Here is a 72,089-nt window from a genome sequence, read left to right as displayed (position 1 = left end):
AATTGGATGCACATTAATAATTGAGCCTTTAGCTTCCTCTTTTCTAACATTTAGCACTTCAATTAACTCTTTAACGAATATTTTATTTAAAAATTTACACATATATTTATTCTTTCTCAGATCATTATTTATAATAATGTGCTTTTGAGATACACATATAAGCATATTTTCTCCTTAACTCTATCTAAAGTCTATTAATTATTAGTTTAGTGTTCTATTGGTTTGAGACGGGGTCTTGCATTGTCTCCCAGGCTAAAATGCAGTCCTGTGATCATGGCTCACTGCAGCCTTGATCTCCCAGGCACAAGCAATCCTCCCACCTCAGCCTTCCAAGTAGCTGAGACCAGAAGCATGCACCACCATGCCCGAATTTTATAATTATTAATTTTTGTAGAGATAAGATCTTACTATATTGCCCAGGTTGGTCTTGACCTCCTGGGCTAATGTGATCCTCTTGCTTCAGCATCCCAAAGGCATGGGGTTAGAGCTGTGAGCCACGATGCCCAAATTTAGTTTTTAATTTGTCTTCCTTTTCATTAACTTTTTCCATCTCCAAATAATATGTATTCATCTACTGTGACATAGACAAGCTTTAATTAACTAAATTAATTAGAGAGAACCCCTTCTTACTTTTATTTTCATGTCTCCACAGTTAGAAGTTCCCTCAGGGTTAGCTCTTTCATCAGTAGTTATTGTGCATGTACTACTATGTTCCAGGCATGCCTTCCAAGGTTCAGTGCATGTTAATATATTTAGCTCTTTTGGGATGCTAGATCACCTGCTCAAGGTCATAGTGCCAGTAAATGATGGAACCAAATCCAAAACACGTTAGTTACAAACATGTCAGTTACAAAAATGTTGCTTGTAATCAACAGTTTTTGTTGATTACAAAAAAAAAAAAAATTATTGTACAGTCCTTCATAGAAACTGCTTATATTTTTGTTATTAGAAGAGTGTTTGATGACAAAAGCCGGGATATATTACTAATCAAAAGATGCCTTTCTGTTAGGATAACATATGATCCCTCACACCACCCCAAATAGTAACAAAAAAATCTATATCGTTATTTCTTGATGTGTATTTTGATTAAGCATGATCAAAATATCAGATGTATAAAATTATTACATAAAATTTAGGAATTCTGTTTTTTTTCCCAAAAAGATAATTGTTATATTTCAGTTCAAAATCTGTATACACTTTTTTTTGGTGGACTTGGACCTGTCAGTTCACAACCAACTAGTTAGTTCAAGATAAAACTAGTAGCACTAGTTTTTTTATAGACATCTTTTTTTTTTTTTTTTTTTTTTTTTTTTTTTTTTTTTTTAATTTTACTTTTCTTTTAGTTTCAGGAGGTCCCTCTGCAGGTTTGTTACAAGGATATAAGAAGGATACTTAGGTTTTGTGATATGATCGAACTCACAGTTGGTGAGCATAGTACCCAATAGGTAGTTACTCAATTCTTACCCCCATTTCCGCTTGACCTTCTTGTATTTCCCAGAATCTATTGTTCCCATCTTTATGTCCATGTGTAACCAAAGTTGTGGCCCCTCATTATAAGCAAGATCATTCAATATTTGGTTTTCTGTTACTGTTGATGCACTTAGGATATCGGCCTTCAGCTGCATACATATTCAGCAAATGATTTTATTTTTTCCGATGACTTTGTAGTATTCCATGGTATATATGTACCACATTTAAAAAATCTAATCCTCTGTTGATAGGCACCTGAGTTGGTTCCATATCTTTGCTATTGTAAATAGTGCTATGATAAACATGTGGGGACTCCTGTCCTTTGGGTAGAAAGATTTATTTTCCTTTGGGTGTATGTTCAGTATTGGAATTGGTGAGATTAACAGTAGTTCTAAGTTATTTGAGAAATCTTCAAACTGTTTTTAATAGTGGCTGAAATAATTTACATTCTCATCAACAGTGTGCAAGTGTTTCCTTTTCTATGCGGCCTGGCTAACATCTGTTATTTTTTGACTGTTTAATAACAGCCATTCTGACTGGTGAGATGATATTTCATTGTGATTTTGATTTTTATTTCTCTGGTGATTAGTGATGCTGAGCATTTTTTCATACTTGCTGTCCTCTTTTATTTCTTCTTTGGAGAAGTATCTGTTTATAACCTTCGCCCACTTTTTAACAGAGTTGTTTGTTTTTTTGTTGTTGTTGATTTGTTAGTAATTAAGTTTTAATCTTAGCTTTTATTTGTAAGATAAATGATGTGCCGTGTATGTTTTTAAATATATGTGAATTATTGTTATTGTATTTTGTAGTACATTTTACATGACTGCATTATTAAGCAATATAAAACTAAGATTATTTTCAAATTTTACAGAAATTCAAATGTTGCATTCATGATACAACTGACAATTATATTATCAAACATAATGGAGTACATTTACAATATATTTAAACCAAGTCAATATAATCCTGCAAAGAATAGTTATTGCAAACAATAAGTAATATACTTTGTGTAAAATTAAGTAAAAACAAAATCTGTTAAATAATACTATCTCCCTGCAGAGAGACTAAAAGGAATTACTGAATAGAGAAGAAAGGGAATATGCGCTTTCCGTATCCTCCAACTGGACACACATATTAAAGCTTAAATCTTGCAATACTGCTATGCATTCTATGTTTAAAAACATCTGGTTAAGATATAACATCAATTAAGTAAACAAACTTTAGGCTAGTGAGAAAACTGTCAACAATGGCACCATCTTTTCAGTTGCAAATAACCGTTAAGACATGCACTTGAAATGCCTGTCTTCACTGGTAAGAGAGATAAGATGCTTCAACTTTTATCTTAATGTATCTACCTTTTCCTATTCTTAGCTATTAAAACAATCCAACTATAATTACTCAGAGTAGCTTTATAAAAAGTGTTCAGTAACTTCATATTACTGGTAAGTGCAAAAGTGGAAAATCATTTTGTAATAAATTAAATATGACAATATGATTTGGGGATTTTGACAAGGAGTGATGCGATTTTATGGAAGTCATAGACTCACAGTCTGCTTTGACATGTTGAGAGTGAAAACCTAATATAGGGCAGGTCTATAAAACTACTTGTGAAGAGAAATGACAGATGTCTTCCAATAGTCATAGATGAAATGAGATGGTTAGTGCCTAGACAGAAAAGGGAAAGGAGCAAGAAAGAAAAGCAATTTAGGCAATATTTTTAAATAATATGTTGGGTAAAGTATATTCCAAATGATCAGGAGAAGGTACACAAATTAAAATTGACTTCTGACTAAGGAAGTTTACTTATCTATGTCATAATCATTTACTTTTGTATACTTTCAAAGTTTTGACTAAAATAAATTCAGATTCGAGTGAGCCAGACAGAGCTACATTTTCCTTATGAAAAGCTTTCCTAATAGGAAAAAATACATCTCTTGAGACTTCTATATTCTGATAGGATCACAGAGCTTTGAGCAGAGAATTGGTTTCCATTAAAATAACTAGAAAAACACTTTTCTGTATCTATAGCTCTGTATGTGTGTGCATATATGTGACACACATATATATGTACATGTATATTTGTGTTTTTGTGTAGATATAAAGATAGATTGAAAGATATTTAAGAATTGATGAAGCAACCAGGATTTCAGAAACCATAATTCTGAAGGAGAAGAGAATAAAAAAATAAGTGAAAATGGCAAGACTCACACTTAAATTGAGAAATACCTAATGCAGATTACGAGGGGATGGATGCAGCAAACCACCGTAGCGTGTGTATACCTATGTAACAAACCCGCATGTTCTGCACATGTACGCTAGAATTTAAAGTATAATAAAAATTATTCATATAGAGAAAAAAACTTATAGGAGGCAGAATTAGAGAAATGCAGAAATGAATGAAGAGTAAGAAAACATATTATCTTACATCTCCATCCATCTCTTCCTCCTTCTGTATGCCTTTATATACTAATTACTACCACCCTCCACACCTGTACACAAAGTCTATTTGCTTTGTGATATCTTTTTACTTTTACTATTCTTGGCTTGTGAAGTTTTATTCATTCTTTATCCAAGAACCAATAAAAAAATCTTTTTTTTTTCCGGAATTTATTTTTCCATACTGATTTTGCTCACACTTTCTCTCCTTTTCAGAGACAATTAATTTCTTCATGTAAAATCCAACTGGAATGTGTCACAGAAGCTGTGACATGTACTAGAAAGATCACTGGCATATTGAAAGTCAAAGGAAAGTCAATTTCAATCTCACTCCTTTGTTTTTCAGTATTTGACCTTGGAGGAGGTATTTATCACTTGAGAAATTAATACCTTTGTCTCTATACAGAAGGATATCTTTTAGGATAGTTAAAAAGAGTAAAGCCAGCATAGAGCGTAAAGCATAAGTTAATATTTTATTTTATTTACCTAATTAGCAAAATAGTCATAATAAACCTAAAATGTTTTGAGAACTTTATGTGTCATATCTGTTAAAATGTATTGAAACCATGGGAATGTGTCATGCATTTTTCTAAAATCTAAGTTTAAGATTTTATATTTAATAACTTTTCTAATCCTCACAGCAGTTTATAAAGTTGATAAAACATTTACTCCCATTTTACTTTTGAAAAATAACTGTTATGTAAGAGTTATCCTGCATGATACCACAAACTCAATAAGTAGTCCAGTCAAAATTTGAACCTAGGCACTGTGATTACAGGACTCCATGTGGCTGTCCAACATGAACTTGAAACATCCTTGGTGTTTGTGCAATTTTTCTAAAATCTTCCTCCTCTGTTCTTTGCAGTCTGCTTTGACTTTTTCTATTTAACATTAGATGTTTTTTTTCCTGCTTTGACCCAGCTTTTGGAATTTAGATTTGATCTAAACCCTCCCATACTACCTAATATTAAAACCACTATAAATTACTAAAATGCTGCAACTACCATTTTCTATTCTAGTCTTGTGTTCCACTATATTTCCACAGATTTCAACCTTCACTTGGCCAATAGTCCTACCAATTTCTTCCATAGAGGAGACATTTCCTTAGGTCTTCTAAGGAAAAAGATAGTTAGAACTATTGTTAGTTTTAAATAAATAAACCTTGAAATATATCTATTTAGTATTATTTAGCTCTTCAAATTACTATCAAGTGCCATAATGAAAATGCCTTTGCCTTGCATAAAGTTTCATCACTGATTAATTGTGAAAGCAATTTACATGTGTGGACTTTTCCAAGTTAGTTTTTTTTCCTTATTTTCTAAATATCACTCCCTTACCGACTATATCCATGGAATATGCACTTTTATATTTATACAAATACTTTCTTCCAGAAAAAAAAAATCCAAAAATAACATAAGGTGACAACTCTAATCCTATAGTAACAACTTTAAATAATTAGTATAATTTTTATTTTTTATTATGATAAATTGATAGGATAAATCTAAATGCAAACGTTTGAGTTTTATTTTTACAAAATCAAAATTTTGTGATTATAATTTTTTTGTCAAGATTCCTAGCAATACATTGAGGATATAAATAAATAAATATTAAATGAATTTGTGGAGCAGAATTTTTTTGCTCTTTTTGGCTAAGAATAAGTTTTAAGTAACTCTGTAATTCAAACAAAACATCAAAGGGCTTTTTATTTATAGTATGTAGTAAGCCTAAGGTTACATAATAAAAAACAATCACTTTCTTCGATTTGTGTAGGAGAAGAACTATTTAAGAAGAACGTAACGTTGGAAATGCAAACAGTCTTGCTAGCTTTGCTTTTGGTATCTATATTCCCAGTTTTATTATTCCAAAGATTAAATATCCACAGTTAAACCAAATTAAAAAGAATAATTTTAGCAGAGCTGTCGGTACTACCTGATATTCTTCTTCAGTTCTCTAGTAGCATAGAAAGGGCATGGAGTTTTGTAACTCTGATTTAATACTGGTTCTGGATGTAAAATGATCATAAAGCCCAAGGACAGACACAAAGCCTGAAGGAAGCATAGTGTGCTAAGAATCAGCATTTATTGCTTTATGAGGACTGATTGTAGTAGAAAGTTGGTAAACCCACTCTATTCATCTGTCATATGATAAAATACCCTTTCAGCTCTATGTTATTAATCCTGGCAACATTCTACCAAAAAAAAAAAGGTTTTAGAAACTTTAACAGAAATTATTGTGAACTTCTTTACCCAGAAATATATACATGAAACTAGTAGACCCATATATATGGCCACTGTGCAGGTACAAAACATTCATAGTAGCATATTTTTCAGGAGCTATTGTTGAAATCTGTATAACAATAAGGTTGTCCATCTATAAAGGTAATTGATAGTTTATTCTACAGTGAGGGGAAATAGATGTTCATAACTAGTCCAAAATATTTAGATAAACTTATCTAAATTTAATCACTTGCCAGCATAATAAAATCATCATTCTACTTACAGTTACTATCCTAGAGAGCAGAATGTGCATGATCTGTTTTAGTTGGACAGAATTCAAACTGTACTTTTTTAGAAAATGAGATTTTGACATTTTTTTCTGTAAAAAGATGGTCTTCCTCCAGTAATAGATCATCTTCCCAGAAGTCTCATAAAAGTTAAAGCTTCCAGGTAAACTGTGAGTAGGCATTTCATAATAAGGACACTCCACTCTTTCCAGGTGTGTAAGTAAAATATGAGTCCACCCTATTCTTTGTTCATTAGTGGACCAAATATATACATTTATTAGATTAATATATGCTATTCCAAAAAGTAAAAGGAATGTGGTCCTGAGCAAACAAGCAACAGCTAATCATAGATTTGGAGTTCAGGGTTTGAGAGGGGGATATAAGAATTAACTTAGGAGACTGAAAGCATCATGTGAGCAAGCTTTGGCCAAAAGGTCATGGGAATAGCTTCCAAAATGAGCAAAAATTAGGAAGTGTGGGAAGAAAGAAAGGCAGTCACAGTGCCATGATACCTAGTTTAGCGTTTGCTAAAATAGGTTTTCACCGGAAATACCAAAGGGGAGTTGTTTAAAAATACTAATTCTGAGGCCCACCCTCATAACTTAGTGTTAACATCATTATTTTTTAAACTTGTAACTATTCTCATTTCTGGATTTGAAAGTCATTGAATTAAGGAGTTGGGTACTAATGTATCCATTATATACACGTGGGAAACTATTGAAATGTAATGAAACTGGCATCATATTTCTGCAGCTCTTTCTTTGGAAGAATATCCATACTTGAAGCACAGAAATAGGTGAGAAAGAACATTTCAAAGGATACCGATATTATATTGAGGAAAAGGAGGAGATGTGGGGCACACTGGATGTGCTTGGGGCAAACATATTGAGAACTGAAATATTCAATGCCTTGATTTTTCAGTTAGAATGTTTTACATCATTTATGATTCATACCTAGAGATAAAAACATTTATACTTTTAAAAAATCAAAAATGCTATCATAGAGGGGTTCAATGTTTCATATGCAAGCACTATATTTTGCCTAATGTTTTAAGTCTTAAAAGAAAATAATTAATCTGTTAGAATAATTTCTATTTTGATTGTGGAGCAGGACAGTGACTTACTCCACAGAAGAAATTGTTAGAAAGAAAGAAACTCCAAGAACACTTTTCCTGGAGACAAATGCTCAGATATTGCTGCCTGTTAAACAGACAGGATGATTATGATTTTCCACTGTGTAGAGACAAGAGACCAGACAATCACCGACAGAGCAGAGTCTGAAGAAATGAGGAGAATCACAAAGACGCAGAGAAAGAGCGGAGGTGTAGACACTTAATGTAGAAATTGTGATTAACAAAATATCCAAGAAAATCCTGTTGAATTGAGATTGTATAGGAAGAAAGGTCCTTGCTTGACCAGGAAATCTAAGACTTATTCTTGAGTTAGATATCTTGGAAAAAACTCAACTTTGTAAAGAATATATAAAAAGCAACACAATGCAAAATCCCAAAATGACATTTCAGTAATTAGTGGCATAAATAATCGTATAAACAGAATATATCACATTAAAGCAGGCGTCCCCAAACTTTTTACACAGGGGACCAGCTCACTGTCCCTCAGACCCTTGGAGGGCCGCCACATACTGTGCTCCTCTCACTGACCACCAATTAAAGAGGTGCCCCTTCCTGAAGTGCGGCGGGCCGGATAAATGGCCGCAGGGGGCAGGCCGTAGTTTGGGGACGCCTGCATTGAAGGATAACAACATAAGTTTCCTAACAAGACCATTTAGTATTTTAATGCACTTCACATGAGAAAATGATGAGTAATCTTTTAAAGTGCCAAAAAAGGCTAGAATCATCTACATTAGAAGAATTACTAGCATTTTTAAACCTAAGGCTAAAGAAATACCTTATTTAAATGGTATCTTTTACTATTTTTAATCCCTATTTTAATGACAAGAAAATTGCATCTTAAAAAAGTAAAGCAAGAAGGCCTTGCAATTTACAAATTTCATAGGAACACAAAAGCTTTATGAAGAGGAGCATGTAAATCAAAAATAGGACAATGCAAGTAAAAGCACTGTTGACCAGTAACAAGGTTTGCTTCTTATGTCCAGATACCACAAAAGCATAGTGAGTAAATATTGAATATTTTAGAGAAATATGTTTGTGTAATACACACTACAGTTTGTTATACTTGTTGTTAAATTAATTATATATTTTTAAAAATCTGTATAATTTTCTTGCAAAATCATTAGTGTTTTTATGGAATTGTTCCCCTACCTAGAATTTTGAATTAGAGACCTGAACAATCAGACCCACTTTATAATTGTTGAACAATAACAACTCTCCAGAGGAACTTCCAAGTCACCATCTACAATGTCAAGTGTTAAATAGTCTCTGCAAAATGAAGAAGGCTCCTGAGTTAAAACTTATCACGTAACCCTTACTTCATGATGACCTAATGTATAACAGACAGGAAGGGTTTAAGGTATATTTTTGATAACTGAAACAATATTAATTTTTAAATATATTTAGAAATATATTGACTTTTCAATTGCATTTTTACTTCAAGATTCTACCTCATGTTATGTTCCTTTAATGCAATTGCGCCAAATATAAATTTAAATTTATATGTGAAATATGTTATGTTCCTTAAACAAAATCATAACTGATTACAAATCTGGGGTTATCTTTCATCTAATTAATCCAGTTTTCATTTTTGTAAGCCCCTAGACTTTCACTTGTCCCAAAACTTAAAATGCATAGCAGAGTTTATGGTACTGAAACATAGAATGAGCAATTTTAACTGCTTTTATTTCTTTTTTAATTTCAAGAACACAAAAGATTTTTTGCCTTTGCCTTTTTAAACATGGAAAAATAAAAATAGTTATTTTGCTTGTACGATTACCTGAATTAACAAAGTCATTGTTGACTTTTAATGCTAAAAATGTACTTTTTTACTCTTTATTACATTTTTTGAGGACTCTGCCAGTTGACTCAGGAAATATTGTTCTCAGAGCTATCATAAGTTTTATTTCAAGCTACTATTTTCTCTCTTTTGTCATGTAAGAAAGCATGTAAGTTGGTCACCAATTCTCAATAATGTGTGATATAAGTAATTTTATAATATTTTGTAATTTGTTTCATCAAAGTGATATAAACTACTTAACTTCTTACTTTATATTTAAACACAAACATATATTTAATAAATGCTTAATTTACAAAGAAAGATAAGTGTAACCAAATAATTTCCTTTTATTTATAAAGTACAAAAATGTATTGGAGTATATCTCATTTGAAAATTACACACATCTTTAAAATTTGTGTTTAAACTAATTTCTTGATGATAAAGTAATTTGAGTAATTAAGAAGATATTCTTATCAGTCTTGTTTCCTTGTAAATTGAAGAATTTTTCTGTTGTCTGTCTACATTTATATGTTTTATTAGATAAAATTAATGTTCTTCGTTGTGACATGAAAGTCTATAGTATAAAATTGTAATAAACTTGAATTTATATATAATCACTATGAGGCAATTGGAATGTAAAATGAGATCTATTCTGTAACAACATATTTATTTCCTCCTTACTCAATAATAGCATTCTCAACCCCAATCCAAGCCAACTTCTAAATTATATCAAAAAGTAAAGAAATTTAAATACATAACAAAATAATAAACTTTTAAATGAAGGTAATTAAAACCAAGAATGCGGATCAAGTATCAACAAGCAAATAGACACATACATTAGTCAGGCAAGCTATATTCATACATTGCAATTTGTTTTCAGTCAGGGATATGCCAAAGGCATGTACACAAGCAGGATCATGGAAATTTTTTAAGTGAGACTAGAGACACCTAGTTATTCATTTGATACTGTAAAGTGTGATAATAAGCTCCTTAAAACAGCAGGATAGCAAATAATAATTTTAAAACTGTAGAGAGTCTTTGTTACCCAGTCCATTCTGGCTCTACAACCAACAATACAAGGAGCTGAATTTTAAATCCAGTTATATAATTGTACTGTGACCTCATTACATTATAAATGGAGTGTGACTTCTTAATTCTCTCGTGTCACACAGGTAAGATCTTACAGTTTTCAAGCTCTCAGAAAAATCTTCCCTTGTCCCTCTTGCCCCTGCCCCTCTCACTTCCAATGTTCTGTTTAACCATTAAAATTTCATGTTCCATAACTTGATTTTATATTGCTATGATAAAATCTTTTGTCACCATTCTGTTATATTACTAGTAGTGGATGGACATTCAAATAGCTGTAAGGACAATAAAAAGTCATTTTTGTGGCTGAAGATACCCTAAGTGAAATATATTATTCTTAAAATGTTTTTTTCAGAAGCTCTAAGCCTTCTAACAATAATTTTAGATGCCACAGTTTCTATAAATATGTATAATGGAAAAATACTCGATAAAAAATAATTGTTATAGTTATTTATGATTATAGTTAAAGATGTATTTAGGATAAGAATGGAAATCTCAGGCAGGCTAGCATTATCTGTCAGGATAAAGGTAACATCAGATGAGAATCAAAAGTTTTGTCAGATGTGTCATTTCAAACTGCCAGTTTGGAGCAGGTGCACATAAACAAGATACAATATAGAAATGGCTTCCAATCAAGTCTCTGAAGGACTCGTATTAAAGCCATTTAACTTTTCCATAGTTTTATTTCAGAGGTTGTCAGGAAAAATAGATTGGTTTCTGTCCCTTGCAACTGAAGAGGACCCTCTAAAGAGCCAATAACCCAAAAAGTAAAGACATTATATTCACTTTCAATTGAAAGAGGAAATCCAAGTAAAGCCAATATATAATAGGCATTTAAGGCAGAGAAAGGGGAAGTGAGAGAGAGACAGAGAGAGAGAATAGGTCTCGTTCACCATGTGTTTACTATTCTGCTGCGCTGAAACACTGGACTGTGTCTTATAAATTAATTCAGTGAATCCTCAGAAAATTGCTATGAGGTAGAAAATATTATTGTTTTTATCATCCTCATTATTAGTACGGAAAATCTAAGGTATAAGTAATTTAATAACTTGCCTAAGGTTATATAGCTGATGAGTGACAGAGCCAGAAAATGACAAAAACATCATCATCAGCTTCTTTTTTTTTCTTTCTTTTTATTGTCTTTGCTATGCAGTATATTTTTCAGTCCACATGAAGTTTAAGGTGTTTTTTTCCAGAATTGTGGAAAAGGTCAATGGTAGCTTGATGGAGATAGAATTCAATCTATAAATTACTTTGTGCACTATGGCCATTTTTATGATATTGATTCTTCCTAACTATGAGCATGCAAAGTTTTTCCATATGTTTGTGTCCTCTCTTATTTCCTTGAGCAGTGGTTGTCGTTCTTCTTGAAGAGGTCCTTCATGTCCCTTGTTAGTTGTATTCCTAGGTATTTTATTCTCTTTGTAGCAATTGTGAGTGGGATTTCACTCTTAATATGGCTCTCTGTTTGTCTGTTATTGGTGTATAGGAATGCTTGTGATTTTTACCCTTTAATTTTGTATCCTGAAACTTTGCTGAAGTTTCTCATTAGCTTAAGGAGATTTTAGGCTGAGATGATGGGTTCTTCTAAATATACAATCATGTCACCTGCAAATAGGGACAGTTTGACTTTCTCTTTTTCTAACTGAATATATTTTATTTCTTTTTTCTTGCCTGATTGCTCTGGCCAGAACTTCCAATATTATGCTGAAAAAAAGAGGTGAAAGATAGCACCTTTGTCTATTTTCAGTTTTCAGAGGGACTGTTTCCTGTTCTTGGACATTCACATGTACATATATATTGTATATATATGCATATATATGTAATTTAAAAAATAATAAAATCTGTTGTACATATAATAGTAATCTTTTAAAAGTAACAATTTTAGAGATAGAAAATAAAACTGCTTAATTAAGCAGTATTTAAAAAAATATGTTCTCTATTTTATTGTGTCTCTATATTCATCCACCTTAATTATAATAATAATAGTGGTCTCATTCAAAATGAAATCAAACATAAAATGTAAGTTTTAAACATGGCATTATTATTATTTTTTTTTACTCACATATTATCTCCTTTCAAAAAAGTTTTTTAAAAGGTTAACACAAATGAAAGCCACAATTAGATGATAAAGCTTATTAGAGATAAAAGCAGTCCCCAATATGAAAATACATCTATAAGGGTCAAAATATTTACTTTATTTGATTTTAAATTTGTCTTTTAATATTCTAGTAAATAAGACAAATAAAATGGGAGAAACAACATCAATCAGAAAGACCTTGTGAATTTGAGAAGAACATTTCCTTGTGAGAAGCAAGGATTTTTAAAAGTCTTTCACTTAAAAATATTTTATTATAGAATATGGAATAGTGTAATAGAAAATGCCTTTAACAGCATTTTGACTTTGTTTTTATGGCAAATATAAAAGGATATTTTATTCTTTCTTGGAGGTATAGTTTGACATGATATTAAACACTATTCAGAAATTTATTTATAAATTGGATTTTTCACCAAACTTCGTAGTGTTTCGAGTCTTCTGCCTCACTCTGAAATACTTGTTGAAATGATTACAACTCTAGTGATGGGGCATCTAAAAGTTGTCAGTGGAAAGAACCCCTGATAAAAGATGTTTTGATAGTAGAAAATAAAAATAGATCCATTGATTCATTAAAAAATCATTTTTGATCTTTCTCTTTATTTGGATTCTGATCATACTATAGATAACCCACCAGCACCATCTGAAATAAAAATAGCAGCCTATGTCCTTCCTGCTCAGAAAACAGAATGTATAATATGAGAACAGGTGAAAATATATATTCATAATATTGCTACAATGCAAATAGTTCATAAGTAATTTTTTTTTTTGCCAATCAATACCATACAACATTAAATTTTGTTTAATATGTAAACTTTACTTTTTAATGTGTGATAACCTATTTGCTAGTGCCTGGGCTATAATGTAAAGAAACTAGTAAGCTATACAGAAGGAGTGGGCCAATGGAGAGACTGAACACAGTGTTTAAGAAGCTGATAGGGAATATGAATAATCAAGATACAGTAGGCAATTGAATATGTGATTATTTAAATCAAATAAATTGAATTTTAAAATTCCTTTCAATGAGTCTGGGAAATAATTACTTTCCCACTTAATCTGTGGTAAATTGTGGCAATAATATTTTTACCTTAGAACAATAATTCTTAAAAAAAAAAAAACACACAAATACATTCTAAATAGAAAGAGTGAAATGATCAAACTTTAATCCTTAATTTTAAAAGACCTATCTTTAAACAATTGCTTTCTGAAACTTACTACTGTTATTGAAGATGATTCACTTGAAAACATAATTATTACTCAATTTATTTTATCTATATAAAATATTTCACTTTACAGGTTTCAGTGCTTATTATGGATATATTCAATTTGTTTTTAGCTAAGCTTGTATTACATTTTAAATGTATTTTAAGTAAAATTTAATTAAAATGTAATTTTTTATGGCAAGTAAAATCACTTTTCATTTGTATAAGGATCACATAACATGCATTATTCATTTTGTAGATATTATAAATAAAGAAAATAAAGAAAAAATAGCTAAGGAAAATGAAAATATTGATGTGTAGCATTATTAGGAAACCTAGACTTTCAAGGTAGAAAAAACCTTGTGTAAATTCACACCATGTATACCTAGCATATGTAAAAGAAAATAACAAAGTTTGCCAAATATCCAGTTTACTTCTTGCAAAATTGTATAGCATATTCTGGAATATTAGGTATACCACAGTGAGAACTTAATATTTACTAATGTAAGTGGAGACCGTGTGTAATGAAACTGACATTGTCGCTGACACTTTCTTTTCCACTTAAAAAGAAGTACACCGTCTCAAAGTAATGAGACAGAGTCAACATGAGAGATTAGCCTCAAGAATTTGGAAACAGAAAAATAACGTTGAATACTACCAGATATTAAAATCTGATTAATAAATAAACAGAGCCTAAATGTTATCAATAATTAAATACATTCCTTTGAGCATCAATACACTACAATCCTTTGGGTGTCATGTCAGTGCTCAAAAAGTTTCAGATTTTGGAGCCTTTCAAATTTTGAATTTTGAGATTTGAGAGTTTAATCATTAATGTAAAAATTGAAAATAAACTAATACTTAGCATGAAGTGATTCATTAAATAGTGTTGATTTGTTTATTCTATGAATAAATTTTACATATTTTATAAGAAAAAGTAATATTTCTTACGATATCAATATAAAATAATGAATATTTTTAATATTTCAAATTGATATTTTAGTATGTATATACCATAATATATATGCATATACTTTAAAAAGATATATTAAAATCAATATAAATAATATATAAGCAAAAGAAATATGTCACAGTTTTATTTTTATGAGATTCTGTGATGTAGTTTACTTCTTACTAAGCACATACTACACTCATAATTAAAAATACATAAGTTCATAAAATATTTTCTTCAAATTCCTGAAATATTAGATTATAATGAAGTGATAGATTCAATCTATAACTATGAAGGTATGCTAAATAAAATTGTAAATAGATAATCATATTTATTTTTTATTAGTCAAACAAATAGTATCTGTTTGCAGGAAGGGAAAGCCTGAAGACAAATTCTTGTTACATATTGGCTAAATATTTTTCAAAATTTTAGTAACTAGCCAGGATGGCTAAAATTCAGAAAACGGATAACATCAAATGCTGATAAAGATATGAGGCAACAGGAACTCTCATTCATCACTTACAGGTAAGCAGAATGATGTACTTTGAAAGATAGTTTGGCAGTTATTTGCAAATAAAATATACTTCTATCGTATGATCCAGCAATTAGTATCTACCAAGAGTAGCTAAAACCATGTCCACACAAAACCCTGCTTCTTGATATTCACAGCAAATTTATTCATGATTACTGAAACTTGAAAGCAACCAAGAGATGTTTCCCAGTAGGCAAATGAGTAAATAAACTGTGGTACTTCCAGACAATGGAATATTATTTAACACTAAAATATAATAAGTTATTTCATTATTATGATTATTCCAAAAGAACATTGAGAAACCATAAATACATACCACTAAACAAAATAAACCTGTCTGAAAAAGCTACCTACCATATGATTCCAACTATATGACATTCTGGAAAAGGCAAAACTGTGGAGAGTAAAAGGATCAGTGATTGCCAAGGACTGGAAGTGGAATTGTGAGAGACATGAAAATAGTTTGTAAGATGCTCCAGTGCTGGATACCTAACATTATACACTATGTACAGAATACATAACACCAAGAGTAAACCCTAATACAAGCTTTGGACTTTGAGTGATTATGATGTGTCAATAGAAGTTCATCAGTTGTAACAGATGGACCACTCAGGTGCAGGATGTTGATGATGAAGGTGTCTATGCACGTGTGGAGGCGGGGCTTATATGGAAAATCTCTGTACCCTCTCAATATTTCTGTCAACCAAAAACTGGTATAAGAAATTAAAATCTTTAAAATATTTTTTAAAAAACAAAAGTAAAGCTCAGAGATTTATACCTTTTGTGACAGAAATACTTGGATTCAGGTATGTCACAGTGGCCTGGTTTTGACACTATTTTGTCTCGCTTTGATCTGAGATGCTCTCTGCCTGTGTTTTCCTTTTTTCTTTATTTTTGGCTTTTCTTTATAGCCAAATCATGGCCCTGCCCATCCCACCTCTCCTTGGCTTTCTACCAAACCCCGCACTGGAGTCTTTATTCTCTGATTTGTCCTGCACCTAATCATTCTACAACACATCGTCCAAATATGGATAAAATAATTGTGAGCTGTATCACAATTATTTAATTACATTAAATTTCTTAATGGTTAGACATATTTGAGTGTTATTACATATCTTTGCTAGTATAGAGTGGTGATGGAAATTTAGTTATCTTTTACTCTGGTTTACTCCTTGATATTTGGCCTCTGTGGATTCAATGCCCTTGAGAGTAAAAAATTATGATTATTTGATGTTCACAGAGTTATACTGGCTATTAGATTGCTGAACTCCACAGTAGGAACACATCCCCTGGTACCTGGTATGCAGCCATAGACTTGGCAAAAGCCTTTTTCTCCATTCATGTTCTTAAGGTCCACCAGAAGGAATTTACCTTCAGCTGTCAAGGCCAGTGAGATACCTTCACTGTCCTACCTAAGGTGGACATCAACTCTCTGTCTCTGTGTCATAATCTTATTCAGAGAGAACTTGATAAGGTTTCCCTTCCGCAAGATATCACCATTACACCGATGACATTATGTTGATCGGACTCAGTGAGCAAGAAGTAGCAAACACACTGGACTTACTAGTGAAACATTTGCTTGACAGAGGATGGAAACCAAATCTGACTAAAATTCAGGGACCTTCTATCTCAGCAAAATGTCTAGAGGTCCAGTGGTGTGGGGCCTTTGGAGATATTTCTTCTAAGGTAAAAAATAAGTTGTTGAATTTGTCCCCTCCTATAATCAAGAACGAATCAAAACATCTAGTGGGCATATTTGGGAGTTTACACATTCTTCATTTGGCCAGTGTGTTACTCTGGCCCATTTATTGAGTAAACTGAAAAACTTCCAGTTTTGAGTGAGGTCTAGAAGAAGAAAAAGCTCTGTAACAGGTCCAGGCTGCTGTGGAAGCTGCCCTGACACTTGGGCCCTATGATCCGGCAAATATATCGGTACTGGAGATGTCTCTAGCAGATAGGGATGCTCTTTGAAGCCTTTGGTAGGCTCCCACAGGTGAATCACAGTGGAGAACTCTAGGATTTTGGATTAAGGACCTGCCATTTTCTTCAGATAACTACTCTCCTTTTGAGACAGCTCTTGACCTGTTACTGGGCTTTGGTAGAAACTGAATGTTTGACTATGGGTCATCAATTCACCATGCGACCTGAACTGCCTGTCATGAAATGGGTGCATTCTGACCCATCTAGCCATAAGGTGGATTGTGCCCAGCAGCATTCCATTACCAAATGGAAAATATGTGATTGTGCTGGAGCAGGTCCTGAAGGCACAAGTTACTTACACATAGAAGCAGCTCAAATGCCCATGGTTTCCATTCCTGCCATCACACCTTCTCTCCCCAAACCTTTACTGATGGACTCATGGGGAGTTGCCTATGGCCAGGTGACAGGAATAGAATACAGGGGCCTTCTCTAAAGAGAAATAATACAGAAAAGCCAGAAACCTAATTTCATTGTCAACTGAAAATGGAGAGTCAAAAGCAATTGTCCATCCATGAGATCACACACAAAAATTAAACCGAGTCTAACATCACATGTTCTCACTTAGAGGTGGATGTTGAACAGTGAGAATACATGGACATAGGGAAGGGAGCATTACACACTGGGGTTGGTGAAGGGCTAAGGGAGGGACAGCAGGGGTCGGGAGGCTGGGAAGGATAACAAGGGGAGAAATGCCATTTACAGGTGATGGGGTGATGGAGGAAGCAAACCACCTTGCCAAGTACATAGCTATGCAACAATCCTGTATGATCACCATAAGTACCTCAGAACCTAAAGTACAATATGTATAAAAAAAGAAAAGATAAACTAACAAGGTAAAAATTATAAAATTAAAAAAATTTAAACCGAGTCAAACATTTTTAAAAAAGATGATTCACAGAAGTGTAAGTTTTACAAAAATTTACGCATGACCAAAGAAAACACAAGACAAAATAAATACAAGATATTTGGACTTTAATGTCACAGATTCAAGGAAGAGTTATTTTACTTGTAATAAAGGAGTTTAAAATTCAAGAAATTCAAGAAAAAAAAAGCAAAAAATAGATCTAAAAATGTAAATGGTCTTTAATCATACAGAAAACATTAAACTTTAATTATAATGAAATTCTGTTGCATTAGTCTGTTTTTACACTGCTATAAACAACTACCAGAGACTGGACAATTCATAAAGGAAATAAGTTTAATTGATTCTCAGCTCAGCATGTCTGAGAAAGACTCAGAAACTTAGAATCATGGTGGAAGCTGAAGGGGTTGCTTCCCTTCACTTGCTTCACAAGGCTCATTCTTCACAAGGCAGCAGGAAGGAGAATGAAGGCAGTAAGCACTATCAAACACTTTTAAAATCATCAGATCTTATAGGAATTAACTCACTGTCATAAGAACAGCATGAGGGAAACTGGCTCTACGACTCAATTGCCTCCACCTGGTCTCTCCCCTGACACATGGGAATTATGGGGATTATGGGGATTACAATTCAAGATGAGATTTTGTCTATGTATACAGCCAAACCATATCAACTGTCTTAGTCTAAGACACTGTGAACTGGATAGCTTATAAACAATAACAGTTTATTTCCCTCAGGTCTGAAGGCTGTGACATCCAAGATCAAGCTACTGAAAGATTTGGCATCTGGGGATTACGTTCTGGTGTGTTCTCACATGGCAAAGAGGACAAACAAGATTCTTGAAACCCACTTTATAGGGTACTAATCCTATTCATGAGATCTCTGTTCTCATAATCTAATCACACCCCAAAGGTGCTGCTTCCTGATACAATCACCTTGGATGTTAGTATCTAAATATATTAATTTTGTGGGGTCATCAATATTCAGAACATAGCACATATCAATGAAAAATGTGTTGAGATACCATTTCTTATATCAGATTAAAAACATGAATAAAATAAAAGCTTGACAATAGAATCTGTTTAGCCTATGGAGAAACGGGTTTTCCCAAACATTGAAATTGAGAGTGTTTAGTGTTAGGAACTGTAAGGGTGGGCACTGCAGCTCACACCTGTAATCCTAGCACTTTGGGAAGCAGAGGCAGGCAAATCATTTCAGGTCAGGAGTTCAAGACCAGCCTGGCCAACATGGTGAAACCTTGTCTCTACTAAAAATACAAAAATTAGCCAGGCATGGGGGCACATGCCTATAATCTCAGCTACTAGGGAGGCTAAGGCAGGAGAATTGCTTGAACCCGGGAGGTGGAGGAGGTTGCAGTGAGCTGAGATCATGCTCTTGCACTCCAGCCTGGATCAAGAAGTGAGATACCGCTTAAAGAAAACAATGAAAGAAATGAAAAAACAGAAAGAAAGAAAGAAACTGTATGGAGTAGAATTTGGCAAAGCCAGTATGTGTTTAGGCTTTAAACTTGCAGTTCCAATTTTTAGGAACTCCTCCTAGATATATGTATTCCACCATGAAAACAACATATATACAAGGCTATTCATCACAGTATTATTCATAATTAAAATAAGTGAAGTGTGGGGCAAATACCATGCCTAGGGACAGGTTGAATATCACAGGATACATCCACACACTGGCATAATAGATAGCTATAAAAAATAAGGAGGGCTATCTCTCTGAAATGAGATGTGTGATTCAGAGTATATTGTTAAACTAAATGTTCTAGGAGCAAAAGTGTGTGGGTGTGTGTGGGTGTATGTATGTACGTAATATGGTACCTTTTATGAAAGAAAGAATATGTGTGTTTTTATATGTACAAACGCATATGTATATGAATATATATACTAACATATATGTACATATGTACATATATACCTATCTATAAATCTCTTCAACAATATTGTTTCACCTCCAATTGTCCCTTTAAGATCTGTACAGTATCATTTATCTCTTTTACCCATAAAAGAAATATTTCACTTTTGGCTGGAATATTTGCTTATGTGTATGATTAGGCAAAATACTTACAAAATATCTCAAAGATAAACAAGGAATTCTTATTTAATGACACACTATATATACCTCTATTTCTTAAAATCTAGCCGTCGCTACTGTTCTCCACTCATCCCTTAAGACGTAGCCAGCACCTACTACTGTCACTTTATCCCCAAATCATCACTAGTTACTTAATGGCTAAACTCTTTGCTATTAAGTTCAATTCACAGTTCCATGACATTTCTCCCAGACATGTAAAAATGCTAACCATGTGGTGCTCAAAATGCATGTATGCTATAGATTCACAGAACTTCTTTTCCTGATTTTGTGCCTTTTTGCATATAGTTTCTGATTTATTTTTGGTAATCCTCTGGAACATTAAGAGTGTTAACCAGGAATCCACATTTGGCTTTTCTTTATTTCCATGTTCTCTATGTGGTAGATTAATCAATTCTCAAGGTTTTAACTATCACTGTTATGCAAATAATTTCTAAATCTATACCTGAAGTTCAAACAAGATTGATATCTTAAATTCCAAACAGGAAATGCAGTTGCATACTGAACATTTCTGCATTAGTATCTTTAAAATATCAAGATAGTCTCAAATTACCTATTTTCTTTCTTTCCCCGAAGGAATAAAATAGGAAAAGCACACACACACACACAACACACACACACACACACACACACATGCACACACACGACATAGTCGTTGTGTTCTGTTTTTAATTTGCCAGTGAATTTGCAGCATTTCCTTACTAGTTGTAAAACAAGACATTTGGAAAACATTTTTGAATATTTCCTCACTGAACACATCTGGTCAGTTAATCACGGAAAATTCTATCTTCCTTAATCCACTCCTCTCACTCTATGCTTGCTCGCACTGCCAATTTTCTGGTTGGATTATGAAAATAGTTCATGTTGGCCTTTCTAAATCTAATCTCATTGCACTTAAATCCAATGTTATAAGAATAAAGAGTCCAGCCTGGGAGGCGGAGAGTTGCAGTGAGCCAAGGTTATGCCAGTGCACTCCAACCTGGCTGACAGAGTGAGACTCCATCTCAAAAAAAAAAAAAAAAAAAAGAAAAAAGAAAAAAGAAATATACCCTCCAGAACAATAACCTAGTATCAGCTAATATTAGTGCTAACCCTGACAATGTTAGGTTGTTATTAGTCACTGCTGGGATAAAATCCAAACTATTTGGGATGTCATAGAAGGACATTTATATTCTAATATTTTCCTATCTCTTTAACTTCTATCTCTCGCATCACTCTTACATGTGTTCAATGATATAATATCAATCCACTTGTAGTTACAAAAAGTATCCTGTTATTTACACATGTACAACAAACATTTGCATAATGCTTTCCTCTTGTGTCCAGTCACTCTAATTCTGTTTTACTTGGTCATTGATTTCTCTACCCTTTAAACTTAGGCCCAGATGTCATTCTTATGGAGTTAACTGGAATACATTTTAAGTAAATTCTCCTGGATATATATGCATAATGCTGGCATTTATCACACAATATTGTATCTTTTTAGTGTTTGCTTTCTTCATTAGGCTCTGATCCTTGGAGTCAATGCCATATTTTTGTCTGGCATAACTAAGTATATAGAATAATGTAGCAACTTAAGAAATATTTTTCAACAACTGAGAGAATGAAAGAGAATGTATATAAAAAGAAAAAAGAGGGACCAAAGCAGTACCTTAAGTGAATGCCAACCCTTAAAGAGTATATCCCAGCAGGAAATTTACCAAGTTGACTGAAAATTGGCATTTGATAATTGAGATAAAGAAGTAGAAAAGAATAATAGAGTGGTATGATATCACAGAGTCTCACAAAGAAAAAGCCTAATGTTACCAAATGTTACAGAGAGAAAGAGAGAGGAAGAGAAGGAAAGAGAAGAGAGAGGGAGACTTAAAAGACTCCCTGCATATCTCAAGAAGTCAGTGGTGACCTTGATGAAAACAGGTCTGCACAAGTTGTGGAGTCATCAATCATATCACAGAATGTGGAAAATAATCAGGAATGAGGCTTAAAAGAATTGTTACCATTACTGAATGCTGAGGGGAATAATGAGATGAAGAGGTAGCAGCTCTGTTATCTTGGGGCACAGGGGTAAATTCAAGGAGACTTCAAAGAAGACATTTCAGAAACAAGGAATGACAGTTAGACTCCAGAGTAAGGAGATTAGGAGCTCAAATACAGGCTGAAAAGGAAAAGAAGGTGTAGAAAAACAGCTGAAAAAAGGAAATGAAAAGCAATGCTCAGCCAGATATTTCTTATTTTCTTTTTTCCTTCATAGGTAATAGGTATGTGAACAGGCTTTGGCATCAATCTGTCTACCATGACATCTACACACAATCCATATAAAAAGGATTTTCTATTTCAAAAAATGCATTTTAACCATAAAAAGTATCAAATCATAAACTAGGCCATGATTCATGTATTATAAATGTAGAAAATTACAGGCCTTCTATGAAGGCTGAAATATTAATATTTCAAGGAGCTTATAGAAATATGAATTTGTCTAAAACACTTATTTTATTTCTTCACATGGTAGAAAATAAGTACCTCTATAATTACAAAATCTTGTTTTAGTTGATGTGACTTAAGTGGACAGAAAGAGATACTTCTGCATTTTTCTTATAACTTTGTAGGTAAAATAACCCCACCAGAAAAGGAAGACCCATCACAGAAAATAGTTCTCTGGTCAAATAAAGCAGTTCTGAAAACAAAATGCAAAATAATTCTCTTTAATAATTAAGCTCTACATTGCAGCTTATATAAAATGGATCCACTGAACTGAGTGTAGTTCTGTAACTACCTTTTGAAAATCTGACATATGTTTCCATTTACAACAAATTCTAAGAACACAGGCACATGATAAAAATAAATTATTATTTAAATAATCATAGTTTAGTCATAAATTTTTATTTACTTTTACAGCAAAAGAGCAATTAACAGTATTATGAACTTACAACGCCATCATACATTTTTTTGTGAAACAAATTATTCTATGTACTGATCAGGATAGGTGTGATGCAGTTATTTAAAATAAATAAGTAGAAGTCTTAAATGTCTTAAGTATACTTCATATCTGTAATTTAACATCTGTCAAATATTCTAAATACTTCAGAATACATTCACGTAAGAATAAATTAACTGAAATTGACAAGTGTATATAATGTTTTTATTTTTTATACATTTATTTACTGAAAATTGTCAAACAAATACACAACTATACACACATTGCAAAAGGAAAGTAATTTTGATTCAAAGGTTGATTTGGTAGTATTAGATTATTTTAGCTTGTTATATATACACTCCCCACAGATTTGTAAATTTGCTAACAATGACAATAATTGAGAGAATGAAAATTTTAAGGCAAATATTACCAAACATTTTTTTCTGAAGCAGTAGACAGAGTTGCTTGGTAGTCAAACTTTTTCTTATTTCCTAATTCACATTTTATAATTATTATGCTATTCTTGTGATCTTGTAATGGCCTGGATTTTTTTCTTTCTAACTCAGGACAATTTCGAAATGTTGCTGTCATTAAAGAAAATGGGTTTATTTTTTCTAATCCACAGGTATGATTGCTACTGAATTGGAAAATTGTCTCACTGTCAGAAGCATTACAAATGAGGTAGAGTTATTTTGGAATCAAAGAAATGAGATAACTATAGAAAGAATTATTATAAAGCTTCTCTTTAAATGTTATTGACTAGAACCCAAAGAACAGTGCATATAGATCAATAATTCTCTCTCCTTGGAAGACTGGGGCTTATTTTAAAGAGCAGCATTGCCAAATCCTCAAGGAGTTTTAAATAATACATCACAGATACATTGGGATTACAAATATGCTGAAGTCTTTCTGTTCCTGCCCTGTCAACAAATTTAAATTGTAACTGGAAAGAAGCAGATTTTTGAGGAAAACATAGAGAATACAGTCATGAAAACCAAAGCTGGGAGTGGGGGGAAAGACTTTCAGAATATAAATGAAAACTCGGCAAATATAATTAATTCCAGGAGAAACAAGCTTAAATGAGATCATTAGGCATGGTCATTGACAGGCCTTATGTGGGAGAGCAAAGGGAGATTTCACAAAGGCAATGGTCAAGAATTGAGGAGAATCATTAAGCATGAAAATCAGAACATGTACTTTTCTCTGATTCTTTTAATTTGAAATGACAGTAATAAAATATAAATGTATAAATCTATAACTACATATAAAACTAAAGAGGAGATGACAGTAGGTGAGAAGTGTAATGCATTTTCTGGAGACAGAAAGATGGATGAGGAGTAATTACCTACACCACAGAAAAAGCTGAGAGTTAAGTGCCTGCATAGGAAGATGACATGTAGAAGTAAGAGGTCTGTGCAACAGAAATCCACTGAACGTTTCCTGGGATAGATATGCCAAGTAGATAGGCTTAAGATCTAGTTGTTAACATTTTACTGAAGGAGGAGTTATTATCCAAAGACCCTTTCCAAACCATATAGAAACATGAATATCCCTTCCTGGAAAGGTGATTGAGGAATGCTGTTCTCAGGAAAAATTGAGTCAAACTAATTCTACTTTCTTTTTTTTTTTTTTTTTTGTTGAGGAGGAGGAGTTTTGCTCTTGTTACCCAGGCTGGAGTGCAATGGCGCCATCTCGGCTCACCGCAACCTCCGCCTCCTGGGTTCAGGCAATTCTCCTGCCTCAGCCTCCTAAGTAGCTGGGATTACAGGCACGCGCCACCATGCCCAGCTAGTTTTTTGTATTTTTAGTAGAGACGGGGTTTCACCATGTTAACCAGGATGGTCTCGATCTCTTGACCTCGTGATCCACCCGCCTCGGCCTCCCAAAGTGCTGGGATTACAGGCTTGAGCCACCACGCCCGGCCAATTCTACTTTCAAGAACACTAGTGATAGCAGTATTGAGTGCTGAGGGTGACAATGAGGGTAAAAACCTGTCATAACCATCAGGAAGGAAATGAAACTACAAGTTATATATCATAGTTCTGCTTGTTTTTCTCCAAAAATCAGTAGGAAAGCGTACAGATACATATAACCAGGGAAGAGATTTGAAAATTCATCTCTAGAAACTGGCTGGCCTAAAAAAGATTTAAAAAAACAAACAAAGAGAAAAACAACAAATAAACAATAAGTGTAACCAAAACTACAGTCATAAACAATTTGAGGTTCCACAATAAAACTCCATTATGAAAGAACTCCATCATTCAACAGCCCTCTCATCCACATATACGCATAAATAAACATCACGTTCCAATAAGCTTTCAATGTTTCACTCTAAATTACGAATCAACAGCCAAAGATTAATAGATATTTTATGAAAGCCTACGACATAATGATGTTGGGACTATTTCCTAGAAAGTAAAAAGGGAAAAGACAGAAATAGAAAATAGTAAAGAAAAATGAACTATTATAGTAGAAAGTCCAGTTTCCAACTATATGTATTTTAGAAAGTGTGAGCATATCCAGGCGTGGTGGCTGACGACTGTTAACTCAATACTTTGGGAGACTGAGGCAGGTGGATCACTTGAGGTCAGGAGTTCAAGATCACTCTGGCCAACATGGTGAAAACCCGTCTTTACTAAAAACAAACAAACAAACAAAAAAATGAGCAGGTGTGGTGGCACATGCCTGTAAAGCCAGCTACTTGGGAGGCTGAAGCTCTAGAATCACTTGAACCTGGGAGGTGGAAGCTGAAGTGAGCCAAGATTGTGCCACTGTACTTCAGCCTGGGTGACAGAGCAAAACTCTGTCTCAAAAAGAAAAAAAAGAAAAAAAAAAGAGAGAGAGAGAGAGAGAGAGAGAGAAAAGAAAGTATGAACAGAGAAAAATAAATGGGAGAGAATAATTTTTAGAAATCCAAAACAAATTTGTGTCAAAATTAAAAGACTTCACCAAGTGTCTATTATAACAAATAAAAAGGTGATTTATTCAAAGTCTATCATTCTAAAATTTGAGAAACAAAGGGAATAAAGAAAATAATTGTAAAAGTAACAAAAAGAAAAAAAGAACACAAAAAGCAGATTTTATGTAATGGAACAAAGTATTTTTGGACTACTTAAGATTAATACTGAGACATAACATCAATTGTTTATGCCTTTGGAATGCTTATAACAATTGATTATCAATTTAGAATTCCATAACAAAGAGACCACCAAGATTGAGACAACAGTTATTTTTCTTTTTGTAAGGCTTTACAAAAACCGTACTTTCTATGTAGCCTTTCTCAAGAAACTACTGCAGGCTAAGCATCCTACAAAAGGAAAGTGAATTATAAATGCCAAAGACATAAAATACAGAAAACTAGAAACCCAACACCAAAGAGTAAAGACCAGAAGATGAATGTTGGTGAAGAAATGTCTCAGTCCCTGGATGTGCAGCTGGCTGGAGTTAACCCAGGATAGATAGAAACACCTTCAAAAAGAGATAAAGCAGATAGATTACTTGGTTTTTTAAAACTGTGATGAAAAGACTTCTTCAGTGTCTTTCAATATATTGAGAAAATGAAGAAAAGTAAAAATGACTGTGTGTTGTGGTAGAATTAGACAACAGCATCCTCATAAAACGATATGAAATAAATAGACCATTATTTATGAGAGACATAATCAATAATCGTATCATAAGCATATTATTTGGTAATATGGAGGTGAATGCAAGAATAAATCAGTAAATAATTTAAATGATTTTACCTACGTGGCAAGACCCCCACAGGATGGAATGTGGAGTGGCCTGGCTAATAATTTTTGTTTCAATTAATATTAGTATTGATGTTAACATCTTAATATCATTTGAGTTTAAAACATGTATTATTTTGATAACTATAAAGCACTTCTTAAGTGAATGGGTACTGAGAAAGTGTTATGTGTTATTGTAAATTACTTTGGTAAGATACCCTAATAATTTAGTAGTTAAGAAAAAGTAGAATAACTTGAGGTTTTGAGCAATATTCAGGATTTCTTTGAGAATACAGAAAACCCTAGGATGTCAGCCCAAAAACTCCTTAAGCTTATAAGCAATTCATGATTTGACTCTCTGTCTATTATTGGTGTATAGGAATGCTTGTGATTTTTGCACATCTATTTTGTATCCTGAGACTTTGCTGAATTTCCTTATCAGCTTAAGGAGATTTTCGGCTGAGATGCTGGGGTTTTCTAAGTATAGAATTATGTCATCTGCAAACAGAGACTATTTGACTTCTTCTCTTGCTATTTAAATAGACTATTTCTTTCTCTTGTCTAATTGTCCTGGCCAGAAATTACCATACTATGTTGAATAGGAGTGGTGAGAGAGGGCATCTTTGTCTGGTGCTATTTTTCAAAGAGAATATTTTCAGCTTTTGCTCATTCAGTATGATATTAACATGGATTGATCATGAATAGCTTTTATTATTTTGTTTTATTCACTTATCAAACATTAATTTAAGACCTATGACATACGAAAACACTCTCAGTAATTGGGAGAAAAAATTATTTTTTCTTCATTTTTAGAACAGTTTTAGGTTCACAGCAAATTGAGTGAAAAGTACAGAGATTCCCCATTGTACCCTACCCCCAAGCATGCACACCCTTCCCCACTATCAACATACCCCATCAGAGCACTAAATTTGTTACAGCTGATGAACCTACATTAATACATCATTATCATCCATATTCCATAGTTTATAAGGGTTAATTCTTGGTGTACATTCTACAGGTTTCAACAAAAGTAAAACGACACACATTCAACATTAGTATCATACAGAGTAGTTTCACAGCCATAAAAATCTTCTGTATTCTGCCTATTATCTCTTCCTGTTCACTAAACCCTTGCTATCATTGATCTTTTTAGTGTCTTCATAGTATTGGTTTTTCCAGAATGCAATATAGTTGGAAGCATACATATCGTGTGATTCCAGATAAACTTTTGGATAAACACATTTAGATTAATAATACACATTTGTGTTTCCTCCATTTTTTAATGTCATACTATCTCATTTCTTTAGTACTGAATAGCATTCCATTGTCTGGATATACTACATTTTATTTATCTGTTTAACTGCTGAAGGACACTTTGGTTGCTTCCAAGTTTGGCAATTATAAATAAACTCACTATAAACATCCATGTGAAGGTTTCTGTATGAACAGAAGTTTTCAACTCACTTGCATAAATATCAAAGACTGTGCTTGCTTAATTATATGACAAGAGTATGTTATATTTTTGTAAGAAACCAACAAATCATTTTTGATGGGAAGTCGCTGCACCTTTTGGCTTTGCTACTTACAAAGAATGAGAGCTCCTGTTGCTCCACATTTTTGCCAACATCCAGTGCTGTCAAGATTCTGAAATTTTATCATTCTAATAGGCGTGTAATTGAGACAGCCACGTTTAAAGAGGTCCCCAGAGAACCTCCAAGTGGACTGTGCATTGGGAAAGCAGGGTGGAGCCATGCAAGTTTGCATCATTAGCAGGGGAGGGGAGCCTGGCCCGTCCTGTTCCCGGGTGGTAACTAGGGTTTGAATCTGTGAGGCTGGAAGCCAGCTAGTAGGACTCTTGCTTTGATGAGGGTCCCTGTTCCCTTTTCTTCTCCTTTTTGACCAAATAAACTCTGCCCTTCTCACCCTTCAAAGTGTCTGCCGGCCTAATCTTTCATGGTCATGTGACAACAATCCCGTCTTTTGGTGAACTAAGAAGAAAGTCCTACAACATTTTTTTGGAGTCCAGATGTGGGGCTGGAGAATGGATAAGTGAAATGCAAACAACAACAACAACAACGACAACAAAATACTTTTTCACTTTTGCTTCTACGCCTTTTACTCCTCAGGCTTCGGAGAGTAGAAAAAATCTGCACCCCAATGGCTGCAGGTGCACACGGATGAACTGGAGAATGGCAGCTCTTTGCTCCCCTCCTGGTCCGGGCTAGAATGCATGGTTCCAGGGTGTCCAACGGCAGGCTGGCTGGTGTTCCCTGCCATGCACTCATGCCCTTTTCCTTCCCTGTGACCCGTTACCCCTGCTAGGGAGTCCAACTCTGTCCTACAGCCATTAAACTTTTCTCTAGAGTAGAGAAATCATTTGGGTTAAGAATAAGAGGTTCTTTCCTAGGCATGTTTCAAATGTTCTTTTTTTAATTTTTTTTATTTTATTTCTTCCACTGGTTCAGAAGTTAACTTTTAAATGAGCTTTTTTGTTTTTCTTCTTTTTGAAAGATATTTTACTAGGCTAAGTATAAGGATCACTGTTTATATTCTCTGTAGTTTTAATTGTGAAAATGAATTTATGAGACTAGTCTTAAGCTGTAGCCACTCTGATGTGGTTGCATGTCTTTCTGTATGGTCCCTGGAAAACTTTCTTCAGGTCTCCATTTTGTTTTACCTCCTAGGGGCATGACCTGTAACCCCATGGCAAGACTGTTTAAACTCCGCTTGGCCTGGATTCAGTCCTGGCTTAGGAAATGAGTCCTTTCTGGTTTGGTATCCGCATGTTTTCCTAACCCTATCTCTTAAAGGGCTCCACCAAGTGACTGGGTTTTCTTCTGCCTGTCTGTGTCATTATGTATATGTTGTGTGTGATGTCTATAAAAGAGCTATGATTAATTTACCTAAATGAAGATAAGCACTTGAATCAGACATTTTTGAAAAGGAAAGATAAACGATGTGGTACCTGTCAGTTCCTATGACTTTAATCTTTGGGAAACAAAAACGCCTTAAAGGTTATTGGTAAAATGCAGATGTCGTCAAAATGTAAATAGGTGAACTACATTATGTAGGTCAGATGCAAGGTATGCTAAATGTTTTGAGGTTATAAATTACTTTTTGGTTTTGGAGAACTGTTCAACTTAGTAAGGCCTGGGGGAAACATGGAACTAACCACACCCTTACTAATGCTTGAAGGAGTTGAGCCTTGGCTGCGAGTAACACTTACTCAAAACAATTGACCAGGTTTTACATTGAAGTGAAAAATTGCTAAAAGTTACCATTACGGCACATAATTGACACTACTGGAAATAGATTGACATGCAAGGTATGTAAGAACAGTAAAATGTTCCTTAGTAAAACGTTATAAGAAGGTGCATTCGTTTGTTTGCAAGCTACTGATTAAGATATACCCAAGACTGCGCAATTTACCAAAGAAAAAAGTTTAATCAACTTACAGTACCACCTCGCTGGAGAAGCATCACAATCATGGTGGAAGGCAAAAAGGAGCAAGTCGTGTCTTACATGGATGGCAGTAGGCAAAGCAAAAGCTGTGCAGGAAAACCCCTGTTATTAAAACCCTCAGATCTCATGTTATTAGAACCATCAGATTTATTAATTATGAGAACAGCATAAGAAAGGCATGCCCCCATGATCCAATTACCTCCCATTAGCTCCCTCCCACCTCCCATGGCACATGGGAATTCAAGATGAGATTTAGGTGGAGACACAGCCAAACCATGTCAGAAGGCATAAAAATGTAAATTCTTGCCCAGGGTTAAAGAATGATTGTAAAGTAGACAAGATAAAGATAAAAGTTCAAACAAGAGGTGGAAGAATTGTAAAAATTAATCTCACAAAAATTCCATGTGTGAACATGTTGACTGAATCCAAAAGGATATTGTATGTTTTTTTTCTGTAAATTAAGCATTGAAATAAAAATACAACAAGGTATTCTTATGACACTAATATGCTCTTTGGCAAAATTTGTAAAAGATAATAAAATATATTTTTCTTTTAAGTTTTTGAGTCATCACTTTGGCAAAATAAATAATTTATGGCAATCTGGAATTCTATTTGATAACATTAAGTATTTTAAATATTTAATACATTTAACAGGCTTCCTAAAATCAAACTTCAGTTTCAAAATTGCCTTTCCTGATTCCTGGCTTTTTGGATGGTTCAAAAGTCCTCTAGAACATCCAGAAAAGAGGTAAACAGGATTATTTGACTTATTTAGTTACATGACATTGCCAAAATGATGTTTAATCTTCTTTGGTTTATATTTTGGTGGATAGTACTAATGTATGTTCCAAAATTATATGGGATTTCTAAAATTCTAAGGTATAAGCATATACTATCAATCATAATTAAGGTTGTTAAATGTTAAGTTTTTATAAACAATGAGGTTAACCAAACATCTTTTTCAATTGTGTTTCTAATGATAACTACTCTGGACATTTTGTTAATCACAGAGAATTGTTGTCTTGTTTGAATCCTTTTCAAATATACATCATAATAGCTATAAAGTATTAACAGGTGCTCTCAAATACAGGTTTCTGATAACTTTGGAGATTGTTACATTGGAATAAAGGAACAATATAAAGGACTCATAAGAGTTAAAATGTTCACCAATATAAAGCAAAACAAGAGCTAACTGAATGAACTCAAAAAACTGAAGCAATATTTTTGATTTTTGCTTGGAATGTTGCTGAGCTGTGTTTTGCTTTTTGGAATCAAGGAAACTTCCTGCAACTATTCAGTCTTTGATACTGGAGTATACTATATGCCTTTGAACAAAATCTGGAGCACTTTTGTTTCTCTCTGACTGGTTCCTCTTCCTCTAGAATTTGAAAACTATCTGTGAGTATTCTTAACTTATGGCAATACAGTTGTTTGCATCAGTGCAATAAGAATCCATTTTCTTTTACAACAGGACATAATTGGAGAAACTGGTTGCTTTACCTAAGCTTATAAACAAAACAAGAATGGTATTCTTCCCTTTAAGGAGTCAATCTTGACTTGCAGAGCTGACAAAATCCTCTTGGGAAAAATCTGATCTCATACCTTTGCCTACATAGTCCCTGCACAGGGTTTCTGACTTGTGGTCAGTGAAGAATGTCACTTTCTAACAGGCCCATGAGTTCCAACTTTGTCTTGGAACCTCAAGAGAAGAGGATTACCCGTGGGTTTGAGAATACAAACCCATGGTTGAGGTTAGCTTTAATTGGACACATCTAAGATTCCTTGTGGAACAGAGTTCTATCAAAGCCAATCTAAAAGACCTATATAGAAATAGTTATTCCTACTGCACTTTATGCAAATAATCAGTCCAAGTATAAGACTAAAGTCTATTTTGCAGACAAGTCAGTCCTTTCATGATTTGTTTTCTTAACAAAAATGAGGACTGGAGAGAGAAAAATTATGTTTCAAAACTTATCATACATTTGTCATTAAATTTATTTTATTAATTTTCAATAAATTGAGGCTATTCATTATTCAATAAACAAGAGCTAACTGAATGAACTCAGAAAACTGAAGCAACCTTTTTGACTTTTGCTTGGAATGTTGTTGATCCTTGTACTGTTTTTTGGAATCAAGGAAACTTATCTGGAACTATTGACAGTCTTTGATACTAGAGTATACTGTTATGCCTTTGAACAAAATCTGGAGCAAAACTCACTAGTTGCGTTTAAGTGTTTGCCTAGTTTTTATACTAACCCTACATGTTCCTGTGACCCAATCAGAGATTTCTGGCTGTAGCTCAGAAGGAATAAAAGGGACCGTGTAATATAAAAATCTAGATTAATATTCTAGCTCTAACAATTATCCTGCAAATCCTTCCAGGTGATGGGAATTAATAGACTACTTATCACTCACAGATTTCTTTTTGGGGACAATAAGAGCAAGAGAACTAACCAAAGCCAAGAACCACACAAACATAACCATGGCCACCAGTTATGTGGACATGTCACTAGACATCCTTTTCTCTTTCTTTTTGGAGGAGGACTCAATTCCGCATCTTCACCTTAACATTCAGCTTATGATAAGGAGTCCTTGCAACCTCCTGCTAAGACGCATTTTTTGTCCCAAACTCAATTTCCAGCTTTCAGTCAAAGCCCTAGGAAGGAAAACTGGATCTAAGGGATCCAGTGGAAGATAAAAGCAGAGGTTAAAAGGCATGGCACAGGTGAGCAAGGCTATTTCATGCTTACTAATCCAAGTCTCCCGTTTCATGGTTAAAGGTCACACTAGTCTCCACAGCACAAATGAGGTCTAGGGAACTCCAAAATTTCTGACAGTGGAGGATATTCCCTACTTGCATAAAGGAGAGCAGATAATTCTTATTCTCTAGGCGTTCCCTGTTTCATGGGTGCAAGCTGCTTTGTTACCAGTGGGTGGCCCCATTCAAAGGTCACTGGGACTCAGGGATGCAAAGATGGAAGAGAGAAAGAAGATGCTCTTCTTTCCCTCCTTCACATACCCTGGGTATTTGTTAGGAAGGAAAAGGAACCAGGGATGGCTGTTCCCTTTTTCTAGATGAGTTTTTTAAAGGGAGGAATGAGACACTCAAGTATAAAGTGGTCCCCGGAGAACCTAAAACTGGCCTGTGCATTGAGAGAACAGGGAGGAACCATGGATGTTTGCACCATTAACCTGGCCCCTCCTATTCTTGTGTGGTAATTGGCGGATTCTATCTTTGAGGTGGGAAACCAGCTAGACACACTCTGGCTTTGCTGAGAGTCTCTATTTCCCGTTTATTTACTTTTCATCCAATAAACCCTGTCCTTTTCAAAGTGTCTGCAAACTTAATCTTTCATGGTTGTGTGACAAGGACCCCATTTTTAGCTTAATTAAAGAGAAAGTCTTTGTATTATTCCATTTTCATGCAGTTGTAGCAGGGGAAGCCTCACAATCCTGGTGGAAGGCAAGGAAGAACAGGTCACATCTTACATGCATGGCAGCAGACAAACAGAGAGCTTGGGCAGGGAAACACCCTGGTTTTTAAAACCATCAAATCTGTGAGACTTATTCGCTATTATAAGAACAGCACAGGACAGACCCACCCCCATGATTCAGTCATCTCCCACTTGTTCCCCTCCCATAACACATGGGAATCACGGGAGCTACAAGATGATATTTGGGTGGAGACACAGAGCCAAACTTTGTCAGTCCTACGACATAGTGGTAACTATTTGTTTTGATTGCCATTTCCCTGACAACACATGATGTGGAATACCTTTTCACATACTTACATCATGGCGGATGATATACCCAGATAAAACAACTTTGCCATATCTTTTTTTGTGGACACCTATCAAAATAGTCTTTGTTGTCTGATTGTAAAAATTAAGTAATTCTATATTCAGACAGATATATAAAAGAAAAACAGACCAATATCTTTCATTAACATACACAAATAATCCTCAACAAAATATTAGTAAATCAAATCCAACAATGTGTGAAAATATTCACTGTGATCAAGTAAGATTTATTTCAAGAGGCAAGGGAGGTTCAGCATTTGAAAATCAATCAGTGTAATCCATCACATCAGCAGGCTAAAGAAGACCAATTATGTCATTACATCAGTAGATGCAGATAAACTGCATTTTACAAAATCCAAAACCCATTCACAATAAAAAACAAACTCTTAATAAACTAGAATACTTCCACCCTAAAAGAACCTCTTGGTTTCTTACAAAATAAGTATGGTCTGACCTTATGATTCAGCAACCACACTCCTTGATTTTATCCAAATGAAGTTTGTCCATACAAAAACTTGCACATGGATATTTACAACAGGTTTATTCATAGTTCTTCAAACTTGGAAGCAACAAGCATGTCCTTCTTAATGTGAATGAGGAAACAGTGGTTAATTCAGATGATGGAATATTATTCAATATATAGAAATTCAATATAAATAATTACTCAGTATATAGAAATTAGTTCTCATGATAAGACATGGAAGAAATTTAAATGCATGTTTCCAATCTAAACAATCCTAATGAAAGCCTATCTAAAAACATGCAGTATGTCCCTGGCTGCCAAGTGTCTAATTTATAAGACATTCTGGAAAAAGCAATATGATAGAAACAAGAAGTCAGTGGTTAGGTCGGGCCCAGTGGCTCACGCCTGTAATTGCCGGACTTTGTGGGGCCTAGGCGGGCAGATCATGAGGTCAGGAGATTGAGACCATCATGACAAACATGGTGAAACCCTGTCTCCTGAAATATAAAAAATGAGCTGGGCGTGGTGGCATGGACTTCTAGTTCCAGTTACATAGAAGGCTGAAGCAGGGGAATCGCTTGACCCGGGAGGCGGAGTTTGCAGTGAGCCTATATCATGCCACTGCACTCCAGCCTGGCAAGAGTTGGGTCTCAAAAAAAAAAAAAAAAAAAAAAAAAAAAAAAAAAAAAAAAAATCTGTAGTTGCTAGGGTTTAGTGAAGCGGGGGATGAATAGCCAGAGCACACACAAAAGATTTTCATGGCAGTGAAACTTGTCTGTATGATACTATGCTGTTGAATATGTGCCACGATACATATTTTTGAAACACACAGAATGTGTAACACCAGAGTGAGCCCTCACATAACTTTGAACTTTGGGTGATGATGTGGCAATGTAGGCTCATCAACTGTAATTAATATACAACTGTGATATGGAATGGCCATATTTGGAAAGCTGTCTGTGTATAGGGCAGCTGCTATAGAGAAACTCTCTGTAATTTCTACTCAATTTTCTATGAACCTAAATTGCTCTAAAAAATAAAGCTTATTTTTTAAAGTGGTGACTAACAGCAGTAATTATAGAATCTCTAGCATACTTTTCCCTTAAATGGATTATTCTTGTGGCTTCTGTTATGCAAACAAGAATATCTTTTACTTACAGCAGAAGTTTTATTTACCAAGCATATGCATATACATTACTTTATTTATTCCTTAGAAAAGTATTTTTGTGTTTTTACTATAATTCAAGTGTTGTTTTTTCATTATTAAAATAGAGAAACCATAGCTGAAAAATTAAACCCAGAAAAACACATCTAAGTTTCTGCATTACCTACATTTAGTATCTTAAAATGATTAACCAAGCTTCTCCTGTTATTCTTGTACCCAACAAAAGGGTAAAATATTACTTCAGTTTTAGAAACTCCAACTTTTTATTTGGGGTATTCTAATGGTAACTGAAAAAAATACTTTTGGAGGACAGATAATTTATCAGGTTTAAAAATGTTGATTTTGTGCTTTGTCAGCCCTTCTGTTGATGTGGTTCTTCTTGTTCACTCTTAAATTAAGGGAAACCTACCAAGAAAAAAACTACATACATTATTTTTTAATGGCCTCAGTAGACATATGAAATGGCTTAGGCTTTAATTCACTTTTGAAGCTCAGACTAAATGACTTGGGAAAAAATATGTAAAGAAAAGAACCTTAATCTTCTACTAGAAAAAAAGAAAGCTGGAGGAGCAGTAAAAAGTAGAACATGAAGAAGAAGGAAGAGTGTAAATGATGCACATTTGGTGAGGCTGGGTTTTAAAATCTGAATTGTATGAATGTTCTGAACATTAGAAACATTCATTTTCAGTATAAGCACATAATTATACTTTTGATTTTTTGCCTTTATCATTAAAATGATAGTATAATTATTAAAAATAGTAAAACTATCTATTGTTATAAATAAAATCAAAAGTTAATTGCATTTTAAAGCATAAATTATCTTTCATTATTCATTGTTCATGCTTCTTATTGTGTCTTATCTAAATTATTCCTATAATAATCAGTCAAGAATGTATTTTTAGTACCTTACTTTCGTTGCGACCCATCCCAAAAGTTAATCTCAGATAAAATCAGCCAGCTAACTATCTTTAAGGTCCATGGTATATAAGACATAAGACACTTTCACTAGATAAGTTAGGTACATGTTATTTATTTCCTAATTAAAATAAATGTTGGCTAGTTTTCTGAGATAATAATGGTTACTGTGGAAAAGCGGGCATGATTAAGAGAGATTAATCTTCAGACAGTCATTTCTCTTTGCAATACCAGAGTCATCATCTTGGGACTGGGATGATCTTGCTCATCTCTGGATTGTCAGAATGTAAAATTACATATAACATATGTTAAAATTCTCTACATACTTTTTAAATCAAATGGAATTTGAAGATGCAGTGTGGTCTATAAGAAAAGTCTGATTTTCTCTTTCACTAATGCAGTTTTAGGGAAAACAGTGCCCTGGTCAGAAGGTTCACTTTAGAACTCACAATTTCTAACAATTCAAAGACAAAAAATGACGAGGAGCAAAAAGGAAGCATCCTTTTCAGTAAAAGTAATGTGTGTTAAGATAGCATTATATAATCCATAAAAATGTGAGACTGTAAGGTGAGATGTTTTCTTTTCCATTCCTATCCCAAAGGAACAGCTATAAGGAAGATACAGAAAAAAAATTATCTGAATATAGCATATTCATGTAAAGAAAATGAAGCAATCTGCCAGGAAGTCAGGTGGGACAAAAATCACAAGACCTGGAGTCTAAACAGACATTTAATTGCAGAAATCAAATGTGTTCATATAGAAAGTTGCTAGAATGGTCAAAATTCACCCAGTGTATGACTTGAGGTAATCAAGAAACAAGTCACTGTGACCAAGCTTATCCTTTGATTTGTTAAGATTTCTGTAGCATAGCAAGGCTTATTTAAGTAACTTTAAACCATGAGTGGTATATTTAAGAGGAGTAATTAACCTTATCTCAGTTGTCTGTTATAACAATTAGTAAACATTACAAAGAAAGAAAAAATACACTTTTGGTCTCATGGTTTAACTGTATGAGTTTAACAGAAAAGATGTAACAATGTTTTATAGGAAGCTTATAACTGAATATATGAGCAAAGGAGTTTTTATTTTAATTATAGACATAACATTACTTAGGAAAAGTTGGTAAACAATTTAAATGTTCCCATCCTAGTAAAAGCAAAGAGAAGAGAAAATCAAATTGCTGATCTTTATGACATTTTTAAAAAATTAAAATATCAGCAGATTCTTGACATTTTTATTGTTTCCAGATTGACACCTATTTTCCTTAAGGTAAGGTATATGGGTAGAAATCCTTTTAGAGGTGTTGACGTTTTCCACTACCATAAGTGTCTTCTTTTCTGTTTAAACACTTGAATAGTTTTTCAAAATTGATATTCTGGAATGTCAAGGAAGCAATGTGCTTGAGATTGCTTTAGGAATAATGTAAGGTAACATTTAAAATGGAAAATTCAATGAATTCTCAATTTATGATTTTGAGATGAAAATAACATTTATTATCTGTTGTTGAGTAATATGAAAATAGCTTATCCTAACCTGAAAAGCTCACAGTGTTTAAATGGGACTTACTGGTCCAGTGGATGACTTAATGAAACCTGTTCAAAAGTAAATTAAAATCTAAATATGTAGTTCAAACACAGAACATTTATTATTGTGAAAGTGATCATCAACTACTATTCAAGGCATATGTAGACTTCATCTCCAGGCAGTGATGTTTTACTGAAGCAAGATAAGAGGCACTTGCTCCCTTAGTTACAAAATAACACAAATAAATCCTGACAGATATCCCTAGGTTAGATGTGGATTAAACCTGGGATGGATGTGCATTAAAAATCTCTGTTTAAGGATTCTTCACCACTCCTCAAATGTCTTCTAATACTTAGCAAAATGAAGCACAATTTCTGTCCTTACAGGAAAGGTCTTGGAATTCTACCCAATCATCACTCTCCTTCCTTAAAGCTTTGTGGACTTATTCAAGAGAGATGCTGTGTTTCTTCCTTTATTGTGGCGCCTTTTGGCTTAAATTTGTTAGCCTCTTTAGTTAGTTTTCATACATTGTCAAAGATACTTTAGGGAGAAAAGGGCAGAAAAAAAATCTTGAAATACTTTGGCACATTTTACATACTTTATAAGGCAATCATGTTCACTCTTAATCAAGAGCCTTAAAATGGATACACAAATAAGTCAGTACTTTAAAATAAATACACAACAATGTGACACCACAAACATCAGTTAAAATTTTAATAGCACTTAGAGGCTTTTAATTTCAACAAATCATATATATATATATATATATTTGGAAAGCCTGTGTTAAAAGTTATTCCCATTGAGCTTTCTAGAGTCATATTGTGTAATATATAGCCAATATTCTTAATCTCTCATTTTCACGTAAGTAAATGGAGACTCTTATTTAAACAAAGATGTACTAATCATTTGATGCAAAACAATGTTTGTTGAATTAATGACTTGCTGAAATAAATACTGTAACAGATATTTTAAGGGAATCTCCAAATAGTTACAGAGAGCACAAAATCTTAAAAAGAATTGTAGAATGATCATATTTTTAAAACATGGTTATTACTATTTTTAAAACTGAAATCCTGTTATGCTAAAAGTCAACAGAGATGTATCATTTTCTTGTCTTAAGTAAGACAAACAAGAATGAAATAAATACTATGTAATACATTTAACATAGTGCTAAAGAAGAATATTATGCTCATTGCTAGGTTATTTTATCTCTCACTTTCTCAATAATTTTCTCCCTCTATCTCTCTTCTCCATGAACATATAATTATTTCTGAGTTTAGTACCACACTTACCTGTATGAAATCGCTTCTCTTCCTCATGATGCACCTTCTCAATTCCTGAAGCATTATGCAGTTCATATCCTGTTATCAAATATTATCTTATGTAGTATAACTTTATTTATATATATGTGTGTGTCCACATGTCTATATGTCTGTTAATATAGATACAAAGATATGTGTGTGTATATATTGCATATGTATATTTTTTACTCTCATATATATATATATGATACATGTATATTTTACTTTCCAAACAAACTTATGAGGTCCTATATTATATCTTATAGCTCTAGTCCAGAATTGTAGATGCACAAATGGACAATGTACAGACACACACACACACACACACACACACACACATATCAATTAAATTAACTATTTAAGTAACTATGTATTCTTCCTCTATGACAAAGTGACAGAACTGATTAAAAAGAACAGACAGAAATAATCTGTTTATATTAGCATAAATTTTATAGTTTACCACACATAAAGACTTCACCAAACCGGAAATCAAACAACAGGAAATTGGGTTAAGCCACAACAAATAATTTTATTTATTTTTTTTAATGTTTATAGCACAATATCTTAGAATGAAACCGTATTTATAGGAAAAAATCTATACAATACATGATTGGATTAGTAATTTCTTTCACCTTGTAGTTAATTTACAACATAAAACAGCCTATCAAAATTTTACAATTTGAAAATTAAAATATTTTTAAAAAGAGTAATATGCTTCTTCCCAATATACTTTATTGAAATAGTCAATACTGCAGTGGGAAATTTCATCTCTATTTGAATTTGTAGAATATATTCTCACTGGAATATACAAATAAAAATGTCAGTACATATTAAGTGTCAAGTGTAAAACAGGAGTGTTAATTATCTTACAAGTTACACAATAACCTTCAGTACACAAATAATTGCTTTAGGCTACACAACTTGTTGTTCAGGTTAAATGTAAGCAGTAGGAGGAAACACTAGCAGAAAACAAGTTTCTAATATGTTTAAAAAGTTGCAGAGGTTCAGGTAAAAACAATGCAGTTCAAGAGAAATTAAGAATATTTTTCCTTTACAACATTTCTTGACAGTTGGAGTCTGTCTGCTCATCTGTTTTTCCTGCATTGGAGAATCGGGGAAGAAAAGTTGGTATTATTATGGGTTGATACTTTTTACGGACTTGTGCTTTTAAAGCTTTTATATAACTGACCATTTCCACTCATTCAAAAGAGATTATTTGGTGACTACATGCACTGGTGCCCAAATTCATGTCTGAAATGATTAAGAGAGGAATGGTGATATTGATGGCTTTATTTTCCTGCCTTTTCAACCACAATAAAATTTCACTGTTCCTTATTGCTTTTCCTTCCAAGTGAGAAATACTGACTTTGGATCTGTAGAATAGAGGGAAAAAATGTGAAGGATGCAGTATTACTTCATAGAAAAGGAGATATAATTAAACCACGAAGACTTGAGAATGCCACCGATCTTACATCTTTCAGAGTCCTCAGGAGCAAAAGTTTACCTGTTTCTCTAGGACATTACCATTAATCTACCTCAATACAAAGCATTTTATTATAGTTTAAGTCACAAATTTCTGAAAGAGCAAAGCTGATTGCTCAACTATGGATCCAGCAAACCACTCATGGATAGAAGGAATGCCTTTGAATATACTTTTTGGGTGTCCAAATCTACATACCTATTGATTGGAATCATTACGAGAGAGGGATATCATGCTAAATCAAGTAGAGAGCCTAATTAGTGCTTAAGTTGAATGACATCTTTTGCACACTTACATTTTCATAAGTAAGAATTACCTAGATAAGCAAATAAATAGCAAGACAATAAAAATAAAATTTAAACTAGCAGGAAATTATAATGCTGCATCTCATCTAAAGCATTTATAGCTCTAGAGTGAACACATTAAAAAATAATGGTACTGAGCATTTTTAAATGCTATATTATCAAACAAATATTTTGGCTATGTCATAATATACTTCACATATACCTTTACATATATGAAAAATGAAAAATTTTTAAATTCTGAAATTATGAAAAAACACTTTTAAGCCAATAGTAAACAAAGGGACTCTAGAAAAATATCCAGAGCTTCAGAAAATATTTACTGTTAAATCCTGGAAAATTATTGCATCATATTATTTAGTGCAATATCTTAAGTTACAAAAGACTTTCAGTAAATTTGGGGTGTATTCCAGAGTGTTCTTACAAGATCCCTTTGGAACTTGATGTAACATAACATCAACAATGATACCATCTAATATTTTTAAACACTCAATATGACAATTATTTGCTAAACCCTTTACACATAAAATCATATTTAATAACTCAGGACACATAGATAAATGCTATAAATATTCACTATACACACATGAGAAAACAGATGTGATCCAGACCATTAAATTATTTCAAATCTCAAAACTCACAATGCTTGAGTTCAACAACAACAGAAACACCATTTTCTACTTCCTCTCTACAATGTTCTTAGCTCTCATAGGCAAACAGCAGCAGAGTCAGGCAGGTGTGTTTTCTAGGCTGATATATTTTTCAGCCAATTAATTCCTCACAGTGAATGAATTTACGATCTTTTCTATTAGTGCCTCAGGGAAAAGCAAGACTGGGTGAGTAATCAGTTAGCTGTGAAAGAATAGTGACATTCTGTATCTGATAAGAGTGAAAAAAAGGACCATAAATTTTAAGAATATCAGTTAAACAGGATTTAACAAAAGCATCACTCTGAGGAATAAGGGAGTGTTAAGTTTCTAAATGAGCTATGTAGATATATATTTTCTGGCAGAGAAGGCACACCATGACTTAGGAAATAGAAAAATTATTTCAGAACTCAGATGCCTTTATAAAAAATTTATCATAGATTGTTCAAGTTAATGCTAGAACCAAAAATTAATGGTCAAGTTTAACACAGACCTTCTAGTCTGTGTCTGTCCATAGTGACATCTTATCATTATGTAAGAAGATATAATAAAACTACATAAATGATTATAGAATTATCATATTTTCTTTAAAAAATTACTGTCACTTTGTATGTAATTTGATTTTTAAATCCTTTTTTAAAATTATGCTTTAAATTCTGGGATACGTGCAGAACATGAGGGTTTGTTACGTAAATATACACGCACCATGGTGGTTTGTTGAGCCCATCAACCTGTTATCGAATTAGATATTTCTCATAATGATATCCCTCCCCTATCCCCGTACCCCCCAGCAGGCCCTGGTGTGTGATGTTCCCCTCCCTATGTCCATGTGTTTTCATTGTTCAACTCCCACTTATAAGTGAAAACATGTGGTGTCTGGTTTTTTTCTTCCTGTGTTAGTTTGCTGAGAATGATGATTTCCAGTTTCGTTCATGTCCCTGCAGAGGTCATGAACTCATCCTTTTATATGGCTGCACAGCATTCCGTGGTGCATATGTGCCATCATTGATGGGCATTTGGGTTGATTCCAAGTATTTTCTATTGTGAACAGTGCTGCAATAAAGATATGTACACATGGATCTTTATAGCAGAATGATTTATAACCCTTTGGGTATATACCCAGTAATGGGATTGCTGGGTCAAATGGAATTTCTATTTCTAGATCCTTGAGGAATCCCACACAGTTTTCCACAATGGTTGAACTAATTTACACTCCCAGAAACAGTGTAAAAATATTCCTATTTCTCCACATTCTCTCCAGAATCTGTTGCTTTCTAATTTTTTAATGATCCTTATTCTAACTGACATGAGATGGCATCTCACTTTGGTTTGATTTGAGTTTCTCTAATGACTAGTGAGGATGGGCTTTTTTCATATGTTTGTTGGTTTCATCAATGTCTTCTTTTGAGAATTGTCCGTTCATATCCTTTGCCCACTTTTTGATATGGTTGTTTATTTTGTTTTGCTTTGTTTTTGTAAATTTGTAGATTCTGGATATTAGCCCTTTGTCAAATGGATAAATTGAAAAAAAATTCTCTCATTCTGTAAGTTTCCTGTTCACTCTGTTGATAATTCCTTTTTCTCTGCAGAAGCTCTTTAGATTAATTAGATCCCATTTGTCAATATTGGATTATGTTGCCATTGCTTTCCATGTTTTAGTCATGAAATCTTAGTACATGCCTATGTCCTGAATGGTATCACCTAAGTTTTCTCTAGAGTTTTTATGGTTTCCGGGCTTATGTTTAAGTCTTTAATCCATCTTGAGTTAATTTTTGGATAAGGTGTAAGGATGGGGTCTAGTTTCTGTTGTCTGCATATGGCTAAGCAGTTTTCCCAATACAGTTTATTAAATATGGAATGTTTTCTTCATTGCTTGTTTTGGTCAGGTTTGTCCAAGATCAGATGGTTGTAGATATGTTTTTCACTGCTATGTAAGCATAAAAATAGGTTCAGAGAAAATAGCTATTTTCTAGGTGCTGGTAAAGACTTAAATATAAAACCAAAAACTATTAAAACCTTAGAAGAAAAACTAGGTAATACCATCCTGTACATGAAAAATGGGCAAATACTTCATGAAAAAGACACCAAAAGCACTTGCAACCAAAGCAAAAACTAACAAATGGAATATAATTAAAATAAAAAGCTTTTGAACAGAAAGAGTTCAAAAGCTATCACCATAGTAAACAGACGACCTACAGAATGGGAGAAAATTTTTGTAAACTATGCACCTGACAACCATCTATTATCCAGCATCTAGCAGGAGTTTAAACAAATTTACAAGATAAAAGCAAATGACCCCATTAAAATGTGGGCAAAATACATGAACAAACACTTCTCAATAAAATACATGGATGTGGCCAAGAAGTATAAGAAAAAAAAAGTTCAATATCACTGATTATTAGAGAAATGCAAATAAAAACCAAAGTGAGACAACATCTCACACCAGTCAGAATGGCTATTCTTAAAAAGTCAAAGATTAAAAGATGCTGGTGAGGTTGCAGAGAAAAGAGAACACTTGTACACTGTTGGTAAAAGTGTAAATTAATTCAGCAATTGTGGAAAGCAGTATGACGATTCTTCAAAGCAGTAATGACACATGCAGCAACCTGGATGAAATTGGAGATAATAATTCTAAATGAAGTAACTCAATCTGACTCATAAATGGGAGCTAAGCAATGAGAAAGCAAGGCCATAAGAATATATTGGTCTTTGGGGACTTAGAGGAAGGGGCATGTAGGGATGAGGGATAAAAGACTATACATTGTGTACGTTGGGTACAGTGTACATTGCTTGGGTGATGGGTGCTCCAAAATCTCAGAAACCACAAATAAGAAATTATTAATGTAACCAAATGTCACCCACCCACTAAACATTAATTGAAATAAAAATACATTTTAAAATTTGTTTATTTATTAAAAAATAAAAAGCAGAACTATCATTTGACTCAGCAAGTCCATTACTGGGTTTGTACTCAGAGAAATATAAATCAATCTACCATAAACACACATGCATGCAAATGTTTATCACATCACTATTCACAAGATAAAAGACATGGAATCAACCTAAATGTCCATCAGTGATAGACTGGATAAATAAAATGTAGTATATATACACTGTGGAATACTATGCAACCATAAAAAATAATAAGATCATGTCTCTTGCAGGAAGATGGATGGATTTGGAGGCCATTATCCTTAGCAAATTAATGCAAGAACAGAAACCAAATACCACATGTTCTTTTATTTTTCAGAGATAGTAACTAACATTTATTGGATATGTCCTATTTATTATATGTTACATATCTTACTTTATCCTTAAAGTGGCCCTGCAAGGTAAATAATATAATCCTCACTATATAAACCCAGAAAGACATAAAAAAGACCCAGACTGACTAAGGGACTTTCCCAGGGCAACAAAGAAAAAGTTGGTGCTGAGATTCAAAGACAGGTCTTTTTTCCCCGCAAACCCTAGGTGTTTTTAATATACTAGTGGTTCCCATACTTGTACTTCCACATCTTCTCATGTATAAATAGGAGCTAAATGTAATAACTTATGAACACAAGAAAAGAAAACAATAGACACTGGGGTCTGCTTGAGGGGAGCGTGGGAGCAGAGGAAGGAGAAAAAAGATAACTGTTGATTACTGGACTTAATACCTGGGTGATAAAATAATATGTACAACAAACTCCCGTGATACATATTTATCTACATGTGAAGGTAGCAAACCTTCACATGTACCCCAGAGTCTAAAATAGAAGTTGAAGAAATTAAACATCCACAATTAATTAGGATCATTTTTTAAAATTTTTAACCTCTCCAAAGAAGACAAATAAATAAATTGCTCATGATTTCAGGCAGGAAGAAGAATTATAGTTGAATGCAAAGATGAAAATATATTTTAAAGAACTTCCCATTGAAGTTGTCACAGACCTCAATAGGCTTCTAGGTTTATGATTTCTCTTCAATTACTGGAGTGGCTTTTTTTGGGGGAAGGGGATCATTCTACATTATTGCTTTTTTGTATCCTTTTCTCTAGTTTAATTTTAGGATTCAAATAAATACCAAATATTTTTTAAAGAAAGATTTAATGAAAAATCATTTTGCCTTCCTCCTCTGTTTTACACCATAATGAAAAAAATACAAATATGATGTTTAAAGTCTTTCAACTGTTTTCTTTATTGCTTCCATACATATCTCCATGTACCACAGAGGCAAAAAAAGCTAAAATATTTATATAATTGATTAATATATATGTAAAATACAGTAATATCAGGCATTATTACTAGAAAGTGACAATAAAAATATGGAAACTTGAGGGTATGTGCCCCTTGACAGAAGGGCTACATTGATTGAGCACTACTGGTACATGTCTTGTCCTCTGAGGAAGCACTACATTCCAAGTGGCTTGGTGCCCATAACTAAAGTGGAAAGCCTCAGAAAATTGAGTAAGAAAGCAACCAGAGTGGCTGGTTTTTGAGAGAAGATAACCCGTAAAGAAAGGAGCTCTAGCTGAAGGACCCACAAAGTATGCATGTAAGCTCTGCACAAATCTTTAGATTATACCTAAACTGTCCATGCATATAAAAAATCATGAGGTTCTCAGTAAAATGCCACAGCAAAAGACTGCAGGAGCTGAACACTTACACCTGCTGTAAAATGCATATTTTGGTTTTGAGTTCAAAAATTATTTGGCTACTGGAACAAAGATCAACACACTTAATAAGAAGATAAAAGAAGCTAGAAAATTAATCATTTTCTTACATGCAAAGAAACAGAAAAAGGTTCCTTATTTGAAAGAAATAGCAACTGAGAGAATATAAATCTGAGGTGATCTTCATAAATATTTAGTGACCTAATGGGAACTGAGACAATAATTGTTGATTAAAAGGAAGTTATTTATAAAAACAAGAAGTAAAAAAAATAAATAAATAAAAATGGAACGTCTAGAATGAAAATATGGAATAATCAAAATGAAAAAATAAATTAAACAGATGGGCTTACCACAAATTAGAGAGAGCAGAAAAAGCCTGAATTGAGAGACAGATCTATTGAAATGATCCAGTCTAAAGAATCTGAAAGAAAACAAGTCATCCACACACAAAAATTTCTGACTTTTGCATAAGTTCAAGAAGTCTGACTTACATGACATTTAATTCAATATAAAAGAAAGAGAAAGATAATGTTGCAGATAAACAAATAATGATAATTATTTTTCCAATTTTGGTGAAAAAATCAAGTTTTACCTTCTTCCTATATGTCATTACAAGCCCAATAAGTTCAACAAAACTCCAAGTAACTTAAAAAAGCCTGCTACATCCTTATCAAAATACTGATATTCAAAGATAAACAGAACATGTTGAAAGAAGGCAGAAGAAAAATGTACATTGCCCATAGAGTCACAGTGATATAAATTCTGACTGACTTTATATTAGAAACAATGGAGACAATCATGTAATGCAAACTTTAAAAGGCCAGAAAATAATGGTAAAGACAGCAATTAACCTGAATAAAAATGTTTGCAGATATAAACTTGGATATTCAGAAATGGACAACATTAAGAATAGGTAATGATTTGGGTAAATAAATGAGACCTTAAATTTTTTGATTGAATTAATTAAAATATATTTGCCAAATTTTCCTGGTAATTTTTCCCTTTCCATTCTTTTTTTTTTCTTTCTTTCTTTTTTCTATTTTCCTCCTGTCCTGAAAAATTATATCCAAGGACATTTAGGTAAGGATAACAATGACTAGCATCTGTGCCTAAGTGAGGAGAGAATGAGTGGTAGTTGGCATGGGGCTTCAGAACCTGCATGGTATGAGGAAAGCACATGTCCAGGAGGGCACCCAGATGTAGACGTTGGATACTAAAGAGAAGAGGAGGACATCCCCATAGTGTGACAGCCTGCCATGCAGTGTTGGAGCACAAGTCACTTAGAGAGGACCTCAACATGAGAGAGTGGATAGTAATCTAAGTCCTAGCAAAGTGATAAAGGTGTAGATGCAGGAGGGAGTGGCACACAGGATGAGGTCAAAGCATATGCACTTGCCTATGAAGGCTGTCCAGTGATGAAACACTGAAGTCTAAATGAAGTATGATGGGCCTCCTCTTAAAAAGATGATGCTATAGAAGATGTTGGAGGCTGAGTGTTGCAAGGATGTGTTTCCCTTGGAATAATCTTTTGTGGGTGTCAGGACCCTACTGTGATAAAGAAAATCCCTTCCTCTGTTGAATATATTTTCAAAGAATGATAAGAGACCAGAAATAAATTTTTGTTCCAATCATATTCTGAGTCATGTTCAGTGTGCTTGTTATATATATATCTTGTCTATCAAGTCTTTGTCTATTTGAAGAAATGAGAAAAATGAAACTCAGACAACAAAGTAACTTTCCCAAAGTCACATAGGAAAAGATTCAAGACTAGAACTTATTTATCCTGAATCCATCATTCAACACCCATTTTATTATTACCATACAATGATTTAAGATCAATTTTCTAAACACTAATTATAAAATAACTCAATGTGAATAAATAGTAAAATTTATTGTACATATATATACATATATATATTAAATATATTGACTTTTTTGGCTCAAAGTCTGTGGCAACTTCCTGCTGAACATCAAAAACAAAAACCTTTAACATGATAATTTATAAAATACAAATAATTTTTCATGTTCATTATCAACCTTAATGAAAACTAGCATAGACTAAATAATATCACATTTTTACTAACAAGATGCTAAATTTAAGCAGAAAGGGATTAATATAGAATGTTTTCATGATATTTATATAAGAATATCCAGAGAATTGAGAGAAAATTTTCAGTAGTCTTCTAAATTAGACTGTCTAAGATATATGAAGGGTGAAGGAGTGAAGAATATGAACACTGAAGTCACAAATAAATTGTTGGTTGATTGTATATCCTGATTCACTTGCTGAAATAACATTTGGGTTTTAATATAGCCTCTTTTAATAAGTTTCTCAAATGAATTAAAAATCGAATTCTAAATATTTTGAAGTGATTTTGAGAGGTCTATTTTGAAGGCGAAATTATATTACCCACAAAGTGACAACAATTCTAAATTGTCTCCAGAGACTCACATTTTTGCCAATTTTATAATATTCTCTCACCTTCTCATTCTTTATACAAACATCTAAACTTTCTCAAGCCCTGATAGTTATTGTCTTATTACCCATTGCCCTCAAAATAATTTTTCATTCATGTTTTAATATCCTTTTTTACATAGTGATCACTTCTTACTCTTGGTTTTTTGGTTGCCTTCCTGCTAAATACCTTAACAATAATGCAAACAACAAACACTGACTAGTGTTGCAGGACTTTTCCTTTGTTCAGCTAAAGATGGAGTTCTTTGTCCCACAACCATGAAAATTAAGGCTTTCAGACAATTTGAATGTTTAGTAAGACAACGTTTTTTGTTTTTATTTTTTTTTTTTTTTTCCCAGAGACAGAGCCTTGCTCTTTTGTCCAGGCTGGAGTACAGTGGTGCGATCTAGGCTCAAATCTACCTCTGCCTCCTGGGTTCAAGCAATTCTCCCGTCTCAACCTCCTGAGTAGCTGGGAATACAGGTGCCTGCCACTGAACCCTGCTAAGTTTAGTACTTTTAATAGAGATGGGTTTTCACTATGTTGGCCAGGCTGACCTGGAACTCTGTCTTATTGAGTGCAAAGGAATAAAAGGGGTAAACAGGGACTCTCACTAGCCCAAGTCCCTGCTACAGCACTTTCTGCCTAGCCATTGAAACCCCAGGTTCCATACAGGAAAAGGAGGGTCTAGGCTCCTCCCTACTACAAACATCTTGAAATTCTTAAGGCTCCACTCCAGTGGACAGGCTATTTGGAGTTTCTCCAGGCAGCCCATCCCCACAGGCTTTCTTACTAGGAGGCAACAGAATGGGGGAAACCTGTGAATTCTTCTAACCTGACATCAACCCCAACTGGTTTACCATGATTCAGTTCTGGCATTAGCCATCCAGAGTTATTACAGAACTCAAAATTAACAGTTCATTCTTTCACAAGATTGACTTCACTTTGAACAACATCTTTAAGTAGGATTTTTACTGACTGGCTATCAATTTTAGGTTTCCATATCTCTCTCAGGTTTAATAATTAATTAAATGAATAATAAAACTCAGAAAAACATCATACATATAATCACAGTTTTATTATAAAGGATACAGTTCAGGAACAGCCAAATGAAGGGCTGTACTGGGCAAGAACCGGGAGTCTCAGATATAGAACTTCTGTGCACCCTCTCCCTGGAATCAGAACGCGTTACCCACTTGTACATCAGTGTGCTCACCAATGAGGAAGCCACACTGAGAATCAGTGTCCAAAGTTGTCATTGAAGTGTTATATTACATAGGCATGGTTGATTAAATTATTAGTCACATGATTGAATTCAATCTCCAGCCCTTTCCTTCCACAGAGCCTGAGCTGACTTAAAGTCCCAGCCCTCCAATCATTGCTTATCTGTTGATAAAACGCCATTCGATAGCTATATAGGAGCTCAGGATAAGTCACATCATTTGTGTAAACTGAGGCATGATCCAATTTGTTCATAAATAGCGAAGACACATTTTTCACTTGGGTAATTCCAAGGGTTTGAATACTTTATCCAGACACTAGAGACAAATACTAGTAAAAATATTTGTTATCTGACAATTTCCCTTTAATACTCCAATTAATGGATTATATTTAAAGTAAGTCATATGGTATAATGTCTGCCATGTAGACATTATTGAAATGACTAGAAAACAAAAGTGGTTAATTTTGGTGATGTTTCCAACAAAAAGAAACAAATAGAAATTCTAGATTTTGAAGATACAGTAGATTTTAAAAAAATGGTGATTCAACAGTAGATTTGAACTAGCAAAACAAATATTCTGTGAAGTTTAAGAAAATTCAATTGAAATTTTGCACTCCAAATAACATAAAGAAATAATAAAAAGTGACTCAAAGAAATGAGAGTATTATTGAATGTGCAATGTACTTGTAATGCAAACAGTCATAAAGAGGAAAAAGAAACAGAAGAAATATTTTAAAAAATAATGGTTTACAAATTCTAAATTGGTGAAAAAATGTGTGCACATACATATGAATATATATGAATGTGTGTATATATATATAAAAATATTTGTGTTCACAGACATATATTCATATATTTTCATAAATATGCACATATATTATAAGGCATCCACATATATTTGTATATGTTAGGTTGGTGCAACAGTAACTGTAGTTTTTACTACCAAAAGTAATATTTTATTCATATATACACACATGTATACACACATATATTCACACACACACACACACACACACACACACACACACACACATACAAACACACAGGACAAAAATGAATTCAAAATAGAATAAATGCCAAGATAGCACAGTAAAAATGTTGAAAGAGAAAGACAGAGAAAAGTTTGTAAGCAACAAGAGAAAAAAGTAACTTATCAAGCAAAGTGAAACTCAGTAAGATTAGCAGTTTATTCAGCAACAGAGCCCAGAAGGTAGTGGAATGACATATGCAAAATGCTGAAAGAAAATAAAGAACCACCACCAAACTTATCTTTACAATTTAAGGAGAAAAAAATTAATTCCATATAAAAACAGCAAATTCACTGCTATCTTCAGAGCCTTAAAAGAATTAATAAAAAAAATTCTAAAGATATAAGCAAATGATACAAGTTGATAATTTAAATCCACACACAAAGAAACAGAGTAATGGCAAGTGTATTTTAATGATATGAGATAGCATAAATGCATATTTCTTTTTTTCTTCTATAAACTAATTTAAAAAGAATTAACATCACTGTTCTTACTATTAGGTCTCCGTTATATAAAAATGTAGTATATTTGACAAGAACAATACAAAGGAGGTAGGTGGAAATTAAGTTGTTGCTCCTCAGGGAAATAACATCAAATGGTTACTCAAATTCATAAGAACAAATGAAGAGAACTAGAAATCATAAATTAGAATATTAATATAAAAACTCTATAAATATATACTTGCTTTAATTTTTTTCTCTCAGCTTCTTTAACAGATCTGTAATTATATGAATTAACAATTATAACGATGTATTGTTGGAGTTGTAAGATGTGAAACCTCTACACGGCACAAAAGCATATCTAGTGAAGAATTATTGCTATTAAAGAGATGAAAAAGAGAATAATGCTTCTTTAGAATTTAAGCTACTAGTCAGAATCTTGCTGTGAAGGAAAGTGATGAATTATATTGACTATGAATCAAAAGACTTTAACTCTCAAATAAGGACAATTAAAACATTTTCATTTGAAAATGGTGAGGCAATAGTCTATATAACATTATACTCCGTATATTATATTATCAAGCCCCTTATGCCAGTTAAGTCTCACTGCTTGTGTAATCTTGAAGGAGTAACTTAACTTCTTAGCAGATTTCCTTATCTACAAAGTGAGAAAAGGACATTGCTCCATTGCTTAATAAAGAAGTATGTTCAATAATCTATGTATAGGGCTTATCATATGCTAGATACTTGGAAAGATAAGTTCCCCTCACATTTCTACATATTAGAGAAAAATCCAAGTATTCATTTTTGTATAGGGTCTCAACATCTATTACTAATCGTCTTCAGAGTTGTTCAGTAAATATTTGCAGCATTAAGTTACTATATAAACAATTATGTGTTTTAATTCTCACCCCTGCTGGAAAAATATGGCCCTAGTGACAGATGGCAAAAGAAGGCAGCACCAGGAAGCTTTTCACAGTATTTGAAGGAAGACTGGTTAAATTTAAGATTTTTATTAATGTCTCAATTTATGTTAACAAATATATTTGGGTGCTTATAGAAGTGAAGTGAAATTGTGTGGAGTTAGGTATCCTGCATTGCTGAAAAGCTTGGAGTTAGCTTCTATAAATTTATAAAGTAATATTCATATTAGTAAGTACCACATACGAGCATTTACAAGATACTTTAATAGGCACTTCAATATACTCTCTTTAACACACTATAGTTTATTGTGAACATTAAGTACAATATACTATATTGTCAACAATATCTGATATGGTTTGGCTGTATCCCTATCCAAATCTCATCTCAAATTGTAATCCAAGTTGTAATCTAAATTGTAATCCCCACTTGTTGAGTGAGGGACCTCGTGGGATGTAATTGGATCATGGGGCAGTTTTCCTCATGCTGGTCTAGTGATAGTGAGTGAATTCTCATGAGAACTGGTAGTTGGATAAGTGTCTGGCACTTCCCCCTTTGCTTTGATGCTCTCCTGCTGCCATGTTTAAGACATGCCTGCTTCCCCTTTGCCTTTTACCACGATTGTATGTTTCCTGAGGTATCCCCAGCCATGCAGAACCGTGAGTCAATAAAAATTCTTTTCTTTATAAGTTACCCAGCCTCAGAGAGTATCTTTGCTGCAGTGTGAAAATGGACTAATTAAATGTCTCACTTCATTTTTATTATAAATGAAAGATAAATTCTGAGAAATGTGTCCTTAGATGACTTTATTGTGTCAATATCAAGAAGTGTATTTACACAAACCTAGATGGCATAGCCTAGTACACACCAAGGCTATACAGTATAGCCTATTGTTTCTAGACTGTAAACCTGTGTGGCTTATTACTGTACTGAATACTGTGGGCAATTGTAATAATAAGTATTTGTGTATCTAAACATATCTAAACATAGAAAAGGTACAGTAAAAATATGATATTATAATGTTATGGGACCATCATGTTGTATATGTGGTCCATCATTAGTTGAAATGTTCTGTTCTTATGCAGTGCATCATCATATATGTGCTAGAGATACATGCACACCTGATATTTATCTATGTCTGCATATGTCAATGTCTATGTATCTCTCTATATATATATCTTTATATACCGTTTATTTTCCATCTGCACATTTTGATTTTCTATGTGTTATCTATAGAAAATATCAAGCCTTTTTATCACCAGACAAGGATCTCTAGGGAGAAAATATTGCCATTAATGCTATGAAAAGGGGGAAAAAGTCTGCCTAAATATGTATATATTTTGATATTCTGGCTTACTTATGAGTTGTGTTACTGAACCAGGAATTATATATGTTTAGCCTAAAAGCACATGCTTTTCTTTCAGACTATACTGTGAACATTATAAATTTAAATTTAGGTGATAATTGAAGATAGCATAAGTTCATTAAGTTTGTCTGTATAGAATTCAATGCAATTATAAAAACTAATGGAATCCCTCTCCTAGTATAAAGCTGTCACTATACTGTGTAGTGTAAAAAGTTGTCACTATATATATACCCTATTACATTAAAAAATAGAAGACATAATTTATGTACATGTTTCTAATCACTTACTGCCTTAAAAATCACTCTTTTTATTTAAATACTCCAAGTACACTATGAAAATCACCAGATCAAGTTAGATTATTGTGGTGGCTATAGAAATATTCTATAATTTTCTCAAGAAAATGAAAGAACAATTATACTACAGGAAGAAAATGTTTGCATTCAGAGCTGACTGATTTGGTTAGATTTATGTGGGCTAGGATAAATGAAAATAGAGTAAAAAAAAATGAATTTTCCATAGATGTAAATTGTTTTTCTACCAAACACAGTTTAAACATGAACTATAAGAGTTTATATCTGTGAAATATTTTCTTCAACTGAAGTATACTCTCAGATTTACAAGTCACTGTGTTCTAATCTACTATTCAAAAACCATCATAAAGCTAAGAAAGTACATTCAGAGGCATACCACTTTGCCTATGGTGAAACTCATGAGTTAAGTAGCTTTGTCATTGCTAAAACTACCATCAAGCCACTAACAAGGCTTAATTAAGTACAGACTGAAAACACCTATACCTTCCTTCTGGCTCATTTCTTAATGTTTTCTATAACAAAATCAGAGAAAGCCCCATCCTCAAGTAGGTCTATGAAAATGAAAGTTCACATGTGTAAGTCAGTGATTGGGCATAAAATGCTTAATTAAAATGACGCTAGTTAGGCGTGCTCCTGCTTCTATCTATGAAAAGTTAACTGTAGGGGATTGCCTTCCTACTGTAAAAAGCAAACTAAAAAGACTGGAAATTTATTTAAAAGGGGTTTCATATGTTTCCAACAGGTGAGGGAGGACTGTGATAGCTAAGAGGAGAAAAGCAAAAAATTGAGGGCCTGGAGGCTGTCACTGAGCCATAAAAATACAAAGGGGAGCCCAAACACCGTGTAGAGGTTTCACTCAACCGAGGAGACACTGATTTGAGTTTCAGGAAGCATTTTACCATTATGTTTATACATATATAAGACAAAATTGCTTTTTTCATTCTGAACAAGACGGAATATATATGTTCCACCTACTCCCCGCAGTACTTGCAATAAAACCCTGGACACAATTTATAAAGCAAATGACAGGAGACCGAAAAGAGAAAAAGAAAAGGCAACTGGTGAGGGAACTTGGGACGTGAGATGCAGCACAGCAGTAAGTTCTCTGTTTTGTTTTGTTTCTTTTTGCTTCCAATAAATCTAGAATATCAGTATTTGATAACTTCAGTTACTGTCTTAATGAATACGTTCATATTATTTTTCTCAGAGTTTTTACACAAGAAATAATTTCTCATTAAATAAATAAGAGAAAAGAGGGCCAAGTACAGGGTATCCTATTGTAGAAAATTATTTATGAAGACTTAAGACATTGAACATAAGAAAGCTCTCTTGGTTCTCTAAAGCTAATAATTTCCATTTGCACCAAACATACTCTTGAACTCAACAGAGGGAAATAGAAGACATTTTTTTCCTATCCTTCCAGACTTTCGTACTAACACTACTCAATCTTCAAATAAAACCATTTCCTATAGTCAATTCCGTAGAAACTTGCACTTCATTTTTATTTAACTGAATACCAGGATACATAATGAAGCTTTAAAAGCTCACTACACAGCTGGGTAGATAGCACAGCAGTTCAACTCCATGGTAGAGGCTCAGTTGTGAGGATAAGACTTCCCCACTGAGGAAGTAGCAATGCTTAGGATGCTGCTGATTCAGCTTCAGCTAGTAACATTCAATCTTGGTGGTAGAACACTATTCAAAGAAGATAGCAGACTTTGGTAGAGGCCTAAATAAATCATGAAGGTACTTCGCAGTTGACATCTCCTGGAGGTATTATTTAGGTTTCTGAACAGATTCCAGATACAGTCAACTCTCTGTTGTATATTTCAACTTTATACTTTCCTTTCAAATATTTTCTGATAAAGTTCCAAAGACAACCAAAATGCTGGCATTCTAAACCCTAGAGAGGAAGTACTATAATATAGGGATTCTCAAATGTGCAGAAGGATTTCTGGGTTTTTTTGACAGGATTGTGATTTCACATTTCATAATGACAGGGGTGGAAAAGATCTCTACCAGGAAGGAAGGAAAAAAAAAAAACTAATACGAAATTACATTTATTCTGACATCTTGTTTCCGGCAAATATTAGACCCTCATGTATAGTTAGTGGGTTTTTGTTGTTGTTGTGGAAGAGGATGGCTCTATGGATCTCAAGCCTTATGCAACTCTGCCCATGTGAAAGAAAAAATGGACATTGTGGAAGCCATCGAGAGTAATGGTGTGAAGAATGACAACATACACAGAAGGCTGGTATTGTTTCAAGATGGCACTCTGCCACACTCACTCATGACGTTTGTATCTGGAAATAGAATCTACTAACAATGGTCAGCTCTTACACCCTGTCAACTTTGTCCTCTGACTTTTTATCTTTTTTTAGCTTTCATGTCCCATATCTCCTCCCTAAGTCGAACTGGAATACAGGGTAAAGTTCATGACTAAAATAGAAGATGTGCTTAAACAAAAACATTATAAAGAAGGTAAATAAGAAACAGAGAGCACTGGGTTGAAGATCTGAGATACAAGTTTTCCAGGGGCAGAAGTCTGAGGAGACAGGAAATACAGTGAACATGAGTAGGGCTCACTTGTCAGTGTACGGTGTTATGGAAGAAGCAAAAAATGAAACTAAAGGACTAGGTAGGTTACAAAGAAAGAAAGCACTTGCCAAATCATGGCAATCAATGACAACGATGTTTTTACAAACAAGACAAAAGCCTCCTTACTTGCTATTGGATAGGGTAAGCAAGGCAGAAAGAGCACCCAACTACTGGCATAAGCATTTGACTTATTGCAGACCCTAAGGAAATGGCAAGCCTAGTAAGAAAGGTTTGGATGACCCAGCTACATAGATTAGAAATCCATAAGCAGGGATTAAAAGAAATTATTTCATTATAAAATCCACTTGAAATGCGAATCTGATTAGTATTTGTAATTGCATTGTCCATTAAGATCTTGAAAACATTTATTTGTGTACTAGTAAATATATTTAAAAAACAAGAAAATATAAGAATATGGTTTCTTTATGATTTGATTTAGGGCATATTTCCAAGTGGCTGCTTCATGTCAGTATAGTTAGAGAATAACTTAATTCTACCTCTTTACTTTTACCAATTTAAATTAAAAAAAAAAAATCTCAAACCAAATAACATTCCAGGTTTGAAGGAAATCGGATAGCCTTCCCAAATGACAAAGTTTCATAGATTTCCTGGGAGCTATTCACCTCTACTCTGAACATAGGATGGTTTAGAACTGGAGAAAAGTTCCATTAGCATTAGGAGTTTCATTTTTGCTTAAGTTTGTGAATTTTTTTCAATCAGACAGAAGAAAATGACATGTTTCTTGGTGCCAAAATGCAAAACTAATTAAATTTTCATGTTACAGTGATGGCAAATTTCAACTATTTTTCTAAGCTTTTCATTATTTTTAGTTCCAATGTAACGAAAATGTTAAACACCAAGGATATTGAACCTAGCGAAATATGGCATCTCTGTAAGATAATCAACTGAGCCCCATATGATTTTTTAGTCTATCAGATTGCAGTGCATCTCACACTTACTCAGAGATCTTTTCTTATAAAGAAAAATGAATGTTGTTAGTAACTGTCAAGATTGGCTAGCACTGTTGCTTAACACAAGAGGAAGGAATCCTGATGATGAGACATCAAAAGACTTAGGAAAGAAAACCTTTTTTTACACTTGCTGTTTATATCAGAATGGTTTGGGTGCAATTATAATTTCTATCTGAAGACTGAACATGCTCTTTTAAAACTCGACCAATTTGATTGCTTTGGAAATGTACCATACAAGATTATTTTCTAAAAAAAAAATTAAAAATGCATGTATTAAAATTACTAAATTTTAATAGGGAAGCACATAATCACCAGGAACAAAAAATAAAAGTAATTATTTAAATTAAAGTAATTAAATTAAAATTAAAATTATTGTTAATTGTGTGCTTTTTTTCATTGGGATTTACAATCTTCTGGGTTTTTTACATTTTGTTATTTTTAGTTGACATGTAATTGTTTAGATTTATGGGAATTCAATACATGTATACAATATGTCATGGTCAAATCCGGATGATCAGCATATTTTTTCCAACTGGGAAATTTCAAATGACCTATATTCAAGTTCAGTAATTCCTTCTTCTGTTTAATAAAATATGCTTTTGAAATATACTTAAATATTTGATTGCTTTTTTTTATCTCCTTCATTGAATTCTTCAATTGCTGGGTTTTTCTGTTCTCCTTTGTAATAATTTCTAAGTCTTTGCTGAATTTCTCTTTCATATGATGAAGTGCTTTCCTGAATTTGTCTATCTTTATTTACTGGCATCTTATTTAATTGTCTTAAGACCATTATTTTGAATTTCTTTTCCAGCAATTCATTTATTTCCTTTATGTTGGGGTTTGCAACTAAACAGTTGTTATGTTCCTTTGGTGGTGTCATATTTCTCTGAATTTTCATGTTTCTTGTGTTCATGCACTGATGTCTCTGTGTCAGGTAAAACAATCACCACTTATAAGCTTTCTAAAGTGGTTTTGGTGGAGAAACACTTTCACTTGCATCTGAGTTATAGTATGTCAGTTGGAAAAGATGTAGTGACGCTGTTTCTACATAGGTGCCATTGTGTAATCTCTCTGTAGTTTATTCAGCTGCAAAAAACATCAATAGTTAAGTGTGAGTACCACCATCACCTAGTCCGTAGAAGTTTGTGGCCCTGTCAGTGGCATAGGTTATTAATGTTCTTTGTACCAGTGTTCTTTGGGATCCTCCTATTCTTGCTATCCTCACAATATGGATACTTATCCAAGAGAATCTGTCTTGGTGTCAGGTTTACCATGGCCTGTACGCAGCTGCTGCAGCCCTGAGTTTCAGGTGCGGATGCTCAGAATGGCTGTAGGTTGAGGGTCCTAGGCTGGCATCTGGGTCTTGGGATGCAGGTTTGCTCTCTGTGACAGGATTGGATGTAGGTCATTGGCAGAACCAGGATATGTGTTGCTGTGGCATTCTTTAGGAGCTGGAAAGGTGACTCTAGGGGGTTATGATTCTACCTCTAGGAAATGGCACAACACTGGGCCAATGCTGGGGAAGAAGAGATGCCCTGCAAGTTTCTGCCCAGGGAAAAGACTATGAGTGTAATTTCGGAACCTGTGGAAGTTTGGGTCCTGGGGGGATGATGAATCCTGTAGTAGTGACTCTGGCTGGTGGGGTGGTGAAGCACAACACTATCCTAGGCTTGGCAAGGCCAAATGCAGCAGCAGTAGTACCACAGAATGGTGGATCACAGCTTTGTTTGGGCCCTGTTGTTTGGGTACAGAGTTCTCGAGAGAGGCAGAACCGATAAGATACATGCATATATGTAAGGTGGTTTTTTAGGGAGAACTGGCTTACACAATTACAAGGAAATTCCCATGATAGGCTGTCGGCAATCTGGGGAAAGAGAGAAACTAGTATTATAGTTTTGGCCAAGTCTGAAAGCCTAAAAACCAGGGAGGCTGACAGTGCAACCCTCGGTCTGAGACCAAAGGTGTCAGAGACCCTTGCAGGCTGCTGGTACAAGTCCCAGAGTCCAAAACCCAAAGAATCTGGAGTCTGATAGCCAAGGACAGGAGGAGAGGAAGCAAAGCATCCTGGACAGGAATAGGAAGAGAGTCAGCAGACTTAGCAAGCTGCTTATTTCCCTTCTTCCACCTGCTTTGTTTTAGCATGCTGGCAGCCAATTGGATGGCACACATCCACTTGAGAGTGAGTCTTCCTCTCCTAGTCTAACAACTCAAATACCAATAACCTCTCTTGAGACCCTCACAGACACACCCATAAACAATTGCTTCACCAGCCATCTAAGCAACCCTCGATCCAGTCAAATTGACACCTAATATCAACCCTCACATTACCCAGAAAGAGAGTTGTTTCAGCAGCTCAGACTCTAGAGGTTTAGTTCAGCTCCAGGGAAGGAGGATCCTAAAGGTTTTTGGCCTGTAAGACAGGTATCCCAGCTCAGGCAGTACTTTGTTTTCTTGGAGTGCAGAATACTAGGTCAGCTCAGCCCTGGGATATGCAACTCCTTGGCTCAGTCAGGGTGCTGGTTCCCAAGGGAGCAATGTGCTGCAGAGGCTCTGTTTCAACCAATTCAAAGTAAATACAAGCATTTCTTTAATGGAAACACATTTTGACAGAAAGTTGAAAAGCCAACAGCAAGATAAAATCACATAGTACTAATAAATTATTCTGATATTTAATGTCAAAATTGTGCAACTAATTATACAATTCATGGATTATGGCTACAATACCTTCACCATAGACAGACTATTAATGTACATATTTTTCAAATGTGTGCGTTTTGCATCTGGAAAATATAAAACCAGTGAAAATTATTTGTGAAGCTGCTTTGCAAAGAAACAATTCACCTTCCTCCAGTTCTGGCACCCCCCATTGCATTTTGTTCCTACAAATCTACTTTTTATAGAATACTATATGAAAGAAACCACACACTGTGTACCATTTGGAGCCCTTAAAATTCTTGTCTAAAATTTCAAAGTTTAAGGAAATTATATGAAACAGGCTATGTACTTCTAGGCAGTTGTACATTCAGGATATCAGTTTGCCTATGCTATCTATATTTTTCTTTCTACTTTTATTTTTCTATCTTATTTTTTAAATAAAGTTGAGATAGCATGTTGCAGAATGCCAAGTTTCAGTTTGAAGTTTATACTATTAACAGATGAGGCTGCAGATGATAAAGATAAGGAATTGGTTATTATTTCTTTTCAAGGAATTGTGTGCATTCTCTTGGAAGATAAATTGATTTTTCAAAACTTTCACAAAACTGGGAAGTCTTCCCATTCTTGAAATTGTGATGGGTATGGATGATTTTCAAGCGATGGCACTGTTACTGATACATTTCCTTCTTTCGCAGTTTCATTCAACCAAGATACGAAAATTTGTAGTGCAAGAAATTCAGCTGAATGCTGCTCATTTTCAAGTTAACAAAGTAGTTATATGAATGCCTCAAGCTAGGGGATGCTATTCAGTTCATGCACCTTCTTTGATATCTAATTGATACAGAGAACATACTGGCTATAATGGTTGAGAAGGATGATGTGTCCCCCTGTGCTCTCCCAGATATGTTGTATTTATGTCAAATTCATACTCTATGTCTGTGAGGAATACAGATACCTGAATCCAAGTCAAAGAGAAAAACCCTAGCTGTATGTCATTGCAGCACTGTTTACAATAGCAAAGACCAGAAACCAACCCAAATGCCCATCAATGATAGACTGGACAGGGAAATGTGGCACATATACACCATGGAATACTCTGCAGCCATAAAAAACAATGAGATCGTGTCCTTTGTAGGGACATGGATGAACCTGGAAACAATCATTCTCAGCAAACTGACACAAGAACATAGTATCAAACACCGCATGTTCTCACTCATAGGTGGGTGTTGAACAATGAGAACACATGGACACAGGGAGGGGAGCATCACACACTGGGGTCTGTAAGGGGAAAATAGGGGAGGGACAGCAGGGTATAGGGAGTTGGGGAGAGAGAGCATGGGGAGAAATGCTAGATGTAGGTGATGGGGAGGAAAGGAGCACATCAAACTGCCATGTGTGAACCTACGCAACAGTCTTGCATGTTCTTCACATGTGCCCCAAAACCTAAAATGCAATAAAAAAATAAATATAAATATAAAATAAGGCACAGTATAATAAATAATCATAATGTTATTTTAATATACAAAGCATATATGCCTAATTCTAGATGTTTCCACCTACTTTGTAGTTTAGGGACCTAAGTTATGGAGAGATTACGTAACTTCTCAAAGGTTACATAGCTGGTAAGTATTTTTATCTGTATATCTATATGTTTACCTGTCTATCAGTGGTCATAATAAGCTAGTGAGAGTGGCATCTCTTTTAATAGGCACTAGGAAACAGAAGGTAAAGGAAAGAGATGAAAGATGCATACATTTTATTGTACTGCCTTTTATATTTATGAATTTGTATATTTTACCTGTATTAGCTATTCTAATAAATTACAAAAGTAATTTTTTAAAAATTGACTTTTTTAAATGACAAAACATGGTTTACTACCTTTGCCTATGCTTTTACAATTTTCATTTCTTATATTGTCGGAGTTATTCTGTTTGTATTTTTTGAGACTTTTTAAGGGTTTAAGAAATATAAGCATTGTTATAATGCTACTTTCATACCAATAATATGGTTAAAACTTCCATTTGTATATGTATAATGCAAACATATTTTTATAATAAAGGAGGTCACATTTGTTTCCACAGAATTTAGTAAAACATGAGCCTGACCCTGGTAAGATTGAGACTACATTTCAGTGAACACATGGGTTCACAATTTGAGATTTGTGATGGTTGTAATTATAATTTTAACAGTTCCTAAAGTTCTTAGTCCCCTCAATTCCTCAAACCAAGGGCATGAAATAATACCTGGAAATGTCACAAAAATGTCATCCTTACAGTTTATTTAAAATATTTGAATATGTTATTTTTCTTCCAGGAACAAAAATAACAATAAAAACACAATCCATATAGTGATGTGTTAAATGTTCTTTTTAAAGAAACTCTAATGCTATGTTTTAATAGAAGTGAAACAAACTTAATAGCTATGCTTAAATATGCCTTCCCAACAAAAACGTTCCTTTGCTTGTAAAAATGTTTTCCTTAACAGTAATTGAATTTGGAAACATCTTTACCTCCTTCTGCCTACACATATGTCCACCTTGCTCAAAATAGATAAACACCTGCTGTACCCAATTATAAACACAATTTCAAAAATACTACACATTTCTGAAGTGTATTTATAAGGAGAGGAACTACCTGTAAACAACTTCTATAATAAATTATTTAATGGCTTATATTACTTTGTCTATAATCAGTGTTAAAGACAAATTATACTGATGCTTGTTAAAGCAGTAAGGCCGACACTTTTTCAGGACTATTGCATTAGGGGTCCAGACTATTGAAATAGTGGAGATAGATCAGGTTCAATTCTGAATACAATCAAGACAGCTTGGAATTTATAGCCAAGTGAGCGAAGTGGGGATTTTGCTGGAGAGAAAAATTACTAAGAAGAGACACCCAGAGTCGGGAGTTTCTTGTTAAACTGACTTAACGTGTTCTTGCTGAAGGCAGGCATGGGTGATGAGACAGCAAAGGCGGAAGGATTTTCCTTAACTGACTTAGCAGGATTCTTGCTACAGTCAGTTAAACGGTAGCCTGCTAGGCTATGCAGGCCCAGCGAAGATGGAGGGCAAAGCATAAAGTCTAGTTGAAAACAGGGCTGCGGGGAGCTTGTCCAAAGTGTGGCCATGTAGAGTTTTGTCACCAATCAGAATATGGCAGATGCAACTGCAAATCAAAAGAATGTGAAGCAGACCCAGAGCACTCAGATTCCTTTAGCATATTGGCCTGCCTGCCCTGCCAAACATGAGCACTAACTTTGACTCCCTGCTTCTTCTGTCAGTGGGCTGAACTGCTTTTGGTGTGCCACACCATGGTCACATGGGGGCAGCTGACCTTTGAAGAAAACAAGGCAAAGCTATCTGCAAGGAGAAAACACCGGTCATGCTGGCTGAGAATACACAGCAAGTGGCCAAAGCATGACAGAGACTACACTCTTAGTACTGATTTTGCTATACTTTCTTGATATTGGTATGCTGTGTTTTCATTTTCATTTGTCTTAAGATCTTTTTCTGACTTCCCGTTTGATTTCTTCTTTGAGCACTGGTTGTCCAGAAATACGTTGTTTAATTTCTACATATTTATGACTTTTTCCCATTTTTCTACTTTTAATGATTTGTACTGTCATACTGCTATGGTAATAGAAGAACAAATTCTACTATATGAAGTGTCTGAAGCAGCCAAAATTATGGAAGCAGAGAATACAATAGTGGCTCTAAGAGGTTGGGGGAAAAGGGAATGAGGAGTTGTCAGTGGGTATAAAGTTTCCGTTATCCTGGAGGAATACATTCTACAGATTGGCTGTACAATGTAGTGCTGACAATCAACAATATGGCATTGTTCATTCAAAATTTGTGAAGAGGACTGATACTGTATTTTCTCACTTTACCACAAAAAGGGGAAAACAAGAAAGGTGCTGGATTTGTCTATCACACACTGATCATGTTGATGTTATCATGAGGCTTTGCATGTGTCCAAATTCATCATATTGTATGCATTAATAATGTGTAGGTTTTGGCCGGGCGCGGTGGCGCAAGCCTGTAATCCCAGCACTTTGAGAGGCCGAGGCGGGTGGATCACGAGGTCAAGAGATCGAGACCATCCTGGTCAACATGGTGAAACCTCGTCTCTACCAAAAATACAAAAAATTAGCTGGGCATGGTGGCACATGCCTGTAATCCCAGCTACTCAGGAGGCTGAGGCAGGAGAATTGCCTGAACCCTGGAGGCGGAGGTTGCGGTGAGCCGAGATCGCGCCATTGCACTCCAGCCTGGGTAACAAGAGCAAAACTCCGTCTCAAAAAAAAAAAAAAAAAAAAAAAAAAAGTGTAGGTTTTTATATGAGTTGTAACTCAACAAACATGTTAGAAAAATAAATGAAAACTGTTTTTAAGCCAAATAACATTTTTTTTTCTGTTGTTATTAGCTGCTTTTCGCCGTCTCCAGTCTGGGTCCTTGTTTTGACTTTCAGGTATATTTAGGATAAAAGGAATGTGGCTCCTTTATGACCTTTCTTAGAATTCCATGCTTAGAAGATCAGCTTGCATTTTTTTTGCAGGTATTTGTGGAATGAGAGCTACTCATTTGTGTATAGTAGTTCTGTAAATGTCCCTAATAAAATTCTAATCACATAGTACTACTAAAGTCAGAGCATGAGTAACAACAAAACATTCAGGAATATTGTTAATAATATCTTAATTTTGACCTAAATATAAGATGATGATCGGGGATGCCTTAGCATTCTTTTTTTTTTTTTTTTTTTTTTTTTTTTGAGACGGAGTTTTGCTCTTGTTACCCAGGCTGGAGTGCAATGGCGCGATCTCGGCTCACCGCAACCTCCGCCTCCTGGGTTCAGGCAATTCTCCTGCCTCAGCCTCCTGAGTAGCTGGGATTACAGGCACACGCCACCGTGCCCAGCTATTTTTTTTTTTTTGTATTTTTAGTAGAGACGGGGTTTCACCATGTTGACCAGGATGGTCTCGATCTCTTGACCTTGTGATCCACCCGCCTCGGCCTCCCAAAGTGCTGGGATTACAGGCTTGAGCCACCGCGTTTGAGGTTGGGGAGGTGAAGGGAAGTAGATAAAATTTGCATCCATCCAAAGAGACTTAGAATGCTTGAGGAATGAATGGCTTGGGTTATACTGATACATGGACCAAGTCGTGTCAGTGCAGCAGGTGGGAGAATAGTGATTGCCTTTCATTGATTATTCACTCACCATATTCCAGGTACTGTGCTAAGCGATTTTCTTATACTGTCTTACTGAATACTAAGAGGCAGAGAAAATACCGCCTCTGTTTCTGGATAACTGGCATAAATATACCAATAGTTACACAACTGAAAAATGTTCAGAACCATATTTCAGTCTGAGCCTATGTTTGGTAATTTAGAAAACTGAATTTTTAAATGTTTTGTTGTTGTCTAGATAACAAAGGATGGCTAAGGACGCTGAATGGTAAGAGCTTGCTACTCGTTACCTCTGGGGTTATTTTGGAAATCTAAAAGTACAATTTATTAAAGCATCCAAATACACTGAAAACTACAGGGTATTGCTGAGATAAATAAAAGAGTAAAATTCTTGGAAATAATTTGATGATAGGTTCTTTTCCATCAACTAGAAAAACAAAGGGGAAACAAAGATAAGATGCAGGAGAAAGATGCTTGAGTTTGCAGGGAATTAAACAGTAGGTAGGAGTATGCTCATCCAGGTAATGAGCATAGTACCCAGTAAGTCATGGCAGGTTTCTCAGATTTGTAATTTTTCCCAACCTGCTGAAGACAAAGAGTATTTGTAAATTACCGTTGGAGTCATGCAATTAATTACCTGTAGATTATAAGTGAATGGAAGATAATCTGGAAATAGTGAATGGAAGATAATCTGGAGACATGTATGTGTGTGTGTGTGTGTGTGTGTGTGTGTGTGTGTGTGTATACACACATATATATACATATATATATCATAAATTCATATGTATATCTCCAATTGATTTTTGACAAAACTAGCAAATAACATCAATTTGGAGATGATAATCTTTTCAACAAATGCTTCTATAAAAATTAAATGCCCATATAGTAGCCCTCCTCCATAAAAAAACCTACAACTCTTTCATTCCACTATACATAAAAATTTAACTAAAAATAGGTCATTTAATCAAAAATAAGAATGAAAGAAAACATCAAGACTTGTAGAAGAAAGCACAGGAGAAAATCTGAGTGATTTTCTGTTAGGCAAAGGTATCTTTTATTCTTCTTCAACACTTATTTGAGTCTCAGGGAATACATACACAAGTTTGCTACATGGGTAAATTCTGTGTCCCTGAGATTTGAGGTATGAATGATGGATCTTTTCACTTTTCACTCAGGTAATGAGCATAGCACCCATTAGGTAGTTGCAGGCTTTTCAGATTTGTAATTTTTTCCAACCTGCTGAGTTCAAAGTGTATTTGTAAATTACAATCAGAATCATGCAATGAATTAAAATATTAAATTAAATTAGATGAATTTTAAAATGTACACTTATTTCTAAACTTGGTCATATATAGTACACAGGGCTTATGGCTGTTCAAACTGGATTTGAATTCAGGTTTTTCTCCATTCACTTTGTTAAGCAGGGGCAAATTATTTCTTTTTTCTGAGTCTCAGATGTTTCATCAAGAAAATTGATTAATAGTGACTTACCACCTTCTTTTATGAATGAGAATTAAATGAGATAATCCTAAAAAGTGTCTAGCACAAGTGTCTGACCCTGTTAATTTACATAATATCAGAGTAGGAAATTCTATGGCTAAAATACTGAAAAGTTCTAAGTCATATAAATATATATACAAAATACTAACAATTTACAACATTTCAAGAACATGGTATTTCAGTAACTTAAGTGAGAGCTCTTATAATCGAAGAATTTGAGTTCTAGCTCTTCCCTCTAATGAACACGGACAAATGGAAAATGAAGGGACCACAGAGACCAGGAAAATCCAACTAAATTCCAACTACTTTTTATCATGTGTATATAAATTCATAACCAACAGAAACTTAGAGACACTGATGTAAGTAAAATAAATAGCCCCAAAGTGAGATTTAAGACAATTAAATAAGGCAGAGACATGGAGAATAAATGAAGGCAAGGTCATTTGTGTAATCTCTGTATGATTCAAATAGATGAACACTTTTGCTTCACATTTTACTGTAATATTTAGAAAAAATTAATAAATGCCTGGATCATCGTTTTCCCCACGCCAAGTATTCACAAGCAAATTACAGGATCTATCTCTTTGGTGCAAAAGACAACTAGAAAAATAAATAAAGGGGAAACAAAGATAAGATGCAGGAGAAAGATGCTTGAGTTTAGAGGGAATAAACCAGTAGGTAGGAGTGACTTCATTAAGGTTGACTTATATTACTCACACTCATATTGCAGAGAAGGGCAAAACAAGAAAGGAAGTGATTGACTTATCTGATTACTTGGTGTGGAGACTTCTAGTATTTCTCAGTTTGGGAAATAAAAAGTGCAGGAAGTTACTGATGTTCATGCTAATTATTGTGTTCTGAGAAAATACAAAATGGTCAGCAACAGGTGCAGACTGTGGATAAAAGTAGAGATGTTTAATTATGAGGACACTAAAAACTACTTTCAGGTCACCATGTCTCTAAGTATCACTGATCACATCTAAAAAACAAATATTTACCAGGTTCTTCTTTTACCTCCAAAGGTAACAGAATCCAAAGACTTGCCTGGATTGAGGTCTGCAAGAATTTTGTAAACTGGCCTTTTTTTTTTTTTTCCTTACTTTTTCTTGACATTCCACACTGGAAACTTCCCTGGCTATAGAATAAACACTCACAAGTCCAAGGAATGAGTGATGGTTGTTCATTAATCATAGCATTGGAATCATCATAATGGTTTGGTCAGTCCAGGAACCTTATGTCTCCTTTACCACATAACATTCAGATGATAGTATATTATCACCCCTGAGGTGTGGGTGTAGTGAAAAAAATCAAAGTATATTTGGAGAAGACATGAGGAAAACAAGCATGCTGGAACCTATAAATAGTTCAATTTCCCTACTCCAAAAGCTATACTTTTTCCACTATGCTATGATATCAATGTATATTATAAAGACAGGAAAGTGAGTAGGAAAACATGATAGATTTGAAGATGCTATTTCTAATGTTTCTTTAAGGTATTTTAATAAGTCCAAAATGAACAAGTTACATTTTCAAGGCAAATCTTGTAAATTTAGTCCAGGATGCAAAATAAATTGAGACATATGATTTGTGCAAAAACTATTAGAATTTCTTTGGAGACAGAAAATATTTTACTTGAGGTTTAAGTTTTTACCCTATAACTTATTGCTATTTCTACTAGAAATGGCTAATTCAAAGCTTAATTGATCTGTTGGATTATATGAAAGAGCTCAACTTAGAGATGTCTTCATAACATGTATGGCCTTTTCCAAATTAACAATATCTGAACTTAATTTCTTCCAAATTTGCACCTAATACATTTTACTCTGAATCAATGTAGAGTTTGTGTCCTACTCAACCCTTCATATATCAGCAGTCCTTCATCTTTCCCATGTCTGGGTACCTGGTAATATAACTGCTGTTTAGGGTTTTGTTTCTTTGTTTATGGCTAATCAAAATTTTGGAGTACTCATGCCCACTGAAGCATAATGGCATTCTGTGTGAAACCAGCTAGAACTGGAATGTTTGGGCAGATGGCCCACATGTTACCTTACTCAGGCTTATAATAAGAAAAGTTAAAACTTGTAAAGCATATTTTTTTCTTGCAGAAACAGAAAACTTCCTTTGCTCGTAGCATTAATAGTGTATACGTCTCTTAACTTTAATATATTTTCAAATATAGGTATACAGTTGTAATAACCTAGCTTGTGCTAGCCCAACTGACTCCATCTTAGCTGTGAGCCTGACATGCTCCATCTTAGCTTGTCCCTCCCTGCCTCAGCCCCCTCAGATGCATTACTGGGTCACTCTGCACTCAAAGCTTTGAACGATTAAGAGTGGTTCACACCGTTCACAGTACCTGTAACCATTGTAATGGCATCCTGCTTGACAAACCCACCTGCTATTGTGAATGCCCTCATTGGTAACTGATGGTATGGAAAGTTCCCCTGCTACCCACCTTGATGACTGTATGGCAATACCCTTAGCAACCAACAATCCGGGGAACCTCCTACCCCTGGTTACCAGCTTCCTTATCTAACTTGCTTGTATTGCTTCTGTAAAATTCCACTTCAGCTAGGCTCCCCTTCCACTGCCTAAATCAGGGTATAATGGGGAATCAAGCCCCTTCCTCGGGGCCCAGAGAATTTTGAGCATTAGCCATCTCTCGGTCCTGGCAAATAAAGGACTCCTAATTTGGATCTCAGAACATGGCCCTTTCCTTCTGACTCGCTCAGTTAAAACAGTTTCAAGAGCACTTTTGCTATCCATTGCTAAACCCTCTGAGACCAAGGACAACATTTTTTCCAAAAAATAATAAGCATAAATCACAAACTTCAGCTCTCTAGATAGTAAAATTGTGTAAGCATAGCCAGAGATTGTAATATAAATCATTAAAATTCCTTCTTACCTCCAGAAAACATTCCTACTCCCCCTTCTAAAGCCTATGATTACTTCTATCAGAAATGACAAAAAGCCTGAGTGTGAAAAAGAAAATGACTTTGTAATGAATTCTCAAATATGTAGAAAATATACGTAATTTTCAGAGAAGAAACCGTGTAAATAAACCTAATAATAGACAGAATGAAAAGTGAGGAAGGAAATTAATGCTATTGTTTTTAGCCTCTAACAATGTCATAGATGAAGACAGAATGAAAACAAAAAACTATATTTACTACAGTGACCCCAGAGAGTGAAGGGGAACTTGCAACAGAGTAGGCTTTTAATTTATTTGTTTACTTGTCAGATGAATTAACAAATGAATACATTATAAAGAGTATTTTTATATTTAGAAAAATTATAAATATTTGAAAACATACTGGGAAAAGCACAGCATCTGAAAAATTCTTCCAACTATAAGCTATCATTAGAATAAATATGTACTATTCAGATCCATGCCTAATCTCTTAAAACAGTGAAGAAAAATATTTTTCTTATAATATAATTCCTAATTATAGCTTCATCACCCCATTATGATCCCTGAAGCAGATGAGAACAGTTAAGAAAGATTCGCAAAGCTTAACTAAATGCAAGACCAATGTCTGGAAATGATGGCCAAGAAGAGATTAAAACCGATTCAACCCTTCCTTAGCTGCTGAAATACATAAAATAATAGTTATAAAACATTTGGAAATACTGGCTGTCATATGTCAAATACTCAATGGCTGTTAATAATAATTATTTTTATTGTAATGAACTTTTGCAGAGTTAGCCATCTTCTTTGTCTTCCTGGGCACCTGAAGATTTTGAAGTAAGGAGGGCAAGTCTAGAAAAATTTCTGTTTCAAGCATTGTTTTGTATTAAGATATACTTATTTAATTCACATTTTATAAAGTTTAATAATTTTATTTTTCAGTCGTTAGCTAATACAAACATATTTTCTAATGAACTGTAAAGTTTCATTGCTTGAACTGAAAGATACAGTCATAAGATGTCATTGACTTTAGATATTTTTCATATATGAATTATTGTTTCTTTTAATTATGACGACTCTGAAAGGGAGGTTTATATTTTCATTTTGAGTAACGAAACTTAGAATCAGAAATAAAGGTGGGTTGCTCAAAATTATAAGCTAGTGATAGACTCTAGTATCAATTCTCAAATACCAGTCTTCAATTTCTGGGTCAATTCCTCTCTTCAGGCTTCCCCTCTACCCTCCCAGTCAAGTTCCCAGGTTAAGTACAGATTTTTTTTTTTTTTTTTTTTTTGGTAATCCTACTATGAAACAGATGAGGAACTACCTGGGCAAATTTTCTAATGTAAACATAGCTTTTAAAAGTTTGAGACAAAATTTTCTTCTTGGCTAAGTATCATTAATCATGCATAGACAGAGAAACTATTGTACTGTGAAAAACAGAAATTCTGCTTTAGCTCCTACTCACTAAACAAAACAAGCAGTTGCTTAGCCTATGATGATATTACATTTTTAAAGTGGGTTAAGCCCTGTTTTACCAGCTATAGACTCTGAGAATGAATACGAGTGTGAATGCTTCTCAGTGAAAGAGGAGAAAGAACCCACAAGAAATGACAGGTTCCTTGGGAGTTCCACAGTGCAGTTCAAATCTCCAGTGGATGTTTAGGTAGAGAAAATTTTAAGGCCAATTAAAAATAAGAGAATAAGTCTATAATTAAGAAACAAACAAACAAACAAAAAACAACAAACTCTTTGCTTGTACTTTCTCTCTGTGTATCCACAATTAATGCTCCTGATAAGCACTTATTTCTTTTAAAGGTTCTCAGCAGACATATGTGACCTATTATTCTTTTGCATACTATGGATCTTTTGAGCTCCTAAGTAATGCGTGCCTGATTTAAATTAGCTTTGAAAGTTATTTTGTTAGCTTCTTGTAGAAGGTTTAGCTCACTCCCTTTGTTTTCCATTTGACAATTACCATCCCCATGGAAATGTAGCTTCAAAGGTTGATTGCAAATTCCCCCCACCATATAAGCTATT

The sequence above is a fragment of the Saimiri boliviensis genome, chromosome 3, assembly GCF_048565385.1.
Source record: "Saimiri boliviensis isolate mSaiBol1 chromosome 3, mSaiBol1.pri, whole genome shotgun sequence".
Lineage (NCBI taxonomy): Eukaryota > Metazoa > Chordata > Mammalia > Primates > Cebidae > Saimiri > Saimiri boliviensis.
The sequence above is the reverse complement of the archived record's forward strand: the minus strand, read 5'-3'. Positions refer to the sequence as shown.